This window comes from Littorina saxatilis, linkage group LG17 (assembly GCF_037325665.1).
Source record: "Littorina saxatilis isolate snail1 linkage group LG17, US_GU_Lsax_2.0, whole genome shotgun sequence".
Taxonomy (NCBI): Eukaryota; Metazoa; Mollusca; class Gastropoda; order Littorinimorpha; family Littorinidae; genus Littorina; species Littorina saxatilis.
The window spans coordinates 44,804,162-44,856,897 of NC_090261.1; the positions used below are offsets into that span (position 1 = coordinate 44,804,162).

General features: G+C 42.5%; 1 protein-coding gene and 1 long non-coding RNA gene across 3 annotated transcripts; one reads left to right on the top strand and one right to left on the bottom strand.

The window, feature by feature from the left end:
* The first annotated feature begins 27,176 nt into the window (after window positions 1–27,176).
* LOC138953186 (uncharacterized) lies at window positions 27,177–46,933 on the top strand. Its single transcript, XM_070324984.1, has 14 exons — window positions 27,177–27,633; window positions 28,290–28,388; window positions 29,017–29,151; window positions 29,438–29,509; window positions 31,813–31,887; window positions 38,050–38,154; window positions 40,238–40,541; window positions 40,777–41,059; window positions 41,323–41,559; window positions 41,789–41,865; window positions 42,722–42,826; window positions 43,164–43,366; window positions 43,686–43,850; window positions 44,489–46,933. Exons 1-14 carry the CDS (start codon window positions 27,362–27,364, stop codon window positions 44,742–44,744), a joined length of 2,388 nt encoding a protein of 795 aa, XP_070181085.1. The 5' UTR covers window positions 27,177–27,361; the 3' UTR covers window positions 44,745–46,933.
* Window positions 46,809–49,054, bottom strand: LOC138953187 (uncharacterized). Of its 2 annotated transcripts, XR_011451504.1 has the most exons (3): window positions 48,643–49,054; window positions 47,700–48,029; window positions 46,809–47,550 (listed from the first exon to the last, which is right to left on the bottom strand). It is a non-coding gene; the product is annotated as an uncharacterized lncRNA (long non-coding RNA). The 2 variants fall into 2 exon arrangements; XR_011451503.1 differs by having other exon boundaries at window positions 47,700–49,054.
* Window positions 49,055–52,736: the final 3,682 nt, after the last annotated feature.

A 52,736-nucleotide genomic window follows, 5' to 3' on the forward strand; every position in this document is an offset into this window, starting at 1 on the left:
AGAAAATACATACGAAACAACTTGAAACCATTTTATTTCACATGGTTTCAAATTCAAAGTTTTCATTAGGGCCAATATGAACTGTATAGTGTCCATTTACATATTGTCTTCAAGAATAATGCGCTTCTAAAATGTTCGTCGTTTTCTTTACTACCTGCCCCGAAAGGGTTTCTTCGGCCTTCACTATGGAAAACATTTTCGATTTTTACAAAAGACAAAAAGACAGTTCAACTTAAGTTTAGTATGATCAAAGTAAAAAAAAAGGGAAGAAAGTTCAGTTATTGGAACGTGTAATCGTAAACAAGACGAATGTTCCATTATTTTTAAGACAAGTTCTTATTTGTTTCATGAAAATAATAAGGCAGGATTTATGCAATATCAAGTCTTTGTTATAAATCATGCATGAAGCCTGTGGAGGGGTGTGTGTGTGTGTGTGTGTGGGGGGGGGGGGGGATTTCATATACGCCATATTTTATTCAGCTTCGATAGTCACACTATAACTGTAAATTAATATCGCACATATATATATTCTTTTATTTGCGTCAACGAATTTATTAGATGTCAGGTGTTTGCATTTTCAAGGACACATTTTTTGACAAAAAAAAGTTGATGGGGCAGTCGCTATTGTCGTCGGTTTCTAACAACTATATACTTCCATGGCTCCATCCCTAACGACAACGTGGGCAAAAAACCTTTTGTGTGTGCAACGTGACTTTGAGAGGCCTGGGGTTCCCTGTAACACTCCTTGCAAACAAGTTCTGCTCATTATATTACTGCCTGTAAACAACATTCTTAAAGGGATAATACCTAACAAAAAAAAGCTCTCAGATCGCTTTTAAAGTTATACCATAAGATTAGGCGTTACAAAATAAAGCTTTAGCGCAGGAGGAATGCCTACACTTTTCAAAAGCAAGTGTTTTAAAAGAGTTACTAAATGTCGTCGAATAGGCAAAGAAAGAGCACATTTTTGACATGGTTATGTTGGGTTACTTCCATTGAGTTACTTCCCTTACGCGATGCTTGTTACTAGGCGGTCGATAGTCGTCTTGCCGCCAGGCGGCACCTCGAGATTACTTATGGGTTCCAACACCGGAGAGAAGCAGCGCCCTGAAGCGCATTCACTCACTTTGATTTGATTTATTACCGGATGTGTGGTGCGTTTTCTAGCAATTCGTGCCGTTTGCGTCTAGATTCAGGTAAAGTGTATGCCTCAAATTCTTCAGATTCAACACATTCGCCAGAAACTCCCCCCAAACGGTCAAATCAACAGTATCCCTTTATTGAGGCATATTTGAATAATAAACAAACAAAAAAAACTAAAAAGATGAACGTCGATTGGAGAGTCGTGCGCAGTGTATTTGCATATAGCATACATTGGACATGCTGATATAAGCTATGTCCACGTTTCGATGGTTTTACGAGAAGGTCTATCACCAAAACGACGAACATTGCTAATGATTAATTAAGATACTGCTCAAGTTAAAATATTCGTCTTATTTTCTGTTGAGCTTTGTTTCTGTCTCCAAGATTAAATACTCATTAAGTGACTATGAATTGAAACGGGATGCAAGTGGACGCCATTGAAGGACGCAAAATTGCACGTTATCTTTCAGAATTGTTTCCAATTTTAACCAGTGGTTTATCAAAAGACAGGTAGTAGAAAGAAAGAAGGAGGAAAGAAAGAAGGGAAGAGAGAACAAACAAAAAAACAGAAAAATAAATTAATTGTTTTTAAAAGTAAAGAAAGAAGCAAAAAGGCAAAGAAAACTTTACCATGATGACAAAGCGCCAATTTGTCGTTTATGTACTTCTCATCTCAAAAGCCTTCGCACAAAGTGCAATTCACATAACTTTTCTTCGGGATACAGTCTGTCCCGACAACTGCAACTTCGTCAATAGCAAACAAACTTCTCTTCAATGTGCACGGAAATGCAGCAATGACCCAAACTGCAACTACTGGGCGTGGGATCCGAACCCTGGACTGTGCAAACTGTGTCAGATGACCCTGATGGACAACTGTTCCAGCATGGGAATGGCAGCGTTGCCAGTGTATCGTAAACAGGTAAGTATATAAAGTTGGCCAAAATATTATTGCAACAATTTTTGTACACTAAAAAAAGCATTAAAACGCAATTTATTTTAGTTGAACTTTATATGCTCGTAAAGGTAATTATGTCAGCTGTACATATCATTCGTCCGATTGATGGTACTTTGTATAGGCATCCCGTCAAACAAGGTCACCCCTAAAATCGACCTGACAAAAACCGTAGCCCCGTATTTTAAAATCTGCAAAAAAATCAGAATATGCACAAACCAAACACTTCTTACAACCATTGGAAAGGCCGTTCAAATTCCTGTTCAGAACATTTTGTTTTATGCACCTGACTGCTTTAGTCTTTATGTAGCCTTTTGTCAAAGGCGGTAGGTGTCAACCGTTTCAGAGACCAAAAAAGGCACGTTTTGCGGCCATTTTTGAGGGGGTCCTCCACCCAAAGACCCATATCTGCTCCAATTCTCAATGATTTGCTTTGGAAATTTCAGAAGTTATTACCAATAGGCTGACCAAAATTTGTGTTGCTTTTCGCAAATGTTTATACTTAGCGTGTCGTATTACGTACATTTTCCGAAAGAACTAAACAAATATTCATATTAATTCAGGGTTTTAGGTTAAAACATCGTGACTTTGCATGCTAAGCAAAAACTGGATGAGGCAATAGGTGCCAAAGTTTGAGGCAGATCCGAGTGCTGGTTTACATTTGCTGGAGATGGGAACGCGCATGTAAAAATTATCTATCACCGTCAGTGGTACTGAGCACACTACCCGTGGAGACTAACAGTCCTGGGCCTGTGCTTACTGGCCTGTCTTGGATAGCTGTGCTCGCTGTGTTGCGCTTTTGTGACCCGCAGCGAAGGAAGCACAGGCCAAGGACAGTTTATCTCCACAGCTACTGTTTGTTTGTTTTTGCTTAAAGGCACAGTAAGCCTCCCGTAAACCATCACAGAGCTCCCCGAGCGTCTAAATACAGTACAAGCATACTTCCATTTGAACGCTCACCGAACGGGAACATCCTGGCTGCTTTCTGTCGAGCGTGAGACATTTTCAAAGAATTTATTTTCGTAGACTTGTTCCGTTAACAACAACGGCGCCTCGTTTTTGCGCTAGACCTAACTTTTAAAATCTAAATAATAAATTGACAGCTTGTTACACAAACATTCTTTAATCATAAAAGAATTCGTTTTTCATCAAGACAAGATCAGAACAATTCGAAGTTGTGAAAGTTTAAAAAAAGAAAAGCTCGGAAGCAGGGTCACGCAAGGGTCGTAGCAGACGACGGCCGGTTTATCAGTGCAAATCGCCGTTCCTCTCAACAGTCAAAAGCCATCGCTAGAGTTCTTGTGAACCACAGCCGTTGTTTCGTGCATAAAAAAAACGTGCTATTGTAGATAAGCTCACGTCGAGTCGCATTCAAATGACTAACTATGACGACTGCATTGTGAAAAGGGAAAACTGGATCACACGGGTTCACGATGGCTCAGGGGTAAGATAAACCACGCAAAAATAAATTCTTTGAAAATTGTTCGCTCTTTACGGAGGGCACCTAGGATGTTCTCAATTGGTGAGTGTTTAAATGAAATGGTGTTTGTACTGTGTGTAAAAGTCTGACCGTATCTGTGATGGTTTACGGGAGGCTTACTCTGCCTTTAAAAGTTAGGTCTAGCGCAAAAACGAGGCGCCATTGTTCTTCAGGGCCAAGTCCACGAAAATAAATTCTTGGAAAATGTCTCACGCTCGACAGAAAGCAGCCAGGATGTTCCCGTTCGGTGAGCGTTCAAATGGAAGTATGCTTGTCCTGTATTTAGACGCTCGGGGAGCTCTGTGGTGGTTTACGGGAGGCTTACTGTGCCTTTAACGCCCAGCCGACCACGAAGGGCCATATCAGGGCGGTGCTGCTTTGACATATAACGTGCGCCACACACAAGACAGAAGTCGCAGCACAGGCTTCATGTCTCACCCAGTCACATTATTCTGACACCGGACCAACCCGTCCTAGCACTAACCCCATAATGCCAGACGTCAGGCGGAGCAGCCACTAGATTGCCAATTTTAAAGTCTTAGGTATGACCCGGCCGGGGTTTGAACCCACGACCTCCCGATCACGGGGCGGACGCCTTACCACTAGGCCAACCGTGCCGGTCTCTCCACAGCTACTGTACGCATTACCAAGGACGGTGATCGATAAATTTTCTTGCGCGTTCCCATCTCCAGCAAATGTAAATGGACTTTGTATTCCATTATAGACAAAAGGAAACATTCATTAGTACGTAAACCTAGTGGGCGTTGAGGGGAACCTCGCTCTTCTTGTAAATTCTAAGGCATCCTTGAGTGTGTTTTGTCATCTACTCAAACCAAAACCGAACTCGTTAGCTCTTTGGTCCAATTTCAAATCTGCACCGCCAGCAAAAGTGCATCAAATATAAGCTTTTCTTAAGGGCGAAAAGTGAAAATCTAAACAGACGGTGGCGAAATGAGTGCCGAAATCAAAGTCTGAAAACTCAGCTCTCAAGCATGTTAGGTATTTTTGGTATGCGGTGACATAATAACAAACACAAACCCGAACTGTATAGCTCTTGGCTCGATAAGGGACAGTTTTCCGAGTACATAATATCCCTTTGGTGTCATTTCGACTGTCACGGTTTTAGTGACATGGATTGAGAAAGGAACACTCTGTGGGGTGCCTTTCTCGAATTGCAACGAAAAGCGCCTGTGCTTTTGGTGACGGGCTGGTTTCTGCTGACCGAGCTTGGCACGGAGATTTCGTTTTCTGCACGCCTGGCTGGCATGCAAGGGACGACATTGTGTACAGGGGTTCCACGTGCGTGATTTTGCTGTCTGGACAAAATCAACTGGGAACTGAGCTGTACGTGTGACGATAGTGATTGGTCGCTAGAGTCACGTGATGTTTTTCAAGGTGTTTTGAGGAGGACTTGAAACGACACACTTGAACATAAGCAGCAAGAGAGGAAGGGTCGGTGTCTTTTTCCTAAGAGTTTGATGGTATTCAACACGGGACATTAGATTACCCGCTATTACGAGTCAGTCGTGTGACAGAGAGTTTTCTTGCACACGAGACTGTAGATGTCTCACGACGGCGTAGCCGAAGTGAGACAGCAGCAGTCGAGTGTGCAAGAAAACTCTCTGTCACACTACTAACTCGTAATAGCGATTATGTCTCACAGCATAGGCATAGAAAGACAGAAATGAGTTTTGGGGGACGAAATAACAGGCACAAAACAAGACTCAAAAACACAATTGCCCTTTTACACATACCCTACACACGCATGCGCGCAGAAGCCTGGATAGATTCAATGCGTTTCGTGTCTTTTCTGGTTGATTGCATTCAACAAAGTATCAACCAACGTTTCTGAATCTTTCAATGAAAAAAGATAAACTTATTTTGAACCAAACAGCACATACCAACGAAAGCTAAACACACAAACACACACGCGCAGTGCACTAACACAGATTGAATGCAAAGCGCGAACGAACACGGAGGATTTTTGTAGGTCAGGTCGTGGGAAAGTCCACCCGAAATGTTCCACAGGGGAACTGGTTGTGTTTGTATTGTTTATTTTCTCACAGTGATGTTGATGGTTTTTACAGTGCCGTTTTGAAAGAATATTTTCCGAATTTGGGGCACACTTTTGACTTTTGGTTCGTTTATCTCGTCAAAGTAACATTCGAGTGTTTCTAAATCAAAACCTTCCAACACCGCTGGTGCAGATTAGACCTGCCTTGACTGTCTGCCTGCGTGTTAGAGCTGAAGACGAAGCCTCAATCGCCAAAGCGTCACCTATCTCACACCGGTGACACTGTGACGGTTCCCCTACGCTTTGTGTCCGGTGCCCTGACCCTTTGTGTTCGGTTCCCACTCGGTTCCCACACGCCAAAATTCGCGGACAAAACATCCATTTATGGTAGTATTAGGCAATGTTGCTCTCTGAGAATGGTCTTGTTAGATCTGTGAGTGTTTACACTACATGCCTAGGTGCTGTTGGATTGAAGGTTTTTGATATTTTAGCCGTTATTAGGTAGAATGCCTTCCACTTTACTGCAAAACTGCATAATTCGTAGCATCGGCAAGAAATATCCTACCAAAAAATGCCTGCTTGGAACTGTCGTTGGTCCAGCAAAAAGTTCAACATGTCTGTAGCAGACAGCCCAAGTTTCAAGATTGTAGGGCCATCCAAACAGCCGTAATAATAAAAACAACAAAAGTAGTCAGTGAAATTGGCTGTGTTCGGTCCCCACACACTTTTGTGACGTAGGCGTGACGGTTCCCATAATTCATTGTGTCGGTCCCCACTTTCTGTGTCGGACCCCACTTTCGACCTAATTCTCTGTGACGGACCCCACAACCAGCCTATTTTGTGTCGGTCCCCACACCTTCTTGGATTTATGACTTGCCGGTTACTTGTATCATTGTATTCATTGAATCTAATTGTCTCGGAGTTATTTTTCAGCAAAAACCGGCAAGGCAGCACCTTTTGTGATACCAAGTAAGTCAGATGACATCAGTATGTGTGTGTATGTGTGTGTGAGAGAGAGAGAGAGAGAGAGAGAGAGAGAGAGAGAGAGAGAGAGAGAGAGAGAGAGAGAGAGACTAACTTTATTAGTTTATGCCACAAATAATATATAACATTATTTATCTCTGGGACGGTTCCCAGTATACCAGCAAATTATGTGTTGATCCACCCACACCTTCTTGAACTGGCCTTCCCAATATCTACTCTTAGTCTTAAGGCCTTGGAGATATGCAATTTGGCACATTTTTAAAATAAAAGATCCACCTGTCGTATGTGAGATTCAGTTTTCAGAGCAAAATGCTGCCCAGGGACTTCTAGTGGTGATTGGAAAAAAAAAAGAGTACTTGCCTGTGTCAAGTATGTGTCTTTATCCACGCTTGTTGTAAGAGGCAACTTTTCCCAGCTCCTTGTGTTCATGACTGCTTTCTCTTAAAATTAATTACTTTATGACAGTCAGAATACAATGGAACAAGGCTACATAAACCCTGACAGCCTACGACAACGGCCCGACTAAGGCTCAACACCGCGCCAATAAATTCAGCATTGGGCCAATGTTGGGCCATGATTGCTCCGTTTTCGTAGGCTATCAGGGTCAAAGATACATATTGGTAAACTAGTAAAATACATGTTCAGCATCATCAGCAATACCACAAAAGGATTAAAACAAGAAATTCCTCCGATAGGAACTACACCCCCGTCAAAGGGAAATAACCTTCTCAGTTGGTGGCAGTGAGAATGGTTATTTCCCTTTGACCAACGGGGGTGTCCGTCTATACCAGGCCTTGTATAATTTTAATCCACCAATAACTCCCTAACCGTGTGTTTGACTGGTCCCAATTTTTGTAAGGACCGTCTCAGGAATGTATAGAACCTGTTCACCAAGTTTGGTGACGATCGGTCCGTTCATTCTTGAGATCTACTTGCGAACACAAACACATCGAGTGAAACCTATACACACCCATAGGGGGTGTAAAAATCCTATTAGCTGTATGTCAGCGGCACAATGCAACCAGAACCAGCGTTTATGTGGAGTGATCGGGTGCTGGTCACTACCGCGAGCGTCACTACCGCGAGTACCACTACCGCGTCTCACACTAAAGTTGTGTTTCCGTACCCGCGATAGCGTTTTTCCAGCGGTGCGACGAAAATCAAGCACATAGAAAATGACCAGGAGTGTTTCCACACGCGCGACGCGTTAGCGGCGCGACAAGCGGCAAGCGACGCGATTTTTTTGAAAGGGTCCTGGAGCGATTTTTTCGCGTTGTCGCGCGGCAACGCGGGAGTTTACAGATTTTACCGCATGTTTAAAACGCAAGTACGGAAACACGTCACGCGTTTGCGCGCGTTTTCTTTTGTCGCTGCCGCTGTCGCGGGTACGGAAACAGAACTTACCGCGAGTACGACACTACCGCGAGTACGACACTACCGCGAGTATAACACTACCGCGTGTCACACTACCGCGAGTATAACATTACCGCGTGTCATTTTATGACTTCCATGGCTGAAGGCAAAGGTTGAAATGTTTCCTTGAAATATAAAACAACAAGAAGGGCAAAGCCCATACGACTCACATGCTTTACACATTTTTCCTACCAAAATACATGTGACCTTGACCCAAGGTCAAGGTCATCCAAGGTCATGCAACACAAAGCTGTTAATTCAAGACATAGGAAGTACAATGGTGCTTATTGGCTCTTTCTACCATGAGATATGGTCACTTTTAGTGGTTCACTACCTTATTTTGGTCACATTTCATAAGGGTCAAAGTGACCTTGACCTTGATCATATGTGACCGAATGTGTCTCATGATGAAAGCATAACATGTGCCCCACATAATTTTTAAGTTTGAAACAGTTATCTTCCATAGTTCAGGGTCAAGGTCACTTCAAAATATGTATACAATCCAACTTTGAAGAGCTCCTGTGACCTTGACCTTGAAGCAAGGTAAACCAAACTGGTATCAAAAGATGGGGCTTACTTTGCCCTATATATCATATATAGGTGAGGTATTGAATCTCAAAAACTTCAGAGAAAATGGGAAAAATATGAAAAATAGCTGTTTTTTAGGCAACATTTATGGCCCCTGCGACCTTGACCTTGAAGCAAGGTCAAGATGCTATGTATGTTTTTTGGGGCCTTGTCATCATACACCATCTTGCCAAATTTGGTACTGATAGACTGAATAGTGTCCAAGAAATATCCAACGTTAAAGTTTTCCGGACGGACGGACGGACGTCCGGACGTCCGGACGGACGGACGGACGGACGGACGACTCGGGTGAGTACATAGACTCACTTTTGCTTCGCATGTGAGTCAAAAAGGCCTGGTCTGTTCTCTGAACACTAATTCAATGTTTGTCATGCTAACCAAGAACTCAAAACGATCAGAACACACTATCAGAATACATATAGAATGGGTTGCTTCCAATCAAAGCCGTTAGAACACAAACTCACAAGAAGTAAGTTTGCATGCGTTCTCTCTACGGTTATGGTACTCGCGGTTGTGGTACGCGCGGTAGTGTGACACGCGGCAGTGTTATACTCGCGGTAGTGTCGTACTCGTGGTAGTGTGACACGCGGTAGTGTTACACGCGGTAGTGTCGTACTCGCCGTAGTGTGACACGCGGTAGTGACGCTCGCGGTAGTGTCGCATAACCGGAGTGATCTGGAAAGGTGTCAATCTCTCTCTCTCTCTCTCACTCTCTCTCTCTCTCTCTCTCTCTCTCTCTCTCTCTCACACATACACACACACACACACACACACACACACACACACACACATACTGATGTCATCTGACTTACTTGGTATCACAAAAGGTGCTGCCTTGCCGGTTTTTGCTGAAAAATAACTCCGAGACAATTAGATTCAATGAATACAATGATACAAGTAACCGGCAAGTCATAAATCCAAGAAGGTGTGGGGACCGACACAAAATAGGCTGGTTGTGGGGTCCGTCACAGAGAATTAGGTCGAAAGTGGGGTCCGACACAGAAAGTGGGGACCGACACAATGAATTATGGGAACCGTCACGCCTACGTCACAAAAGTGTGTGGGGACCGAACACAGCCAATTTCACTGACTACTTTTGTTGTTTTTATTATTACGGCTGTTTGGATGGCCCTACAATCTTGAAACTTGGGCTGTCTGCTACAGACATGTTGAACTTTTTGCTGGACCAACGACAGTTCCAAGCAGGCATTTTTTGGTAGGATATTTCTTGCCGATGCTACGAATTATGCAGTTTTGCAGTAAAGTGGAAGGCATTCTACCTAATAACGGCTAAAATATCAAAAACCTTCAATCCAACAGCACCTAGGCATGTAGTGTAAACACTCACAGATCTAACAAGACCATTCTCAGAGAGCAACATTGCCTAATACTACCATAAATGGATGTTTTGTCCGCGAATTTTGGCGTGTGGGAACCGAGTGGGAACCGAACACAAAGGGTCAGGGCACCGGACACAAAGCGTAGGGGAACCGTCACAGTGTCACCGGTGTGTATCTGTAGGTCCTGAGCATCGGATGTACGTTGATACGTGGTGAGATCCGCACGAAACTGTCTATGCAACTTTTCCTAGTCACTGGTGTAAGGTTCGATCTTTTCTTTGAAATTTCGTCCTCTGTGTACGTAGCAAAGCGTTTCACCATTTTCGGTTTTCGTTGCAGACGACGATAGTGAAAGTAGTACCTATTGTTTTGTTTTGACCTTTCGTATTCAGGGTTCTTAATTGAAGCTTGGTAAAGGGAGCTTGTCGTGTAAGTGGAAAGTTAACGAAGCTTTTGAAAACAGAAATTGAATGAAGAAGAAAATGTGGCTTTGCGCAGGGTTGGTGTTATTCTTTTTCCGTCAAACACGAAGTACACAGATAAAACGTGGTTGACTGACCAAGGCCTAGGCCTGTTGGCACACTATTCAGAATACACAACAAAATGTAACAACACTTTGATACCCATTTTTCTACGTTCGTGATCACTTGAAATGAATACTGAAAACATAAGTGACTGAATGTATGTGAAGGTAAACATTTTCAGAAATAAATGCATAATCAAAATAATTGATTTCGGCATCAAAGCGTGTAACATACAATCTTGCACACGTTTGCATTAGTAGTGGCAAAGAAGGAATGCGTGTGACATCATTTTATGTTCTGCTTGTACAGTAGGGCTTTTAGGAACGTCAATAAGGGACCACTTTTCGTTGTGTACATGTTGCTGACGACGAGGTTGTCAGGTTGTTCTTGGCTGAGTGGGGGAAAAATGTCCACGCATGAAGTAAATTCAGCACAAGAGGAGTGTGGCAGGAAATTCTTCGACGGACGAAAGCCATACAAAGGAAGCGGATTCGCTTAAAGGAGAGCTACTTACATTAGGCTGTTGAGGTAATAAATCGTTATTTAACGGTGTTGACGAGTCTATGTTTGTGGAATGAAATACTCTCTGTTGTTCTTTCCAGGTTAGCGCATAATTTGCTTTTTGTGACGCTAAAATAATAATCTGTATATGGTTTTTGCAGATATGGAGAGAAGGAAGGAAAATAGCTGATTTGTTGTTTTAAAAGTTCGTTTGTGCAGGCCACGTGCTCGATGGAATATGTAAAGGTGACATGTTTGAAGGTGGAGGGTGAAGGGTTGCGTGGCATGTTTAGTGCACCGATGCTTTTAGTTGCAGCCTTTTTCCTACTCATCGGATTCAGCGGTATCTACTACTCAGCGGTAACCGGAACATCTTTATCTGGTATCTACTACCTACATAACCTGGTGTCGCGGAGCTGTATGCTGTAACCTGGTGTCGCGGAGCTGTATGCTGTAACCTGATGTCGCGGAGCTGTATGCTGTAACCTGGTGTCGTGGTGCTGTATGCTGTTGCTGCTGCTGGGATAACCGGTGAGGCCGTCACCGTCTGCAGGGGTCTTCCGGCAGGCAGTGACGTCACCTACACGACCACCCGTTGTCTTCAGCAGCTGAGTGAGCTAGGCGCCTGATTTCCCCACGATTCCCTGCTTCGTTCCACGCCAGCCGGCACTCCAATCAACGAAGCAGTAGTGGGGAAGGACTATTTACGGGTCGCCCACTCCGTAACTAAAAGCTAAGTGTACCGTGCCATTGCGCCCTTTTACCACCAAGTCATCTTTTACTATTTGTGATTATATTTGAGTGGTGACGACGTGGGTTGTGACAACTGCATTTAACCAGCGCTTTTTACAGACAGCTATCTTTCCTGTCTTTACACGAGATCAGCGTGTTATTATCATTTTCTAAACTTTAACTGGCATTTTTGTCAGTGACCCCTTTTTTACGTTTTGAACGTAAAAACATCTTTTGGGGTGAAGTCTCGAGGGATGTGGCGAGATAGTATATAAACAGGCGTCTGAAACTTATACTTTTGTTGATTCTATCTATTTGTATGACTGCGAGAGTGGATCGTGGTGTGGTTAGTTAGTTAGCAGTAACTAACCGTTCATAATCACCTTATGTGATCTATTGAAACGTGACATCGATTTTTTCTTTTCAAATTTAAGGATTTCTTGCATTTCTGTTTAAATTTTACTTTCGCTTAATTTTCTCTATTTTAGTGTGCAAATGGTGGGACGCCGAAAGACAACCTTCACACCTGCTCCTGCCTAGCAGGATTTGCTGGGGACTTCTGCCAACGACTGATTTATGGTCAGGCGTGTAAAAGCTATTGGCTGCGTGTGTGCGTGTGTGTGCGTGTGTGCGTGTGTGTGTACGTGTGTGTGTGTGTGTGTGTGTGTGTGTGTTTGTGTCTGTGTGTGTGCGTGCGTGCGTGCGTGTGTGCGTACGTGCGTACGTACGTGCGTGTGTGTGTATGTGTGTGTGTGTGTGTAAACGAATAAGCCGTGATCGCGCGTGTTGGTGTGCATGGTTGCCTGCGCGCTAGCGTGTGTCTTCACTCGTTGTTAAAATATCTGCCTGGGGAAGAAAAAAACTGCGTCAGCAGTTTTCCTATATATACTGATAAATACACACAGCCGTACACACGTTCATCGATATCCGTTGTTCTCTCAGACTGCAGCGAGGGGTTCGACCTGAACTACCCGACAGGAATATACAGGATTCAAACCGCACTGGCCAGTTCACCAGTTTCTGTGTATTGTGATATGAAATGGGGAGGTCGAACGCATATCGCCAGACGCTCCGGACCGGACCTTCTCTTCAACCGTACATGGGATGAGTACCTGTGAGTAAGGTTTAGTACCATATTTGTTCATGTTGTCTTTTTGAGTGCAGAGCGTTTTTTAATTTTTATCTTTGATCACTTGACGTGTGGCTGTTTGTGTGGCTGTATGAGTGGCTTTTTGGGTGACTTCCACACGTGAAAAGAGTTTGCGTGTGTGTGACGTGTGACACTACGTTAAAGTGTTTCTGGGAAGATGGGAGTTTGCCAAATGGCGAACCTGTCTAAAAAGACCACCTGTCTAAAGAGACCACTTTTTCTCAGTCCCTTTGGTGGTCTCTTTAGACAGGTTCGACTGTATATTTCTGGTACTGTACATATACACGACCATTGTACTGCTGGATGAAAAGCGGAGGTCGAACGTGATCGCATGTGGTTAATTGCTCGGAACGAAATTGTCTCTTCAACCGTACCTGGGAGGAGTACCGGTGAGTACGTTTTAGAAGTGAGGTCCCGAAACACCGCCTCCCAAATCGCCCCTTACCGAATCGCCACCTCTTGTATAGCTAAATGGCATTCTCCCCTTATCTGTTTACATTGACAGCTGTCGTGTTTCCTGGGTATCGATAGGGTCCGATATTTTGACTCGAACAAGACGAGGCGTGTTATATAAGCTACTTGTTCGAGTCAAGATATCGGACCCTATTGCTACGCAGAAAACATGATAGCGTTTATATTCATATTCTGACCTAGGTATTTGGTTATTAACTTGCAAAATGTAAGTTTTTGCTTCGATAAGGCTGCTTTCTGACGAGAGTAGACGACTGTCTTCGCGCCTGTTTACCGAGCAGACACACTTCTGCCCTCTCGTGGCCGAACAACACAGCGGCATTCGTACTCAACATTAACACAACCAGGGCCGGATCTGGGGGGGGGGGGGGTCCTGGGGTTCTGGACCCCCCCCCCCCCCCCCCCTGGCCATCCAATGTACCTCTCAGAGAGAAAAAAAAAGTGGACTTTGGACCCCTGCCTTCAGTTGGAACCCCCCCCCCCCCCTCAAACGAACTTGGTCCGGCCCTGACAACGTCAAGTCTGAGTGTGTTTTTTTAAACGAAACCAAACTAACAACGAGGTAGAACGAAAACTTCATATTTTTGTGGTTTCTTTCTTTATTTTGACCGACCGAAAGTCCCTTTTCAAGTGAGGTAAACACGCACGCGCGCGTCTCACTAACTTGGCAAAGCGGTGATGTCCCTTGCGCTAAAATAAAATTCAGATTTTGTTGTGTTCAAGGACATAAAGTGTATTACTAAGTAGTAAGTCATGTTTGTCGGAAAATAAACAGATTAGGGTAAATCATAATCATGTTTAGAGTAGGCAAGCATTAGTCAGAAGTGTATGTCTTCGATTATATGATAGCGGTGGAAATATCGTCTGTTCGAGTTGAACCGGAACCTCGTGTCGTTTCGTTGTTGTAATGTATTCGATGTCGAACAATTTTCGTAGAAATAGGGGCCAATAGCCAAAATAGGGCTGAGTGTAAATATTAACAGCTATTGTGTTTTCAGCGTAGCAATAGGGTCCGATATTTAGACGAGACAAGTATAATGCGACGAGTCGAAGACGAGTCGCATATACTTGTTCGAGTCTAAATATCGGACCCTATTGCTACGCTGAAAACATAATAGCGATTATATAGCTGTTATGACCTTGATTCGTTGTTCCAAACTTACAAAATGACAGTTTTTGCGTCGATGCGTTGATCTCAGGTTTTGATAGCAGACGAACTTCTTACGCACATCATGTTCGCGCAGACATGCACACCGCTACACGCTTTCTGACTTTGGAAGAAAAACTGACTCCAAGTGCATTCGATTTCACAACACAGTTGTTGAAACTGCCAGCTTTTTAAGTTGTCAGTGTATGCTGTTTTCGATAGAAACACAGGGCCGGACTACCGGGGGGGTTATGGGGGTTGCGCAACCCCCCCCCCCCCCCCCCTAGCCTAAACATGTACCTCACTTACTTAAAACATTTTTTATTATTGTTTATTTTATGCTGTTTCATGCAAGGAGCGACCATTTTGCTATCTCAGAATATGACCTACCCATCAGCTACAGGGGGCTTCGCCCCCTGACCCCCACTGGCAACCCCCCCCCCTCCTCTTAGCCTAGTCCGGCCCTGTAAACATCGCCGCGTGGTACAGATGTGTAAACCGGAACCATGCGTCGGCCATTTTACTCAATATGCTTTTGGATATTGCGGAAAATGGCCGACTTTGGCAGCAATATGCTTTGATGATCGGGAGATACCATCCAATCACAGCCCCCGAATTCCCCCACGTGTTCATCAGAATAGCTATATACAATCATAACCCTCGAATCCCCCACCGTGTCTATCAAGATAGCAATACAACTTTTGACCGGCATCTCATCCCCGCAGACAAGATCTACTCTGTGTCTGACATGCTACACGCATGCACACACAATTTGAATTTGTTGATGATATTAACTGAATGATCCTACTTCAACGGTAGTTCTTATCCCATTATACAGTGTCCTAACTTAGACTGCGGATCACGGATCACGAATTTGCTGACTTGATTATTGCGAGTTTTAGATGTTATTCTTGTTGTATAAAAAAAGTGTGTTAAAGCGAGCAATCACAGAAAGAAACAAACACACGATGCTTGATTCGATACTTGACGTTATTTGCAGAGATGGTTTCGGCAACGTTGAAGGAGACTATTGGCTGGGACTGCAAAATATCTACCTGCTTACCACTGGCGGCTCCAACAGTGTGCTGTTAATCGAAATGAAGAATAGCTCCGACCATTACTATAAACAATACTACAACAACGTTGAGATAAGCGACGAAACGAGCCACTACCAGTTAGAGTTTAGTAGCACGAGGCCAGATTCGGACCCACAACATGCCCTTGGGGATAGCCTCTCCCCCGCCCTCGGGTCTCGCTTCAGCACCTATGACGCAGACCACGATGGTGACGACAATGAAAACTGCGCTCTACGTCATCAAAGCGGGTGGTGGTTTCCCTCGCCCTGCAACCTGACGGAAGGGAATCCCCTGGGAAGACTGGTGCGGCCAGATGATGAAGTGTGGTCCGGTAACCCGGAGGATATTTTCTGGTTAAATAACCTGGGGAATATGGCACCGTATGAAGTTAATATGGCGATCGTAAATCTGTAGGCCATTTAAGTTGATTGTTTTTTCAAAAACATTTAATGCTGATGGGTTTTTTCTGTCAATGTGTTTACATGTGTGTCGAATGTCAAGCATGAAGTGTATCCGGGTGCACCAGTTTTCAGTGATTTTTAAAGAGATTTTCCTGTCAACTCTTCTGCTGCAGAGTTACAGCGTAATTATGTTTCTTACGATGTGTTTGTTATTGATGTTGGGAAGTGTGCATGCTCCACACAACAGAACCCTGTCTTGCTATTGAATACAACAAGCACAATTATTCAATGTTGATGTTTACCTGCCACAGAAAATGTCAAGACGGTAAAACAATGTTCGGATTAAAAAATATGTCCCTGTTCAAAGCTTCTGCTTGCTTTCCGAATAAATCACATTTGGCGTAGAGTTAAGAGGAAAAATACAATTACTCTCTGATGATTTGTTTTTCGTTTGTTTCTGGTGATACACTTATCGTAATAACGACCTAGATAATGAGAAAGTTTGGCCTATCTCTCTCACACGCACGCTCGCACGAACTCAAGCTCGCACGAACGCAAGCACACACACAATTTCTCCATATGTATCTCCCCTCTCAAAACCACCCCCCTCCCCGCCCCCTCCCACATCTCCCTCTCCCTTCCTCTGTCTCTCACCTAACGGTAATCTTTGCACATTGTCTGTTATGCCGTAGTGATTGAATAAACTGTTCAATCAAGGACTACACTGTGTCTGTCTGACTGGCTGTCTGTTTGTTTGTCTGCCTCTCTGTCTGTCTGTCTGTCTGTCTGTGTGCTTTCATTTTCAGAGAGAGAGAGAGAGAGGGAGAGGGAGAGAGAGAGGGAGAGAGAGGAAGAGAGAGAGAGAGAGTGTTGTATAATTGTTTTTCCTCGTAAGCAGGAAGTGATCTGAATGTTATAAAACTATCAAAGTCACGAAGAAGAAATCTAAGTAAAAAGAAGCAGAACGCAGAAAAAATATTAGTCACACACACACACACACACACACACACACACACACACACACACACACACACAGTGACACACACACACAGATCTTAACAAAAGCTCTTCAAATCCCTCTAGTGCTTTAGTAAATAAACGCTTTTATAAGTTTCCCCTGACAAAGTAAACCGTTGACTCACCAATGGCTTTTTCATGGGTTTAAAAACCACAACAACAAAATATATTGGTCAACAACGTCTTTTATACCATTACGACCTTGAGCATTTTGCTTTCCCGAAGAATGAGGTCAGAACAATAAAATTATTAGCTGGTTCACATCAATTTCCCACCATAATCTTTGATCTTTCATAATGGTCATACGTGTGCATTCGATAATCAAAATATGGAAAAGATGGGTCAATATTGTTCTTACCACGCTTCAAATATTTGAAATAATTACGCAGCAGTATCTTTAGAATTTCAGAAATATAATCGACGCCAATTTGTTTTCAGCCTTTCTTCGATAAGTATGCGCTTAAAAAAAAAGTGATTGTTGTTTTAAAAGAAAAAAAAATAAGCAGCATTCCTGAGAAATTGCAGTTAAAAGAAAGAACACTCATTACATTGACTTGTGTAACACTGTGGATCGAACATTCAATTACGACAGAAAATCTATTCGTGTGATGCGACAAAAATGAAACAAAACACATTCATCACACACACAAAATGAAATAGAATAAATGAATGTAATGCACAAATTACATAAAGAATACTACCTAATTTTCATATCTTGAGTGTGTGTTCTTTAGCTCTTATATGGTCTTCTTTACTTTTTTTTTCTTTGAGGTGAATATTCCCTGAAGGAAACATACAGTCAAAAATGAACGAAATAAAGTTAGGTTTGGATATATCTATACTGTTACTTTTGTCAAGTCCGATTCTACAAATAATGTCTACCATGCAAAGTTTGGCTTGCAAATCAGCCTTTCCATCTTTTTGGTTTATATCATTTTGACTTGATGTCTTCCTTGATATATCCTTGTATCATTTAAGAGAATCGAGAGGGAGAGATAGAACAAGACAGAGAGCGAGGGGAGAGAGAGAGAGAGAGAGAGAGAGAGAGAGAGAGAGAGAGAGAGAGAGAGAGAGAGAGAGAGAGAGAGAGAGAGAGAGAGAGAGAACTCAGAACTCAGAACTCAGAACTTTATTACATAAGGATAAAGGATAAAGAGAGAGAGAGAGAGAGAGAGAGAGAGAGAGAGAGAGAGAGAGAGAGAGAGAGAGAGAGAGAGAGAGAGAGAGAGAGAGAGAGTATTTTGAAAACTATACCAGAACCTTTAGTGCGCATGTCCTCGTGTGTTTGTTTTTTCGAAGACTATGTCACAAATGTGTGTATAATGTCAATACAATTATGTGTGAACGTACCTTCAACAGATGTAATTTAGCATAATGGCATTCAACTCTTAAATACAGCGGTACCTGTGACGTGAGTTCCCTCCGATGAGAGGACACTTACCATGTCCTTGGATGTATCATACACTCTCTCTCTCTTTCTATAATTATCTCTCTGTCTCTCCCCCTCTAAAACTCACTTTCTCTGTCTCTGTCTCTATCTCTGTCTGTCTGTCTGTCTGTCTGTCTGTCTGTCTGTCTGTCTGTCTGTCTGTCTGTCTGTCTGTCTCTCTCTCTCTCTCTCTCTCTCTCTCTCTCTCTCTCACTCTCTCCAAAACAAGTTTTTATTTCGTCTGGCTCAAACAGGGTGTTGGAAACATAAACCTGTTTTTGCGCGTATTCAAAGTAAGATTATTGGACATGTTTAGGCAGGAGTGGGCAGAGACAATTTGTCCAACAGATCGTTACAGTCTTTATTGTACATTTAAAAACAGTTTGTCAGATGAGTGTTATTTTTCAAATGTTAACATTTATTGCTTTCGAGTCTCGCTAGCCCAGTTTAGATTAGGTGTTCTTCCAAGTAATGGAAATTTGAAAAGGTACAGCGATTGCGCAGCTCGTGATTGCTCTTACTGTGGAAATGTGGAAGAGAATGAACACCACTTACACTGTCCACTGTATTCTGATTTGAGAATGAGATTTCTTAATACTTTTGGAAATATGTCACTTTCGTCAGTATTAAGATGTACAGACTCCATACGGTGTAGATCCCTTGCGAAATTTATATATTATGCAATCAGACGAAGACAATTGTTTTCATAGGTATATTGTAAATGAATATGTTGATGTTTCATGTTTCGGAGTTCAAGCAGCAGTAATGTTTTTCACGTATTTATTTCATGATTGTTGTCGTTGTTGTGTTTTTGTGTTGTTTCTGTTTTTGTTCTTCCCCCATTCCCCTTGGTTTGTATATGGGTCTGTGGCCTTAGTACAATAAACCGTTCTTAGTTCTGAGTTCTCTGTCTCTCTGTCTCTGTCTCTCTCTGTCTCTCTCTGTCTCTGTCTCTGTCTCTGTCTCTCTCTCTCTCTCTCTCTCTCTCTCTCTCTCTCTCTCTCTCTCTCTCTCTCCCCCCCTCTCTTTTTTGTTGTCAATTTCTCTTTTAATCGTACATAAAATTACACATAAACTGACATGTGCAATCTAGTGATGCTTTTGGTTGGTCTCCTGAATATCTTCTAAGCACAGGTACCACTGTACTTCTGTTTTGCTGAAGATGATCACATTTGTTTTGATAGCTAGCAAGATCACCAAACAGATTCTTTTAAGCAGCTCATCTCGCGGGACGTGTCTGGCTATAAGCAGAACAGTGCAAAGACATGGACAATTAGTCAGACGCTAACAAACCCTTCGTGTGAAATACCAACGGTTTCCATCGTACATTCTTCAAGACTCCATCAATTTCCATCGTGTATTATTTTTAAATACCAAAGGTTTCCATCGAATAATTTTGAGATACAAATGGTTTCCATCTTACTTTTGTTGTGTAAATACAAAAGGATTCTATCGTACGTTCTTTGAGATTCCACCGTTTCCATCGTACATTCTTTGAGATTTTATTGGTTTCCAGTGACATTTTAAATTCTGTTTGCATACCTCAGTCAGTTACATTAAAATAGAACATGAAGGCGTTTCGATTTTTGTTAGGTTCTGCTTGTATTTTTCTTAACGTCTCAGCACAAAGTATAAACGGAACCTTGTTTAGCCTGGAAGAGACATGTTCAGATGAATGTCACGTGACAGCGAAAGGTCACAGTTCTCTGCATTGTGCACTGAGATGCACCACTGAGCCAAATTGTCTGTTGTCGATGTGGGATTCGAACCTTGGACTCTGCAAACTTTGCGAGACTTCTGCGAAGGGGAACTGCACGGAACTTTCTGGTTTGACAGGGTATGAGAAAATGGTAAGTAAAATTAAAAAAAGAAAGGAGCATTACACACACACACACACACACACACACACACACACACACACACACACACACACACACACACACACACACACATAAACACACACACACACACACACACACACACACACACACACACACACACACACACACACACACAAAACGTACAAAAAAACCGTACTGACGGTATGTTTGATAACGGATATGTAGTGCGTCCTGGGCCCTGTTCTTTTCATATTTAGTGCCCTGCTTCGTGAATTTCTTGAACGTGTTTTCGGCTTCTGGTGCGTATAGGACGCAGGGGCGCACAGTTTTGGAAGCCGTGAAGCACCATACCGTATTCACAACGGTATTTTCCTGGACCAGTAGCGCCTTGGTCTTTCCTTTTCCATTCTTTTTTTCTTCTTGTTACCCCACATTTGTCTAATTCTCCTTTTAATCACTTAGGTATGTCAAAATGGCGGAGAGTTGGATATCAAACGGAGGCGTTGCTCTTGTGCCGCTGGATTTGCTGGACATATCTGTCAGCGATTAATTTATGGTAAGGATACCTAAGATGTGTGTGTTTGAGTGTGTGTGTGTGTGTGTGTGTATTCTAAGTTTCTATGCAATTAAAGATTTCGTTAACAAGGGTCACGTGACCGCCGCTCAAAAAAGGGTACCCCCAAAATCGACTTGACAAAAACGTTAGGTACCAATTTATTAATCGACGAAAATTAGGAATAGGCACAACTTGGCAACTTGTACATATACGAGAAAAAAGGCAAATTAATTATCTATTCAGAACAGGTTGTTTTGTTTAGCTATCTTGCGTATATCTTACGGTATGCCACTTGTACAAATACAGGTGTCGATCACATGAGCGGTCGAAAACGAGAGTTTTTAGCGTCAATTGTGAGGGGTACCATGAAAAAAGCGCTGTAATTCCGCAATTGTGCCATTTCAAGACTGACAACCCCAACATTATGTAAAATACGCTTGTTTTTAAGAACCCTCTTTGGATTCGTGACTTTTGTATCATTTATAAACTTCAATTAATATGCCTTGCTTCTTCAGACCAAAATGAAAAGTTTTCGGTTGAAGTACCTTTTTGGTGTGTACACCATCCAGTCATTGTTCCATGTATAAATGAATAGCCAGATATCATGTCAAATACGCTTGTTTCTTCAGACTGCAGTGAAGGTTTCAGGCTGAACTACCCGACAGGGATCTATGACATCGAACCGTTGCTGGCCACGTCGCCTTTCTCTGTGATGTGTCAGATGATATACGGAGGTCGGACATACATCCTCAAGCGCCGTGAACCCTACCTTCTCTTCAATCGCACCTGGGAAGAGTACAGGTAACAAGTTCATCGGTGATCGCGGTAGGTGTTTCGTGTTACCTAACATGCAAGAGAAAGAGATCCACCAGAACTGTTTCCCGGTCAGGTCAACCTTCGCCGTCTGCTGTACCGAGCCTCTCCCACATTCTTAGTTTTTCGTTTGTTTGTTTGTTTGCTTAACGCCCAGCCGACCACGAAGGGCCATATCAGGGCGGTGATGCTTTGACATATAACGTGGGCCACACGCAAGACAGAAGTCGCAGCACTGGCTTCATGTCTCACCCAGTCACATAATGTGATGAAAATTCTCCGTTTTTTCCGACTTTTCCGATTATTTTCAATGGGCCATCCGATTTATTTGTGCGATTCCGTTTTTTGGCTCACGATGGGATTCTTCCGTAAATTTACGGAATTCCGTAAATTTTTAGGCTCCAGGGATCATTCTTGAGATTCGTGCAAATCCGCTGAGAAAATGTTGGGGTATATGTAGGTATAGACCCACGTTTTTCGGCCGGTCCGCTGATCGCGACGCTCCATTCCATACTATTCTTGAACGGTTGGTTCCTAAAACGGTCAGACTGGTCGATCCGTATGGGAACGCGCTCTTTGTCTCCTACAGTCACCGTTTCAACGTAGCTATCGGGGATTCAGTATAAGCATACCGTATGAGAATGATTCGGCGCCATTTTTACATCGCTTCGAGCCACCTGCCAAAATGATGAGGAAGCTAAAGCGAGACGAAACCGTTCTAGCCCGGGAAATTGACCAGCAGAAGTACAAGAAAAATCTCTGGAGATTCGACTGGCTCGATGAAGTTGTATCATTGAGCTGGAAAGACGAGAAAGGCCAGAAGACACAAGAGGTGAAACTGAAAGTTGGCGATGCTTTTGCTAAAATCAACTTGCCGGGAAAAGCTCAGTGCACTTTGTGCAACGATGTTATCAACTACGGCTCCAATGGAAAGACTGCCCTCATAAGACACTTTTTTTCTTTTCTTTTTATTTTTTTCTTTTTTTTCTTTTTTTTTTCTTCTTATTTTTGTTGACCTCAGTTGCATGCAGGATGCTTCAACCCATATTTTTTGCCCGATTTTTGTAATTTTTTTTTTTTTTTTTTTTTTTTTAAGGCGGGGAGCATCCTTCTTCCTTGGTCTCTTTCTGTATAACATAATCAACTTTATATTATACAAAACATAAATTTCTGTCTAATGTTTAACTCTAATTCCAATAAAATACGTAAGTCTAACTTCTTCCCATACTTAAATTTTCCTATGGTCATTTTTGTTATCAAAATACAATAATTTATAAAGTAAATTTGATCGTTTTTTAAATTTTCATTCCAAAAACCAAATAATATATCTGTTTCATTCAAAGTTATATTATAATAAATTTGCTTAAAAATAAAGTCTTTACATAGTTTCCAAACGTTCCTCACCTCTTGACAATGAAAAAAGAAGTGCTCAAGTGTATCCAGTTCATTACAAACTTCACAATTATTAGTTTGACATAAACCCATCTTGTTTAGTAAAATATTCGTTGGGTAAATTCTGTGTAAAATTTTCCAATGAAGCAGACGCAGTCGTTCTTCTTTTGTACAATTAACAGCTAACAGCCAGTGTCTTGATTCCAGAACAATATTATGCTTTCTTTGCCAAAAAGAACAGGCGCTCGGAGTTTGTACCTCGAAATTAACCAAAAACCCAGTTCTTATTTCCCTTGGTGTAATATTACCAATACGAGTCAAACCCTGCAACAGGACATATCGGTATGGCAATGCGTTAATCAGTTTTGTTTTAAGTGCTGTACATAACGCATTATACTCAAATTGTCTGGCTGGTTTATAAGCAACCTTTTGACATAATTCTTCAAATGAAATCATGTCACCGATTTCATTCATGACATCCTTTACATGATAAATATGACATTTAATAAAATCTTTGAAAAAGAGGCATTTATGTTTATATTGTATATTCATGTTGTTCCATATACATTGATTCATCAATGGAACAGGTGTGGCATCATACTTTTCATACAAAATGTGTTTGTTGTCTAGCCAGGTTAACAATACTTGTCTCCAAAAGACCGATCTGCAGTTAACAATGCCAACCAGCTTCTTGGAGGATGCATTAGAGTCAAAACAGGACAAACCATTACCCAAACTTGAAAAAACATATCTAGGAGTGACAGACCAGTAATTGTCTGTAGAGTTCTGCAGACCAATAGCCCACGACATCATAAATGAGTTGTGCATATCCACAACATTTATCATATTTAATCCACCATCATCTTTTAATTTACACATAATTGTTCGTTTTACTTTTTCAAACGCCCGTGTATTTGAATATTTTTTCTTCCAAATAAACCTGAACAAAATGGAATTAATTTGATGTAAAACATGATAAGGAACTGCTAGAGACTGGAAGATATAAACGAACTGAGATATAAGAAAGGTTTTAACAATGCAAATTTTACCTTGTATACTTAAGTTTCTTTTGGACCAATTAAAAATTATTTGTTGCATACGTTGAATTTTCTTAGACCAGTTGTCTTCAATTGATGACGCAGGTATATTGTTTGAAAAAACAATTCCAACGATTTTTACTTTCCGTTTCCATTTAAGACCAAAATATTGGTCATTACAGTATTTGTTTGACCCAATCCACATGGCTTCAGTTTTATTTACATTCACTTCTAAATTGGAAACAGCTTTAAACATGTTTAAAATATGTAAAGCTCTTTCCAGATCTCTTTGATCATGTAAAAAAAGGGTGACATCATCGGCATATAAGAGCAGTTTTAGGACCCTCATTGGTGATACCTCAAAAGGTGACATGGGTAGCCGGATACCCTCAACATCTTCATCTGAACGAATCTTAATTGCTAACAATTCAAGGGCTATAATAAATGCCATCGGCGAGAATGGGCATCCTTGACGGATGCCTGATTCCACAGGGAAATGCTCAGATATCCACCCTGTATAATTGATACAACTTTGACTGTTATTCATGATAACCGAAGCCCATTTCTTAAAATTGTCTCCAAAACCAAACTTATCAAAAGCAAACAAAATAAAGTCTTTGGATATGCTATCAAAAGCGCGTCGAAAATCAACTGCCAATAAAACTCCAGGTTTATCCATTGTATTCATAATATCTATGGTGTCATCAATAAGTCTAATCATTGTGCTAATTTTCCTACCTTTCATAAAACCAACCTGATTTTCATGAATAATATCACCAATTACAGTTGAAAGTCTCCTTGCCAGACATTTTGCGAGGATCTTGTAATCTGTGTTAGTCAGAGATATGGGTCTCCAATTCCCGAGATCATCTCTGGGCAATTCTTTCCCTTTATGGATTAATGTCAAGACAGCTTGTTTTTGAGTGGTCGATAACTCGCCATTAGCAAAGGATGATATAAAGGAGGCATGAACTACATCCCTAATCTTCAGCCAAAATACTTTATAAAAACAGGTAGTGAGGCCATCTAGACCTGGGGCTGAATCGTTATTTAATAGTTTTAGAGCAACTGTTAATTCCTCTTTGGTAATATCAGAATCTAGATTGCCTTTTTGGTCATTGGAGAGAAACGGTATATTCAAATCTTGTACAAATTCCTGTGCGCTCACTTCGTTAAATTCAGATTGTTTTTCATATGCATCTTTAAAGAAACGTACCTGCTCTTTCATAATTTCTTGCTGTGTATTTACTACCCTTCCATCTTTTGTTTGCAACCGGTCCATAATTTTCATATTGGCTTTACTTTTTTCCAAGTTCAAAAAATATTTGGTGTTCTTCTCCCCTTCTTCAATAAACTGGACACGGGAACGAACTTGGGCACTTTTGGCTTTTTCCAGTGACAGTACCTCAAGCTCTGATTTAATATTTTCTCTCTTTATCAAAAGTGTCTCATCCTGTGGTTTATTGGCTAATAGTGTATCAGATTCATCTAATTCCCTCTGAAGAGAAACACAATAATTAGTTTGTTTTCGTTTCCTTCCTGCTGCATAGGCTGTACACAAATCACGCATTCGTACTTTCAATAATTCCCATTTTAAGTGAGCATTCGTATCCATATTTTCTAATAAAAAGGCATCAATCAAATCATTCATCAGATCAACAAAAAATTTATCACTCAGTAATTGGTTATTGAATTTCCAATAAGAGGGACCACGTTTGATATTTACAAACTGAATTTTGAGTTCAAGCAAACGATGATCTGTGTGTGGTACTGACAAAATATTACAAAAAAGGGTTTTATCAAATAAATGATCAGAAACGAAAATATAATCGAGACGACGGGCTATAAAGGGGTTCTTCCTACTCCAGGAAAACTCCCTTTCATCTGTGTGAAACAGGCGCCATACATCATTTAAGACATTATTATTTAAGAATTGCTGGAAATTTACCACATCAACCGTTTTATGCTTTTCTCCACTTACAATATCTAAATCGTTATTCAAAACACAATTAAAATCACCACAGATTATTTTCTCACCATCTAAATTTTCTAAATACTCATTTACTTGTTTCCACAATTGAATTTTTTCCAAAGAATTATTAGGAAAATAAACGTTCACCACGTAAAAACAATTGTTATCCGAAATAATTTTCACACATAATATTCTTTCTGTTTTAAACATTATTTCCACATCACAACTGTAACTCTTTTTCATTAGGATCATTTGTCCCATTCTTTGACATGTAAGTGATGAGTGATACACTTTTCCACCCCATTCTCTCTCCCACTGGTCTTTTACATCGTCAGTAATGTACGATTCTTGCAAACATATTAAATCATACTTTCTTTTTTTAAATAAATCAAATAATGATCTTCTTTTTCTTTTGTTGCGCAATCCTCTCACATTAAGAGAACATATTGAAACGCCATTCATTACACACGTCTATCATAATGTCGCAAAAACCATCTCGTTGTCCTTTAACATAGCCAAGTCGCGAGGCACGTGAAAGCACACGTAAACACGGGGGCGCGGTCACGGATTACGGGTCAGCATAGGGAACTGTCCGCATCCTGTGAGTTGCTGAGTTCGTTTTCAGGCCTGATGCACGTGTCATTGTTTGTATCGCTTGTGTTGTCGGATGTGCGTGACACTGATAGCCTCGCTTGTTTCGTGTTCTGCGTTGTCGGGCTCATGTTTTGTTGCGGAGATCCGGAGCGTGATCGTTGTCGCTTCGCTGAGCTGCCGTCTCTTTTACTAAATCCGTGCAGGGTGCGCTGCCCAGAGATATGTTTAGGCTTCGTCGTCCTAGAGCGACCTCTGTCTCTGCTGGGAGAGGTACTGGGACTTCGTTGTCTCTGTCTCTCTGGCGCCTTGGGCTGTGTGCTAGTGTTGGACGGGGGAGGGGGAGGAGGATGGGGAGGGGGCATGTTGTTGACAGGGGTCATGTCACAGTCAGGGTCACCTGCTTTGTGGTTGTCTTTTAGACACTGCTTGCATTTAACGGGGTTGGGGCACTGTGCTGTGGAGTGAGACTGTTCAAAGCAGCGCCCACATTCTGGTGCAGTTGCCGGACTCTCTTTGCCTGTTCTCTATGGTAGAGGGTAGCTTTAAAGGCACAGTAAGCCTCCCGTAAACCATCACAGAGCTCCCCGAGCGTCTAAATACAGTACAAGCATACTTCCATTTGAACGCTCAGCGAACGGGAACATCCTGGCTGCTTTCTGTCGAGCGTGATAAATTTTCAAAGAATTTATTTTCGTGGATGAGTCCTCTACGACATTTGCGCCTCGTTTTGGTGCTGGCTGTATACAATACCGGAAATCACGCCCGGAAGTACTTCGAAGTCAATACCAACATGGATGACACTCAGTCAACAGTCGAACGCTGAAGAAGAAGATAAAATCATGGAAGCAGATAACCAACCATCTGTGATCCCTCGAAAGCGTAAGAGGGTGACAAACCCAAGGCACAACGTCTTGTCTGCATCGGAGAGAAAACGGAGACGCAACCAAAATCAGCGTGTCCAAAAGGCAAAAGTAATTAGTATCGGAAAACAGGTGAACAGATGGAAAGAGCTGAAGGAAAGCCTCGGTCTGACAAATCCTAGTTTGGCAGAACTCCTCCTCGACACGTACGTTGTTGTATTCTCTTTGCTTTGTTTTCTTTTGCTTTTGTTTTGTTATTCATCCACGGGTATTTTTTCTGATCATGCAATGCATGCATGCGTTTGGGATCGACAAGGGTAACCCAACAACGTACTTGCTCAGTCTGTGCACAGCCACATGCAATGATGCATTGTAAATTGAACCATTTCTGATCGCTGTGAAAACTACAGCCCTGAAAGTGGCGAGTAATTTACTCGCCATGGTGAGTAGAAACATGTAACTGGCGAGTAGAAATACTCATCTACTTGCCAAATGCCAGAAAAGTTACTGTAACAAATTGTTGGTTTGGCTATAGTAAAGTTTGCTGTCTGGCTAGTCTTAGTATTAGTAAAGTTTAAGAATCACTGGCCAAAGGCTAGTGTGCCATTATTTGGGACTTTCAGGCCTGAACTAGCAGTAGCATACACAAAAACGTTAGCATAACTGCAATGTATAGAGGTTTTTTTGCATTCTTTTTGTTGCTAAAAATAGAAACAAATGTTCATTAGATTTAAAATTAATGTTCAAGCACTGTCTGCATCAGCAAACGCAAACACTATTCATTTACCATCTGCTGTTTACTGTTTCTGTTCAATATATATATATATATATGCATTGTAATGGTTGTGTTTTTGTTTGTCAGTTATGAAACTACAAAGTCTTACAATACAAGTACAACTACAAAGATGTTACATACAGACCATGAAGCTGTACCACATGTACCTGTTTCTGTTCCAAGCAGGTAAGTAAACCAACTTCTAAGCACTAGCATTGAATTTTATTTGTTAAAAAAAAAAGGTTCATATTTAGAAATAAAATTTAAATTAAAAAGCATCCAATTCCAACTGTGAACAAGTATGAATGATTTCTGCTAAGTCTAGGGATAAGGAATATTTATATAATCCAGTTACAGTGTTAGGTTACCCTCATGGAAATTTGGGCTGCTTTCTTCCTGGGGAAAGCGAGCTGCCATACAATGATAAAGTCAAGGCACTACCCATTTTTTTCCTGCATGTGTGTATTCATGTTTCCAAGCACTGAGACTTTCGCTGTGAATTTAGGTTCTTTATCATGTGCATGCGCGTGAGCACATAGGGGTGCGCAGACACCAGGGAGAGTCTGCACAAAGTTGAAATAAATTCCTCAAAAAATGTGGGAATCGAACCCACACGTACACTGATAGCGATTTATAAGTAGTAGAAGTATTATTGAACGCAGCACCGCTACAGAAAGAGCTATTTCCCCACTACATACAAGTTGCGTCTAATGACAGTTGCCATGGTACCACCTGCTTCATTTTTTTAATTTTTAGCATTCCCTAGGCTATATACAGGTTGTTTTAGAGTGACACAGTGCGTTGTATTTTACAGAGCTGCTTCCGAAAAAGAGCCCGTCCCAGGTACCTCAGGGGTACTTACTTCAACTCCAGCAACCACCACGCACTTATTTCACATGGGCCACCCAACACCTGGAATGTCAGAAATATCTGCAGCTGAATCTGAGAGGTATGAAGACTTAAGTTTTGAATGTAAAGGTGCAATAAATGTGAATTGAAAATTAAAAAATTAAAAATTGTGTGAGGAATTGGTATTGAACCATATAATTCTATGATCATGTACTTTACAGTTGTCAAGTTCATATTTTGTAGGTTGTGTCTTGTTGTTTTTTTACAGGATGTTTATTTGGCTTTTTTTATGTTGATCACGTTTTTTGTTGTTTTCAAAAAGTAAACATGCGAGTTATCTTGTCACTGACCTGTGTAAAGCTTAGTTTTGTTCCAATTTATTTCAGTGAAGGCCAGTTGTCTGGTGTTGAGAAAATTCTTACCACAGACAGTGAAGATCAGGTTGGCCCAAAGCAGGGGTAAGTCTCTTTCACTATTTGCTGTGAAATGGCAAACAAAATCATCTCTTTGTTGTGAAATTACTAACAGAATCATCAACTTCAAGCAGTAACAATACTATAAACATCTCTGCTTATCTTTCCTTTCCTCTCTTTTTGGTCGCCCAAAATCCAAGGACGAAAGCCTGAATGTACATGTAGAGAAAAAGTGAAGATGTTTTATCAGTGTCAAATCAAAGGGAGCAGCTAGCTTCTCTTGCATGTGTAGCATTCCTTCCTATCATTGTGCTATTATGCTTTTTTATGCGGTGCAATTTTAGATCTGCTGCTGGTTTCCCACACACAAGTTATCACCACTGCAATGTAATCAATCAATCAATCAATGAGGCTTATATCGCGCATATTCCGTGGGTACAGTTCTAGGCGCTCTGCAGTGATGCCGTGTGAGATGAAATTTTATACGGCCAGTAATTGCAGCCATTTCGGCGCATATTTACCTTTCACGGCCTATTATTCCAAGTCACACGGGTATAGGTAGACAATTATTAACTGTGCCTAAGCAATTTTGCCAGGAAAGACCCTTTTGTCAATCATGGGATCTTTAACGTGCACACCCAATGTAGTGTACACGGGGGGGGGGGGGGGGGGGGGGGGGGGGGGAGTTCGGACACCGAAGAGAGTCTGCACACAAAGTTGACTCTGAAATAAATTTCCGCCGAACCTGGGATCGAACTCACGCTGACAGCGGCCAACTGAATACAAATCCAGCGCGCTACCAACTGAGCTATATCCCCGCCCCATGTAAGACAGAGAGAGTGTGTGAAACTGCGAAAGAAAGAAAAGCAGAAGTGGCATTGTGTGAATCATCTATGTATCTGTCTTGCAGAGAACACATGTATGCACTGTCAGAGACATGTGTAGGGCCTTTTAGTATTTAACAACGATACTCTTGTAAATTGTCGGAATGTGGTTTATGGTCATCTGCTCCACCACTGCTTTAGTTGTCTTGCAATAAAGAATGATCACTATTATTATAGTAATGATCTTAATTTTGGAAGTTGGTAGTCATACTTTTCATCAACATTTTTGCTGGGATTTGTCGAGTGAGCAGGCCTTTTCTGTCTTCTGTATCTCCTCCTCATAAGAAATAAAAGCCGAGCGCATCATTTACCATATCTTACTTCTCAATACACTGTAGCGGATAGGAGTGGTTCTGAAACCAGCTTTGTGATTGGCCAAACTTCTTACATTCGGACCATTGAACATGAGGCTCACAGTTATTTTTGCTCTTCCGTTTCCTGTGATTTTTAGCAGTGTGAAAAACAACTGAGCAGTATTTACAGAATGTGTGAGTGTTTTAACCAGGTTTATGATATTGATTGCATGCAAGTGCCTAGAATAGGTCTTCCTACGTTGTGTGCGGTTTGAGACAGAAACTGTTTACACTGCCATAATGCTAAAGGCATTGCTTGGAGGTAGCAGTAAAATTAGACACAAGGTGTTTTTGCCCCAGCAGAGAGCAGGCAGAAACTCGAATTTTGCACTCTGGACCAGTCACAGGTCAGGGCTTGGTTCTGTGTGTTCAACAGCGAGCCCACACAGTGCACATTACCAACATTTATTTTTAGTCTGAGGCAGCGCGCTGTCGTCCCTTATCTGACCACTCGGTGCTGGGGCTAAGAAGTAAATGGCACGGTTTGCACAGCAGTGCATGCTGCCAAAGCAAGAAGCTTCCATTCCATCTATTATTTCTGTCTTCATTTTTTTCTCCCTGAGTATGTATATAATATTATGCCACTTTGGTCAACATCATACAAATGGTCATTTCTGAACCGATCCCTCCCATTTGTTGTGTGTTTTCATGCCAGTCATGGTCAGTTTCCATCACCACCTGACAAGCTGACATTTATGTCTGTTGAGTATGAGTAGCAGATATTGATCATGAAAGATTCTAAATGACGCTTCATCATGGACGACACAGTCCAACGTTAGATTGTATACTCCCCTTATTTCTTCGAAAGCCCACCTGGTGTGGTAGGATGATAGTGCTTCCACAGAAGTGATCTGGGTTCAGTTCCCAGTCAAGGAAATTTGCCTGTTTGTTTTGTTTCCTTTTTTCTTCTTGTTGTTTGTTTATGCATGTTCAGGCACTATTGCCATGATCATTATGGGTAGTAGTTTTGTGTGGTTTGGGAAGGTCTGAATGGAAGATTTCTATTTTTGTTTGTTTTGTTTCTCATTGTACATCTTCTTGTGCAAGTGGGTGGTATTTTCTGAGCCTGATATTTCATCACATAATTATTGATGATACATATCTGTTGCAGAGGTACTCCACCTACACAAACAAGGGCTGCGAGAGCGCTGAGACGGCCATCAGCATCATTCCTTGATCCGTTTAAGTAAGCTTTTTTTATTTTTGTTTTTGGCATCCACCAGGGCAATAACATTTTAAAAGTTATTTAATATCATATTCTTACTCCGAATCACATTAGCATTGAGTCACCTGAGATGCTTATCACTGAAAAACGCTTACCCGGCTAAAGAATTTAAAGGGAAGCAACCCCATCACCAAAACGAAAGTGAAAGTAGCTTTGGTAATGGGCCAGTACACCGGGAGTTACCTCCCATACGGGTGTATGCCACGTCACTTCCTCTAGGAACACGTGCCTATTATCATACGTCTTTTTCACCTCGGAGAGGACGGTTCACTTTTTGACGCTCTGTGGCTGACCTTGTGTGTTTGAGTGACACCCGCCGGCCACGTTACCCAGCTTGTCTGCTCGCCTTGCCTACAGTTTGGTGAGCTCGTTCCCGTTTGTTGTTGGTTGTTTGCGCTGTTTCGTTACTGTACGTTGTCCGTTTTTTACGGACTTGTGTGTCAGTGACTTGCGTGTTTCGCCATTTTGTTGTGTGAGTTAGTTAGCTAACTCGTGTGACTTTGCTAGTAGCTCTGCGTGCCCTCTTTCTGTTTGGGCAAGTGTAGCTTTAGTATTTTGTTGACGCGTAAGCGTGTGTGTTTACTGTGTTTTCAGTCGTTTTGACTTACGTTTCAGTAAATCTTTTTACTTTGCCACGTGTTGTTGACGTTTGTGTCAGTGTCTTGCGTGTCGCCATTTTGTTGTGTGAGTTAGTTTTCTAGCTCGTGTGACTTTGTTTGTAGCTCTCCGTGCCTCTGCTTGTGGGGCAAGTTTAGCTATAGTATTTTGTTAACGCATTAGTGCGTGTGTTTACTGAATTTTCCAGTCGTTTAGACTTATGTTTCAGTAAATTTCTTTTTTTCGCGTTGCCACGTGTTGTTGTCAACATGTCTGATTCAGACAAGCGCCGTGGCAAGTCGGACCCCAAGGGGAAAATTAAGGCTAAGTCTTCCTCTTCCAAAGCAACGTTACTTGTTACAGACCAAGAGCGTAACACTTTGTTGGCTGTACCAATTTCGGCGCCTAGCGCTGTTACTACTTCTGCTTCTTTTGCGGCGCCTAGCGCTACTGTTACTTCTGCACCTGTCTCTACATCGGAGACTTCGTCTTCTTTGTTAGCACCTGGACAAGGTGCGTTGGTTTCCTCTCTGTTAAAGTCACTGGTTCCAGAAATCCGCAGCTTGGTGCAGGCAGAATTTCAGCGTTCCGTCGCCAGCAGTTCGGCGTTTCCGGCATCTGGCAGTGACGTCCGGGCATTGGCTTCCGTGTCTTTGTCCTCCACTTCCGGCTTGGAGCAGCGTCCTCCCTCTTCAGCGTCGGTTGGTAAGCAGAGCTGGTCCGATAGCCCTCGTGAGGCGCCTGGACGTTCTCCTTCGGGGGACAGCTCTTTCGCATCGGGTCACGACCGATACCTTGCTGATCTTTCATTTCCGGCGATAACCTACGAGGCCCCGGACTTGTTCGAACAGCGGCGGCAGTCGGTTTCGACTGCCGCATTTCCGGCACTTGCCGGAAGTGATGATCCGTCCGCTCCGGCACGCTACGGCGGTCGCGGCAGGATGGAGTATTCACTGACTTCCGGTCCTTCCGGATCGCGAAGTCAACCAGTGCAGTCTTCACTTCCGCATTTTGCGGTTCCGTTGACTACACTTCCGGTTTCGGCCGGAAACGCTTCTTCCTCTTCTGGTGGTTCCTTCCGGATACCAGATAGTGGATTACAGCGTGCGCCTTCCGGCTTTCAAGCGCCTAGGCTTGAGCAGGCATCACTCCACTCAGTCGGGGGAGTGACGTCAGCTCATCCAGCTCCGGTTTTTGCGGATGGTCGTCCTGCTTACCCTTTACCTTCACAGGGTTTTGGGCGGCAGGATGACGTTAGTGCTCAGGCTTTTCCGGTTTCCGGTTTGCCAGGGCATGCTTCTGCTTCCGGAACTGGTGACTTCGGTCATGGTTCCACGTGTGACTATTCTGATGCTCCATCAGTGGTCAGCGAGGAGTCGCGGGGCGTGTTTCCGTCGAAGCTCAAGTCTGTTCTTGACGTCGCGGCGGAAGTAACGTCTCGTTATTTTCCTGAAGGGGTGGTGGCTGCGGACTCTTCCGCATCATTCGTTCCTTCTGCCATGGCGGACTTCCGGCCGGCACAGGAGGATGTTTCTTCCTTCCGGTTCGCCGAGTCTCCGTCAGTGGCTTACCAACTTTCGCATTCACTGGTTCGTCCAGCACATGCGGGGAGTGGTATTCGGCCAGTGCCTGTTCCGTTACTGCTTCCTTTTGGTCCAGTTCCGGAATCAGCTCAGCAGTGGGTGGCTTCAGCTGCCCAAGCCTCTTCCTTCGTGCCTACGGCCAATAGGAAGCTTGGCATGCCCAATCAGAGCCAGAATTGGCTGGCGTCTTTTGCACTCCCTAGGGCTACCCTTCCGGTTTCCCGGGAATTGCTGCCTCTTCGGACTAAACCGATCAAGCGTGATTCGGTTTTGCCGGTTTCCGAGGCTTCCCTCCTCTCTGCTGAGGAGGTTGGACGTCGGCAGATCGAACTGTCCTCCATTGCGGAGACTCTCGTTCGGGCTCTGTCTCGGGCATTGACCGATTCGCTAGTTCCTTTCACTCTCAGTGAAGAACAGAATGCGGACGATGTCTCTGCGCTTTTGACCGCTTTGGCCAAGGTCAATGAGGAACAATTGCGTCTTTCCTCCCTGCAGTACACCCAAGCGGTACTCTGCAGGAGGGATCTCTTCCTCTCGCAGTCCCAATTCACGGAGCTGGCTACTAGGGAGACCTTGAGAGTCTCCCCGGTCTCAGAGGAGTCTCTCTTCTGTCCGCTGGCACTGGATGCCAGACAGAAGGAGATTCAGTCAAACAAGGACAGTCAGTTCCTTGACTACACTCTGAAGGGGGTGAAACAGTCTCAGCCTTCTAAACAGAAGCAGGCTCAGACATCGTCTAACCCCAAGCCAGCTCAGAAGCGGCAGGCTTCGCCGGCCGCTCGTGGTGGGAAGAAGAGGACGGCATCGGGGAGGGGGCGTGGCGGCTCTGGAAGTAAGCCACACCCCCAATGAAGCGCTCCCGATCTCACCTCCCTCCCGCCCTCCACCTTGGTGATGGCGGGAGGCCCCTCCCGGGCACTTTCTCGTTGGATGTCGGTAGTAGACAGCCAATGGATTGTGGGAGTGGTGAGTTCGGGCTTCCGTCTACTCTGGCGGGAGGAAAAGGCGCCTCTTACCCGAGTGCCTCCGCGGTTCAAGCCCCCCTTCTCGCAGGAAGCACGTTCCGTCTTGCAGTCGGAAATTGCCTCCCTGGAGCAGAAGGGCGCGGTGGAGAGAGTTCGGGTCCACAGCTCCCTGGGATTTTACGGGCGTCTGGTCGCTGTTCCCAAAGCATCAGGAGGATGGCGTCCCGTGTTGGATTTATCTCTCCTCAATACTTTCTTGAGGGAGATAAAATTCAAGATGGAGACGCCAGCCTCTGTCCGAGACTCTCTCCGCCCAGGAGACTGGGTGACCTCGATCGATCTCACGGACGCATACTTTCACATTCTTATGCATCCGACCGACCGGAAATGGCTTCGTTTCCGGTGGGGAGATCAGATCTACCAGTTTCGCGCACTCCCTTTCGGGCTGTCTCTCGCACCGTGGATTTTCACCATGGTGGTGAGACAGGTCTGTGCACTGGTGAGGTCCCAGGGTATCCGTCTGCGGGCTTATCTGGACGACTGGCTCATCATGAACCAGTCCCAGAGCGGCTGTTCGCAGGATACCCTGACGGTTCTTCGAGAATCCAACTGGTTGGGGTTCTCGATCAACCGGGTAAAGTCGGAGCTGACCCCGTCACAGACATTCACTTATCTGGGGATGTCTTTCGACACGGTCGCTTGGACTGTCCAGCCTTCTCAGAGAAGGGTGGACAAGCTCCAAGCTCAGATTCGCTCCACTTTACCTCTCCTGATGGCTTCCATCCGCTCGCTCGCCTCCATCTTGGGGCAGATGGAGTCTATGGCTCTTCTGGTTTCACTGGGCCGGGTCCACAAATGTCCGCTTCAGTTCGCGCTGAAGCCGTTTGTGGACTCTCCTCTGGTGGACTGGGACGCCCTCATCCCTTTGCAGGGATGGTTCCAGTCTGCGACCCTTCCGTGGTTGCACACGGAGTGGGTCTGCAGAGGTGTTCCGATCGTCGTGCCCCTCCCCGACCTGGACCTCTTTACAGATGCGTCCAGGGAGGGTTGGGGGGCACATACAGATCTTCAGACTCCTCCCTTTCCGTTACTCAGCCGAGTAATCCGGAAAGCGGAGATGGAGGAGCCGGCCCTTCTTCTTCTGGTCGCTCCTCTGTGGCCGTCGCAGGTCTGGTTTCCAGATCTTCTTCGGCTTGCCCAAGGGCCCCCCATTCCTCTCGCACTCGTGCGAGGGGAACTAGTGCAGCCCCGAACAGGCATTCCACACGAGGAGCCCAGTCTTCTGAAGCTTCACGTGTGGAAGTTGTTCGGGACTCGCTGAAGCGCTCTGGGGCGTCGTCTTTGACTCTGGACTTGGTGGCTCGCTCGCATAGAGCGTCCACCTCTTCAGTTTATGCTTCCCACTGGAAGGCATGGACTGCCTGGTGTTCAGCTAGAGGGGTGAGTTCGGTGGCTCCGCGCTCTATTCAGGTCGCTAACCACCTCTCTTTCATGTCTTCACAGGGCGCCTCAGTCTCCTCGTTGAGGGTCCGGCGCTCCGCTATCTCGGCGACTCTTCAGCAGATTGGTCGTTCTGTTCGAGTCGGGGGCGTTATAGCTGCAGTCATTAAAGGGGCTGCTCTTAAGGAAGCTAAAGCTCGTTTGCCCGCTCCCAAGTGGGACTTGTTTTTAATCCTGGAATTCCTTCGTTCTGCGGATTTTGAGCCTTTAAGCGAGGCCAGTCTGTTCAATGTCACTCGCAAAGCGCTGTTTCTCCTTTTGTTGGCTACGGCCCGACGGGGTAGCGAGGTCCACGCCCTGTCGGGTCAGCCTGGAGATATCTCCTTTGAGCCGGACGGTTCCGCATCTTTGCGTTTCCGGCCTGATTTCCTGGCCAAGAATCAGTCTCCGGGGCAGGCCTCTCCGCTGGTTAGAGTTAAGGCTCTGACCAGCGCGTTGGCCCCGGGTGACCCCGATTCGGTCAATTGCCCTGTGAGGGCACTTCGTCTGTACTTAGCCCGGACTCAGCCGATTCGGTCTAGTTCTCAGAAGTTGTTGTTTATCTCTCTCCTTACTAGGCGCGAGAAAGATTTGTCGAAGGTAACGTTGGCCCGGTGGGTGTCCTCGCTCATCAAGCAGGCTTATGAGTGGAGGCGCACAAAGAGGGGGGGGGTTATGCCCTCCTTGCCACTTGACTCGGCCCGAGCCCATGAGACGAGGGCGTGGGCATCCTCTCTGGCAGTTCTGCGCTCCAGACGTCTAGAGGAGGTGCTGACAACTGCGTATTGGCGTTCCGAAGATGTTTTCATAAACTTTTATCTTCGGGACGTCACAGCTCTTCGACAGGATGGCTCCAGAGGCCTTCCAGCGCTCATAGCAGCAGGCCAGTTCCTGTCCAGAACTTGATGGTGAGTTTTGATTCATTTCTAGCCCACCGCCTTGTTGATGTTATCTGCTAATGTGATTCGGAGTAAGAATATGATATTAAATGGAAAATTTCCTAAATAAATTATCATTTAATTAATATACTTACCCGAATCACATACTGTATTCCCTCCCACCTGCCCCGCTTATGGTTTTAAGATTTTTTAAAGCCGTATGATAATAGGCACGTGTTCCTAGAGGAAGTGACGTGGCATACACCCGTATGGGAGGTAACTCCCGGTGTACTGGCCCATTACCAAAGCTACTTTCACTTTCGTTTTGGTGATGGGGTTGCTTCCCTTTAAATTCTTTAGCCGGGTAAGCGTTTTTCAGTGATAAGCATCTCAGGTGACTCAATGCTAATGTGATTCGGGTAAGTATATTAATTAAATGATAATTTATTTAGGAAATTTTCCATTTTGTGACATTAAGTAAGAAAGAAAGGTAAGTGTGTGCGATGATACTAGAAAACCGTAAGGTAGTTAGATTGTACAAACATTGTCCTTTCTATGCCTGGAAAGTAATATCTGTGCTTGTGCTAGGATAAACTTTTCATCCTTTTACACTGTTTGCAGCTTGACTTCTATTGACATCACCCTGCAGTCTGAGTCAGACTGTGAAGAGACAGCGGATCCTGATGATCCAGAGTATGAACCAAGCTGCTATCTGGAAGCCATTCTGTAAGTTGTTGAAAGTCTTGTTCATAAGTTTTAAATTCATCGTTGGTATGGAAGTGCTATCATTGTTTTATTTTTCTGTATCCAAGGTCTTTTTGGTTGTTGCTTAGACTACTGTATTGTCTGTTCGAGGGACCAATATAGGACGTTTTAAATCTTCTTCTTGTCGTTTGCCTAGGACGTTTTAAATTATTTAAAAATAAACAAATGATATTTTGGTATGTATTTAAGAACAAAAGTTGTTATAGGCAAGTAGTACTATTTTGTGTGAAAAGTACTAGTTTGTATCTATTGTGGTGGAACCGGCACGGTTGGCCTAGTGGTAAGGCGTCCGCCCCGTGATCGGGAGGTTGTGGGTTCGATCCCCGGCCGGGTCATACCTAAGACTTTAAAATTGGCAATCTAGTGGCTGCTCCGCCTGGCGTCTGGCATTATGGGGTTAGCGCTAGGACTGGTTGGTCCGGTATCAGAATAATGTGACTGGGTGAGACATGAAGCCTGTACTGCGACTTCAGTCTTGTGTGTGGCGCACGTTAAATGTCAAAGCAGCACCGCCCTGATATGGCCCTTCGTGGTCGGCTGGGCATTAAGCAAACAAACAAACAAACAAATATCTATTGTGGTTTAAGCCCTGTACACGTGAAATTGTCCGAAATTGAAAGAAAAATTATCACATGTATACCCCAAAAGAGCCCCACGCTTTACCTCAAAGTCTAATACTCGGATGAGACGAAAAACCGAGGTCCCTTCGTGTACACTACATTGGGGTGTGCACGTTAAAGATCCCACGATTGACAAAAGGGTCTTTCCTGAGAAAATTGTATAGGCATAGATAAAAATGTCCACCAAATACCCGTTTGACTTGGAATAATAGGCCGTGAAAGGTGAATGTTCACCTAATAGGCTTGAAGTTTGCTGGTCGATGTGAATAGGTTATATATTGTGTGTAAAAAATGTCTGTTTGTCTATCTGTAAAAAATTCCATTTCAAACGGCATGTAGAGCGCGGAGAGCACAGTTAATTGTGGTTCGCGCTATATAAGCTCTTCATAATAAATAAATAATATATTCATTTGAACTCTCGTGTTTGTATTTTTTTTTTTAGATTTAACTTTTACGCTCAGAGGAATGCAATGTTACAGAATTGGTGTGAAAAACGTGCACACGCGGCACACCTGGCTGGCTTAGGTCAGCGTTATGCGTCACTGAGGCTCATCCGGGGTTAATATTTACCCACTTTTGGTCACATCGCTGAAAATGTTACCAGAGTACAACAAAAACTATTGACTCTAGTGCTTAACCCTTTTCAGACAAGATAGTACTAATCGTCCTCAACAACTTTTATTTGTAGACACTATGCAAAAGTTTATTGGATTTTTTAAAAATGATTTAAAACGTCCTCTGCTGGTCACCCGGACGGACTATATCTATTCATTATAAATTGTCCCACTTTATAGTGTCCTGGTCAATTTCAAAGTGTTATAGGTTTCTTCTCTTTCACGCGAGCAGTGTTGATCTGAAAGAACATAGGCAACAGCAGGATGTTGTGAATTTGACGAAAAATACAAAATTGATAATAAAGATGGCTAAATATTTTAGTCGCTTCTTTTCTAAGTTGACTCATGATGTTACGTCTCACTGGCACCGCACGCTACTTTTTCTGCACGTCATGCGCTGTGATTGTCAGACTGGTTTAATATAGATTAATTGTTATTGATATACAGAAGTAGGCCAACCGAATCCGTGAAGACTAGCTGTCCAGCACAGTGCCTTCAACATAGCAGCTGTCTACCGTTGACGTTGTAGCTTGAATAAATCTAAAACACATTACAGTGCAGAGACACACATATACAGTGGAATCCCCATTTTAAGACCTCAAAAAATCTGAAAAAATCAGGTCTTAAAAAGGATGGAGTCTTAAAATGGGGGAAGATTTACAGAGGTTATGAAGAGGAAAGCTGAGAAAACAGGGTCCTAAATTGGGGGGGGGGTCTTAAAAGGGGGGTTCCACTGTATACACTTTTGAATGCATTTTTTTATGGCCATCCCTTTATGTGCTTTGGTGACACTGTTTTCACTTATTTCAGCCCAGAGGAAGTACAGAAAGAGGCAACAGAGGTGAGCTTCGAAGAGATGTTTTTTGGAGAACTGAAGCAAGAGGACCCTCAGGAAGAAGAAGAGGAGGAAGGCTTCATTGGGAGAGGAATCCACCTGGTACATGAGCTGGAATGCGAAAAGGTGGCAAGCTCTCCCATGGCCCTTTGCTCCGTTGAGCAGGTCAAGCAGTTGGCCCTGACCTCCATCACCACCTGCATAGCTGACAGTGACAAGTGTGGCAAACCAGTCACACTTGAGCACAGTTTTGTGGGCTCTGCTTTGTACGTCAAATGGGTAAGACTGGATCACAAGATATATAATTCACAATAAATAGACCCTTTTTAGTTGACAGCACTGAGTAGTAAGAGAATCAGCGTCTGAACAGCTGAATTTTGATTGATTAAGGATACAAAAGAATGCACTAAGTTAGCCATTATTTGTGACAGTCATGGTCATGTCCATAAAAAACAAACTCATGAAAACTCTCTGGTTCCAATGAAAATCTTACGATCCTGTTTTTTTCTGACAGGTATGCGATAGTGGTCATGTGAGCAACACCTGGTGCTCCCAGCCCATTCTCAACAGGCGCCTTCACAGCGGGGACTTCCGTTTGGCAATGGCAATAGTGACATCGGGCAACAATTTTGGCAAAATCGAAATGCTGGGGAAGCACCTGAACTTGAAGATGCTCTCAAGGACGTCCTTCTTCCAGATTCAGGGCCATTACATTGTTCCAACGATCGATGATTTCTGGAAGGATCACCAGACCAGGGTCCTGGACTCAATTAGAAACAAGGAGATAGTTGTTTTGGGTAATTCATTGATTTGATCTGTGTGTGATTTTTCTTCTTTGGAAGCTACTTGCATTCTTGCAAAATGGCAGAAAGAATAATGGCCAGTGTTGTCACGCATGAAAATGTAATGTGATTCCAAACCCACCCTTCTTCCCTTGACAATTTTTTTTATCCTGTCTGAAAGAGTGAAAGTCCAAGCCAGCCGCAATGCATTGATGATCAGGCTGTTACCACTCCTTGAAAAATAGTTGCATGCAAGTAAGTTTCTTGGTCTTTTGCAGGAGATGGCCGCAATGACTCGCCTGGGTACTGTGCCCAGTACTGCACATACACTTTGATGGACAGTGAAACCAAAAAAATCCTGACCATCAAAACTGTAGACAAGAGGGAGACGGACGGAAAGTCGCCACGAATGGAGACAGAGGGCTTCCGCAGGGCAATGAGTGACCTCCTGCAGAAGGGCATCAATGTGAAGGAGGTGGTCACAGATGCACACACAGGCATTGGAGCTGTGATGAGTGAGTATGCGATAATGGCAAAAGCTTTAAAAAGAGTTTTGTTGTTGTGTTTTTTAACATCTGTCAGGTTGTTATCAGAAGAAAACATTTTTTTGACAAGTAATGGTTTTTATTTTTTAAAGTACACATACATTGTTGTGTGAGCTTACATTTGCACTAAATTAGTTCAGTTCCAAGTGTTGTTATACAATTAAAACACAAAGTAACGACACTGTTGCTTATATTTCAGAGGGCACATATCCTGCTTTGAGTCATTCGCACGACATCTGGCATGCTGCGAAGAACCTGAGCAAGAAACTAACAAAGGTATATTGTCATATGGTGACAAGGTTTCTTTCTTTACTTTACTTTCTTTATTTGGTGTTTAACGTCGTTTTCAACCATTCAAGGTTATATCGCGACGGGGGTGACAAGGTTGATTTAAATCGTTTTGTTTATGGCAAGTAATAAGCTGATAATTTAGTGTTTATTCATGAAAGCTTTTCACATTTTACCTGACGGACAACATAAGTGAGTGATGCTGCGTCAAAACTGTTCTAATTGAGGAGAATTTAGATTATGTCATACGATGTTTGATCCAAATCAGACTTATAAAAGAAGCGTCTATAACTGTTTCATGTCCTAGTGTTTCTGTTAGAATAGAAGTAAGTAACAGACACAATGGGACCCCTTTTAAGACCTTCAACAATCTGAGAAAATTGTGTCTTAAAGTTAAAATGTTGGTGAATTTACAGAGGTTATGAACAGACATTCTGGAAAAGTAAGGTCTTAACAGGGGAGGTCTAAAATTGGGAGGTCAAAAGGGTGTTTCATGATCATTATTTCCTTGAATGAAGGCAAGTGCAACCTTCCCATATACTGCAAAGACCTTAGCAGCTTTACCTGAGACAAATGACCCAGTGGGTAATAACAAAGAGATTCCAAAAATCAAACCAAGCAAGATGGAAGCATTATTATAACTTATATGACAGTGTTAAATGCAATAATCTCACCTTCAGTGTTCTATCTTCGAACAATATGGAAAAGACACCATGTTGGTAAACTTTATTTTGCATTGGAAGGGCAGTAATACTGAGATGGTTATTGTTGTAAAATTGAATAGAGTAGGAAAGGTATGTAAAGTAGCTGTATGCATAATGCACAATTTGCTTCTGTATTTTAGCTTGGAAGCCTAAGGAAACATGCTGCTCTACAGAAGTGGACGAAAGACATCGTGAATCATTTTTGGTTCACCTGCCGAACAGCTACAGACCACAGGCAGTTTGTGGTATGTTTTTTTTAATGCTATGCATGTACTTTAAATGTTAAAAAGTTGACCTCCATGGCCAACAAACAGCTGTCACCCCATGCACTTAATTATATAATTGCCATATAAAATGTGCTGACTTTTGGGGGTAAATTTCAGATAAGGAAACAAGGAAGATATATGAAATCCGTTCGTGTAACAAGGCATAGAAAAACTAATTGCTCTGGATACAAACTGAGGGGGGTTGTTGTCAATATGTAACTAAACCACATATTTCAGCCTTCAGTTTATCGATTATGTAAGTCCTAGTAGCAAGGTTGTTTGAGTATGTATCTTTTTTTTTAAAACTTGTGTACAGGAGCTCCTTCGCGGTGTTTTGCACCACATCACAGGAGACCATGAGTGGGCCCTTGGATGCTGCCAGCATGGTGAGCTGTCTGAGAGTGACAGAAACAAACCTTGGCTGGACGCCAGAGAGGACAGCGATACCATCAAGGAACTGGCTAACATTCTCCTGCACCCTCGCCTTCTCAGTAAAGTGAAACACTACTTGAACTTCCGGTGAGTTGTTTTCGTTTAAGGTGGGATCTTTTTATTACATTTAGTCTAGTTTGGACAAAATATTTTTCATGTAGACGATTTTTGGATAACAAGAATTTGGCTATTGACTGGGAATCGAGAAGAGGGTGATAGTATTTGCATTAACATGTGGTTTGTCCGTGTGTAAAGAATAAACCTGGGCTATCAAGTTATTAAAAACAGCATCAGAACACAGATAAAGTGAGCATAGCATGTTCAGTTTGGTATGGTAACAATACTGATAGCAGTAGTATGAACTTAGACCCATGATATCTGACATCTGTGCATTATGACAACACAGGAGCACAGCTGACCTGGAGGTGTTTCACCAGCACATACTCATGTATTGTGCCAAGAGGTATGCTTACACGCCTCCAGTGTACAGGATCAGGAATGTCCTTGCTGCTCTGGACCACAACTTCCATTTGGGGAGGAGTGTGAAAACAAAACCAGATGGACAAATCCAGTAAGATATATATTAAAATGGTGTTGTTTTGTCATTATTTTGCTGTTTTTATGTTGTTTCAATTGTTTGTTTCTTGTTACGGGTTATTGTGTTCTTGGTTACTTCAGCACACATACCAACATACACTGTCCACATCAATAGACACAAACAAGCTGATGGTATCCCTTTTTTCTGCATGAAAAGAAATCATAGAAATTGCAATCACATTACATTTGTTCATAACATAAAACATCAAATTATGAAGAGAAAACTATTCAAAACAGTCAGAGAAAAAAGACACATCAATTATGTTTCCAGGTACATTTCACACAGGGTAGGCAACTATGTGAGCAATAGTGTGGAACGTGGGTTAGAACTATTATGTAAACTGCAGTAAAGCTGCAGTAAACCAAAAGTATCTTTTATACAAATTCTCTATACTCCTTTTTTTGTTCTTCAAAGTACTAACACGAGACTTTAGTGGGGGGTTGCTAAGACTGAGAACTGTGTTACAAAAAACTAAAAAGGTATGTTGCCATAACGTTGTTATTGAGAAAAAATATATGTTACAATCACGAATATATTGACCCAGCGTGTAAAGTGATTGTTGTGTAAGGCTTGCTTTGGTCAATATATCCTCACATTTTTTTTATTGGTAGGTACCACCGTTGCTTCAATAAAAAAAGTGGACGGTGGACTGTGTTCCCTGTGAAAGAGGAAAAAGACTACAGCTACCTAAAAGACCTGACCCTCCAGGCTCTTCTCAAGCGCATGCAGGACAGACGCGGAATGAAGAGGAGCAGAGACCTGGAGGATGCTGATCCCCGCCGCATTGCCCGAACCATCATGGGTCAGGCTCCGCCAGCTGAGCAGGTGTCCAGATTTTCTGGCACACCAGCTTTTTCTTCAAACTAGACTTGCAACCCTCTTAGCTAACCAGTTTTTAGAAAGTTCTGACCAAACATTATTAATACCTCAGAGCTGAAAGAACAAAACAGAATTTGTATTCTTCCAATTGTTTACAGCATGTGTTTGGTGAAAAATAAATATCTGCTGCAATCCACTCATTACTTCTTTGTTTACCCGACTTTCCCATTTTTGGAAGGCTTTATCCCAGGTCATTTTGCCTGTGTAATCTTAGATTCAGGATCTTTAAAATTGACCTCAGATATTTTTGTTAGGCTATATATTCCAAGGTGTTAAAACCCTTACAGAATGGACACCATAACTTAATCCACAACGTGTACCATAATTATAGCATAAAAAACCTAAAAAACCCAGATTTTCTTGCATTCAGCCGAATAGAAAATGAGTGTTTGGTTAGTTTTTTTTATTTAAACAAAAAGACATCATAAGATCAGAACATAATTATAATCAGTGTAATCAACATGTATAATTTCTATACCACAGTGATTTTAGGTAGTGCTAGAAACAAAAAATCAGTCCACAAAAACTTATGTCGTAATGAATATAATACAACGCTAACAATCTCTAAATCAACTTGTTGGACGATCAACAGTCATTTCGTACACCAAATAACCCAGTACTGTCGTTTCCCCAACTAAAATGTTTGTACTTGTAGTTTCTTGAGACAACATGATTTTGCCAACATCATCTTGCTCTCTGTAATATTAATTGTTCCATCTTTCATGCTCTATAATTCTTTTAGATAATGCCAACTCTACAAACAACGGGCTAAAACAAGCGCCAAGTATCATGTTTTTGTGGCGTACGGAACGCGTTTGAAAGTGGAAGCAAAAATGTATCCGGGTAATAGGTTAGCTCTGTCAAGGGAATAATGGGAAGGTGATGGCTGGTTAGAGATATTGTGGGTATTTTCCAAGCTTGTATACACAATCATTGCTCTTTTGCCCGCCAAAGCAGCTTTTGAATGGGCAAAACAGGGTGTTCATAAGTTGCACTTGAACACAAAATGCAGAAAAACAAACACGTTTCGGTTTCGCATCCGTTGATAATGCCATACTATTTGAGTTCTCTTATTTTGTTGTTGTTGCTGATCAATATTCAATTTCATTTGTTGTGGGTGCGGCACAGAGCTGTGTGATACTGTGTTTGGCAGAGGACGGCTCAAAAAATATGTTCTGTAGGGCAGACAGATCTTGATGATTTTTGACAAATATTTACGGTACGAAGAATTTTGGTCCCCGATAAACAATTAGCGGTCCATTGGAAAGGCATAGTAATTACTCACTAGTATCTTCTGCAATTTTAACCCCAGGTTTCTTGGCCTTGTAGACTTTTTGTAAATCTGACTTTTTGTACTTTGAAGAAAGTATCTACAGCATTTGATTTGAGCACCATTAAAAAAAATTACAAACGAAGTGTTTGCAACAAAAAAGTAATTTTTAGATTAGGTGACTCAAATAAAAAAATTTACAAGTACACGTACACAATTATGTGACAAATTTAACCATAATTTCAAGATAAAAGTTTTCTTTTTTTTTCTTCTCAAAAATACCCTTCAGCCCCCATTTTTGGCCTTGTACTGTTCACTGCCACAGACAGATACAAGGAAAAGATGACACATTTGACATGTTATAAATACTGGATGGCTTTAACCATGTTTAATCGCCAAAACGGTCTGGTTTAAATCCGGTGTATTGGCCCCATGCATCTGGAAATTTATCCCTGATCTTCCAAACGCAACACGATGGTATAACACGTCTCTGTCCCGCACCAAGCCTCCCATGGACCCACAATATAAACTGGCGATATGCTGCATGCCTATTGGCTCTGTTGTTGTCGTCTGCCTCGTCATCTGCCCGTATCATGTCCTGGCGATACTTTCTGGCCAGGCTCAGGACAGCTTCATCCAGAATAAGGACCTCAAAATCCTGTTATAGAAAGAAATATGCATTTGTTGTTGTACATAGAAACCGTGGTTTCACATCTGCCATATACTTTTCCTTTCTTCTTTTCATATTGAAAAGTATGTGTGGTATGTAATCTCACTGATGGTTTTAACTTTTTTCAGTAAAGAAATTGAGTTTATGTATGTGTTTTATATGTTCTGCATACAGGATTGTTAGAATTTCCATGTGTTTGCTCTCTAAACACATATATATTAAAACCATTTAAAGTTGCTTTTTTTGTTTTCTCCTTCCTTTTCCTCACAAGTGTCTGTTTCTGGATGAATGTTTATGCAGGGGGCATTGTATATTTCAAGCTTGGGAAAAAAGAGGAAACCAAAATTAGATTGAGAGAAAACATAGTATTATCCATCTGAAGGCTTGTCACATTTTGAGTATACTGGAGACTCACTCCATTTTAAGACCCTGTTTTCTCCGATATTGTTTTCATAACTTCTGTAAATTTACAACAATTTTAAGAGTAAGACTCCCTCCTTTTTAAGATCTGAATTTCTTAGACTTTGTGAGGTCTGAAAATGTGGGTTCCACTGTACCTGCATCAAATGGATAGTATGGAAAGTGCTACAAACACAAACATACAACTGACTTACGGCCAAGAGTGTGAGGCATGTTGCCTTACGGCAACATACTTCTTCAATCGTTTTTCGCATTATGCGGCACTTGCCACAGATGCACCAGTCAGGCACTCCCTCTCCAGCAGGTGGGGGGTGACCATGGTCTGGTCTGTCCGGGGCTGGCTCCAGAACGTCGAAGACCAAGCTGGGGTACTTCTCCAGCATGGTCACAAACAGCTCTCGCAGACGCTGCTCGCTAACAGTTTCAATCATTGTCTGCAACAGTAAATAAGAGAGAAGACAAATGTCATATCATATTTACAATCTCCATGGGTCGGGCTGAAAAAAAGTAACACAACACTAACACTTCAGTAAACAACACCATGTTCCAAATCACATAAGAAACAAAAGAAGTTTGCACTCACTCTCATTCTAGAACGTCTGTCACGAATGACAGTAAGCGCACTTGTAACGGCCAACTGTCCCCTGGAACCGCGTCGAATTCTCTGCCTTCCTCTGCCACCTCTTTGTCTTCCACTTCCATCAGGTTGTCTCCCTCTTCCACCATCACTTGCTTCTCTTGTAGTTGTAACTGTTAGTGTCGCTCCTCTTCTCCCCCTGGGCCGAATAGTTCGTCCCCTCCCTCTCGTTGGAGGTGTTCCCCTCGCTGGAGGGGTTCCTGACAGCGACACATCACTGAGGGGGTACACCCGTGTTGGTGAGCCACTACTGGCTGTAGAGACATCCGCATCAACCTGAAATTGATTTCTTATTATATAATTATCAAATACTACTGAACTCAAACTAACACTTCATGTGTACACACACAGAACACACACACAGAACACACACACAAAATAATTTCGGATGGGAAAATCCTGTTCACAATGACATTTATAAAACAGCAGAGCAAACGCCCTTGAGCAAACCAACCAACTGTGGTTAGTGACTTGCTAACGAATTTACAGTGAGGATGATTTTAATATACTGAACACCTAGTGACCTACCCCTCGGCGAAATCTCAAACAAAAAACCACTGGGACATGAGCTATGACTCGCTTTCAGACCTGAAGAAATGCGATCTAACGCCCACCTATATTTCTGTAACCACAGAACCGAAAGTGAAACTAAAAGGGTGGTGTAGTGGTATCCGGAGTAACCGTTACACCCCCCCCCCCCCCCCCTCTTCACTTAAAACGTCCAAACATATAAATATGTATGCACTTGAAATCAATCTTATTATTTTGATGTATAGAAACGTCTGGCTTATAAATGAGGTTGATCCAGGACATCATCATGATCGACATGTATCACAAGTCTTGTGAGCAGATTTTTGCCGCATGAAAGAACAAAAGTATACACACTCACCTCTGTGCCCGTAGACTCCGACATATTGTTGTTCACGTCCACAACAAAAACAAAACTAGACGTCTTCCGTGATCACGGTTTCGTCGAAGCCAAAATATGACAAGACTCAAAAGAAACAGACCGTGTTACTGTCAACACTGAAAGGCTGGCGTCTTGTCGGAACCGGAAACGGCACAGAGCATGCGCACAGAACAAACTGGTATCTTCCGATGTCACAGAGTACAAATAAACATAATGATTTCTTGTCTGGTTTACTTGTTCTAAATGGCCATTAAATGTGATTCATTGGCTCTGAATGCGGCATTAGAGGTAGTTGTAGGCTATAGCTAGTGTGTTTCATCAGGCTAAAACTGTTTTTATCGTGAGAAGATTTGAATCGTTCTGTAAACCATTTTCGGCATACTGGGGCTTTAACAGGGATGCAGATTTAAAAAAAAAGACCACCCCTTCACCCCACAGAAATGTTGCCTTTTTCTCTCTCTCTCTCTCGATATAATTATTGACTTAAGACATAATGTTAGTCAATCCAATGAGATGCGTTCGAATATGAGAACTTATCAGCAACAGTTATATATTTTGCAGTAATACTGAGAATAACATTACTGTACAATTAAAAACTGGAAACTGCTTTTCCAGAAGCTGACAATTAAACTGCCAGACCGCCCGACGGGTGAGTGATTTTCGATTTTCATTGGCCCAGCAAAATTTCGACCAGCCGCGTGCCAACGGGGTAGTGTATTTCCGCATCCCTGTCGTCATCCACTTAAACCACTACTACCGGTATACCATTATTTACAACAAACCAGCTTTCGATGAGCAGACTGTTTTTTTCAAATAAATAGTGAATTACTGATGGATGTCTTAACTACCTTCGATTTGTGAAAGGTTGACGGTGACATGTAGTTAAGTGAAACGTTGTATTGATGTGATGTTACACTGTATTAAATATATAAATATGTGACACATTAGTTTGTACTATGTGTGTGCGTGCGTATGCGTGTGTGTGTATGTATGTGTGTGTGTGTGTGTGTGTGTGTGTGTGTCTGTGTTTATGTGTGTTTGTGTGTGTGTGTGTATGTGTGTGTGTGTGCGTATGTGTGTGTGTGTGTGTGTGTGTGTGTGTGTGCTTCACGTACACAATCAAGAGAAGTAACTCAGTGGAAGTAACCACAACAACGAGCCTGCTTTGCAACATTTAAGTAAGCTTTCAACACACTTGCTTTTTCAACGTGAAGACAGTCCTCCCGCGTGGTAGCATTATTTGTAAAGCATAATCTTATGGTATAGCTTTGGAAGCGATCGATGGGCCTTTTTCTCTCGGCATTATCCCTTTTAGGCATGTATGACTTGAGTTCTTGTATTCATGTTTATTTAAATTCAAGAAATTATGACTGTGTTAGACACAGCTGTAACGTGTAAAGTCAGACTCTAATTCTACTATTGCAGGATCTTTCTGCACTCTGAATTAAACCATTAGATGAAGCACTCTGAATCTGTTCTTTAAAATAGACGAACAAGATACTCAAGAGACAAAATATTTTGTATTTCAGTCAAGTTGGGTTATAGTTAAGAATGAAACAGATTTCGTGATTGGTCAGATTGTCGGTGTTCGGTTCTCGATGAATACCAAAACTCTCGTCAATTGCAAACGGTTGTGAGTTTGCCGTTCATCAAAAGCAAAAGGAAGGGAAACTATAATTATGTGAAGGAATAAAGCAGGAGGAGAGTGGAAGGACAGTGATGCAAAAACATATCTCTTGCAACTTGATTCTTGCAGGTAAGTGAACTGAAAGGAGTCTATGAACAGAACAGAATCATTTCGGCATTGCAATCGCATGAAAGCAGGACAGAGTTCGGTGACAGATAGAATTAAAATAACATTTACAGGCTTTCATTTGAAACTTCTTGGTCATCATCATCGCGAATTGACGCCCTTCCAAAGCCTAATTGAAGCCCTCCGTCGCTTCTCTTCGTCGAGTTTCAATAAGGTTTTGGTCGAGCGTCAATCGATGAGGATGACCGAGAAGTTTTAAATGGAAGCCTGTACATAATTATGTAAATCGCGAAAATATGAACAACCTCTATGAACGAGGCTTCATGGGAATATCACTGGTCATTGTGACACGGCTTTCAGCTTTCAGCAGCGTTTTGAACTAAGTGTAAAAGAAAATAACGACATAGATTAGACGATGCACAAGATAAACACTGCCCAATTGATATAATAAGGTTAGATAAAATAAGATACAACTCTGTCGCAGTTTCGCACGTTTGACCGAGATCATGGAGAGCTGCGCAGAACGTCATCAAAACCTAATCTATTCTATTACGACGTTACGTATACGCTTTCTTTGGGATGGAGGCGAGAGACAGATCAATTTCCTTCCTTGACCTTCGATCGTTTGAAATGCATTCGATAATTAGAAAATAGAAAAGATGGGCCAATATTTGTCTGACCTCGTTTGGATGAGTTGAAATGATAAACTTTGCAGCACAATCTTCAAAATGTTTTATTGATGCAAGTTGTTTACCGTCTTTCTCATATGAATATGCACTTAAAAAAATACATGAAGTGGTTTGTTTGTCGAACAAGTGGACGAAGCGATCTCGATAAATTGCAATAACAGTCATTATATTGACCCGTGGCGCAGTGTCGGACGAAAATGTCGACTGCACGAAAAGATTGTTTTGAAAATCTATTCGTATACTACGGTGCGACAAATGAAACAAAACGCATTTTGAATATAAAACAAGTCGCGTGAAGCGATATCAACACATTTAGTCAATCGGTCGGCCTGGAACTAAGACATCAACACTTAAAACCAGACATAAACACAGACAAACAAACAGAGAGAGAGAGAGAGAAAGAGAGAGGGAGAGAGAGAGAGAGAGAGAGAGAGAGAGAGAGAGAGAGAGAACAAAAAAAGAGAGAGAGACAGAGAGATAGAGATAGAGAGAGAAAGGGAGAGAGAGAGAGAGAGAGTGAGAGTGAGAGAGACAGACAGAGAGAGAGAGAAAGAGAGAGAGAGAGAGAGAGAGAGAGAGAGAGAGAGAGAGAGAGAGAGAGAGAGAGAGAGAGAGAGAGAGAGAGCGTTGGGACAATATTTTCAAAACTAGACAGTAACCGTAACCGCGAGTATCTTGACAAATCGTTCTGTTTTTGTGTGGGTTTTTCCCCCCGAAGATTATTCCATAAACACATATACAGACTGATCTGTGCATAATGCCAGTTTGTGTGAACATGCCTTCAACTTTGAAATACAATGGTACATGTACCTGCGATGCGAGTGCCATCCGATGGGAAGACCCATGTCCCATGTTCTTCTAATCTATTTCACATGTTCGCTCTCTCGGACTTCTTGTCTCTCGCTCACTCACTCTCTCTCTCTCTCTCTCTCTCTTCTGTGTGTGTGTGCGTGTGCGTGTGCGTGTATATATATGTGTGTGTGTGTGTTCTGATAATGTATGGTTGTATATCTGTATATCACATGTCGATAAAAAATGATCTTATTCTTATATTACTATTATTGCGTGTGTCTGCGTTTCATCATAAAAAGTTTGTTCCTATGTATTCCCATTTCGATTATAACCATTTTGCTTAGATCAGGACTAGCTGTAAGAAAGGTCCTACGGACCTAATGCTATCTTTCCTGTAATAAAGTTCAATGTTTCAATGTTTCAATGTTTCTCTCTCTCTCTCTCTCTCTCTCTCTCTCTCTCTCTCTCTCTCTCTCTCTCTCTCTCTCTCTCTCTTTTCCCTCACTGTCTTTGTCTCAAGCTATGTATCTGTTTCTCTGTCTCCCCTCTCTGTCACTATATTTGTCTTTGTCTCTGTCTCTGTCTGTCTGTCTGTCTGTCTGTCTGTCTGTCTGTCTGTCTGTCTGTCTGTCTGTCTGTCTGTCTGTCTGTCTGTCTCTCTCTCTCTCTCTTGCTCTCACACACTCTCTCTCTCCCTTTCCAATTGTCTGTTTTTCTCTTAATCTTGCTAGAATATACCTATCATGAAACTACACCTTCAAGATAATGACACTTTTGGTTGGTTCCGAACAATCTACTTTCATCACAGGTTCCACTGTATCACTATTTTGTTGCAAATG

Bases quoted from the DNA above. Each gene is read 5' to 3' on its own strand.
- LOC138953186 (XM_070324984.1), top strand. From the start codon at position 27,362: ATGACACTCAGTCAACAGTCGAACGCTGAAGAAGAAGATAAAATCATG. The intron at 41,060-41,322 runs GTAATTCATTGA...GGTCTTTTGCAG, and splicing joins CAAGGAGATAGTTGTTTTGG to GAGATGGCCGCAATGACTCG. The intron at 43,851-44,488 runs GTAAGATATATA...TTTTATTGGTAG, and splicing joins AAACCAGATGGACAAATCCA to GTACCACCGTTGCTTCAATA.